The following is a 71,870-nucleotide window of genomic DNA, read 5'->3' on the forward strand; positions in this document are numbered from 1 at the left end:
ACTTTTTTTTTCATTCATCTCTAAAGTTGTAAATAAAAAAAAAAAAAACCACCAACCTGCCAGTTTTCCTGGCACAGCTTAACAAAAATGCTTTAGCTGGCTTTGTATAATGGGTTTATCAGACAATCCTTTTGCTTTTTTTCATGCTGTCATCAGTGAAGCAGCTGTTACGTTAAATGCTAAACTCTACTACTATTAATGGAATCGTATTGTAGAAGTTACAGATTTTGCCATTGCAGACTTGGAATCCTAAACAGGGAAGAAAGAGAAAGCTTAATCAGATTTAATATAACAATTACTTTGCTAATCTTTACATAAATACAAATCTTAATGAAGTAAAATATGGTAAAATGAAGATTCTGAAATGCAGGAGACGGTGTATCATCTGGCTTCCCTTAGAGTATGCTGAGTTTGTAATGTCTCTATTTCTGACAAATGCAACCAGGACAGTCTCACAAAACCGTTACCTAATTACCCAGTGCCTGCTGACTATTACAATACTTCTCTCTTCGGCATCCTTTGGGATTGGGGTTAGATGAGGGTCTTCAATCTCAACTCTCCACTGCATAATTTACTTTTACTTTGCTTCCCAGTAAAGGTAATACTATGCATGTGCTTACATCATGAAAATTCCAGTGGTTTTGGTGCACTTTAGAGCTGCCGCTGAAATTACTTTTCTGATCAGTCATTTAACACTCTTCAAATTAACTTGATTGTTTTCCCTCAAAATATGTGGGTTTTTCTTTATTGCTTCCGCCTGCTTATTTGCTACTGAAAGGAGCCTTTCCATATTGCTTGCATAATTTTACTTTCCTTGGCCTATCACTTATTATAAAGGATATAATTTGTGTGTATTTTAGTCTAAGTATTTAGCACATGTAAAACAAATTTCTAACAAACTTCTATAAATGGTCAGAATCAAACATAAGGCCAAGCTGACCGCTCTGTAAGCAACAGGACTTGAATGTTGCTGTTTTGCTGGTCAGTAGTGATTTGCTCAGCTCCTACCAAAAGTACACAGTACTTAAATTCAGACAGGTGAACAGACAATGCGAATATATTCATTTTACTTGTCAGCGTTGGTAGGGATAAGACTGACCTATCGGACGTTTTAGAAAGTGGCAGGCATATTTTCCAGGAAGTCTGCCGTCTAGTGAAAAGTCATTTGAAGCAGCACTTTCTTCTGCTATTAATTACTGTCAGTTCGCTGAGTCTTTTATTAACAGCTTTTCATCCTACCTTAGTTTTTTGGTATTGACAGTTGCTGAAGCCTGGAGCATAGTGTGTGTGTCAGCATTTTTCTGGAGGGAGAACTTTGACAGCCTGAAACAAAAGTGGGTGGGTTGGTTGGTTGGGTTGTTTCCTACGAAACCCTAGTCTTTTCAGTGGACTTCTTCACAGAAAAGCACTGGGGGGTGTTTGTCGTTGTTTTGGATTTTTGTTTGCTTTTGAGGTTGGTTGGTTGTTTTTTCCCTTGCAATCCCCACTACAAGTTGCATGCAGTTTCTTCAGTATAATGCTGAAGGTTAGCCTAAAGCTAGGCTACCGCTTGGCGCCCCATTGCCCTCAGAGCATTAGGCAAGCTGACTTTTAAGCTTTTGCTCTAAGTAAGGGACAATGCCATCTCATTGTCAATTAAAAAAAAAAGGTTGGGAATTAACATTTTTAATACGTTGTTGGATTCCATGTATCTGAGAAGGTGAAGAAAGAACATTAAATTGTACCTCCAGAGGTAAGAAAAGGAACTAGTCTGCTACTGGGAAAATAATTACACTGTTAAAATAATAAAGGTATTAACTGTATAATGGTCAAAGCCTTTGTGCTGCCTGTGAAGCAGATTTTGAAATACTTAAATAGCTAATTTTCACAGCTTATACTGCAAAGTTAGGGGACATGGCCCAGAGCAGTGAAAGTAATACTGGGGAGGTGAGAAGTGCTTTGGTGGTGGTCTCCACCTCAGCTAGCTGTGCCTGACCAGCCCAGTGTCATTTTGGAGAGGCTGGTGACTGAGGTGCCGTGGGATTTCAGTGAACTGTCAGGGGGACATTGATGTTGTGCTTATTTCAGGCCAAAATGTTATATAGGACTGATGTCTGCCTTAGGAGACTAACTTCTAGAAGTACCTTCTCCGAGATGCGCAGCCAGACCAGACCAGACCTTGGCTCCCCAGCTGTACCCACTCCTCTGGCCCAAGGTCATTGTCCCTTGCCCAACCTGGCTACAGCTGAAGATCAGTGTTTCCCTGTGGAACGACACATATCCATTTTCAGCATAAACCATTGCTGTTTCAAAATCAGTCTCACTATTAGTAACGGGTCTCTAAGTATAAAATTAGATGCACAAAATGCTTTTATTGTGTCCAAGCAGAAGTCAAAGTCAGACTGCATTTCTGGATATACAGCAGCTAAGTTCATTTACACATACCATAGCTCATTGGATTAAATACAGGAGAAGACAACTCAAGTATTGGTTCACGTGGCCCCCTGAATGCTGCACGCCCTGCAGATATCCTGGAGTTAAGGGGACTAGAATACAAGGGTCCTACAAATACTGTATATAGCTGTACCCCCTAGGAAGTATGTGCCCAAAGTACGTGATTCAATACGGGTGAGAAATACTTACTGAAATCATAGGTGCGTTTTACAAAGCAAACTCATGGTAAAATACGATGTGGTTCTTGAGATGGGCAAATTAATATGTAAGTGCTTACTATCAACTCCTGTAGAGGGATGAAATGCTCACAAAAACCCCTACCTGTTTAAAATGTGTCTTAAAAATACTATGCATTTACTTATGCCCGATTCCAGAACAAGTTACAGCAATATGACCTTCCACCAAAGTACGCACCTGATTTTTTCTGGTATTTTTCAGCAGCTATGTATTATATATAATTATCTATATCGTTAAAAGCTCATTAATATTGAAATTTGCAATACCTATGTCTACAAGCAGGCAGAAGTAGAGGCAGGTTTCTACAGATGCAAACCCCAATATTTTATCATGGATTTCTTGGTTTAAGGTTTAAGTAGAATTAGAATTTTGCAAACAGCCATTGTTTTTATTAACCTGACGTGCATGTTTGGATTTTCTAACTGTGCTCTTCTGGCTTGTACTCAGAAATACTTCCCAGGAGTGCTCCACAGCTGAAATAATTGTATACTTAGGAGTTGAGCTATCTAATTTCTAACTAATTCTCTGTCTTACATCCTTTATTCAACTACAAACGAAATCTAAAGCATATATTCAGCATAAAAAAGAAAACGGAAAATTTAAGCTTGCCCCTTCTATCTGTTAACCTGAAGAAACTTTATAGTTGAGATTTCCCAAATGTGGATTTATTAAAACCTTAAGTTGTATCTGGCTTTTCTTCATTGAAAAAATAGATCTGTACATCCTCCTTTAATTACCAAGTACCTGAAGGTTATAAATTATTTTTTGCTTTACAAGTGTTTTTCACAGCACAAGCATGAGGTGCTAAGAGTAAAGTAAAAATTAATGAATTCAGTCGAAGGTAAGAAAATACAAGATTATTCTTGGTTAGAAGAGAGATCAACTGTGCTTTTAAATTTCACTGCAGATTAGTAGGAATAGCACACATCTCGAAGGATCCAGTGACAGTAGACACCGAGCAGCAAGCTGCTGAATGATTCTCATGACCGGATATTAACTCGGGGCTGTACTTCTGTACACAGCACTTTTTAAACCATGCAGTCCAGGTAATTCATGCATTGCATTATGATCGGTAGTCCTTCTTGGTGTAGGGCTTATTTCCCAGAATATTATCTATTTCGTTTACAATATGGGATGTCATCTTTGGAAGGACCTAGGGGTAGAAGAAAACTGATGTTTAATCAAGCTTCCATTAAAGGTTTTTCCAAATTTAAATCTAGATTTTATCAAATAATGTTTCCTCTGTTTTTTCTGTGTGACGGATATTCAAACATTCATCTGATACCTTTCTCCCTTAAAGAAAAAACTACTGTAGTATCTTTACCTTGTGAGAGAATCACAGAAGTGCTCCTAAATTTTACGTGCACAATATTACTCGGCTGCAGCGGAAAGCGAGCTGGTAGCAAGAACATCAGCGGAAGATTTTATTGTGAGAAGCAACAGAGAATAATTAAGGTGGGTGCAAGTGACACGTGCCCTGTGGAAGACTTGGTGCAGAATATATCACAACATGTCCTGGAGTCAGGTCGCTCGCTTTTTCAGATACATTAAACCTGCTGATGCCACCCTCTTGTTGCTGGATACGGCTATAACTACCACAAATGGTGGTAAGTCATGGTGACGCACCATAGGTTTGCCTAATTAATGTGTGTAACTAGAACGGGAAGATGCCTGAAACAAAATACGAAGTATTAAAACTCTATTAAGAGAACAAGGGCACTAGTCTCAAGGTATGCTGGTGTTACTCCCAAAGGGAGCTGGGCAGTAGCTAACCCCCCACCTCTGTTGAGGTGCCACCACCACCTGCACTTGCCTGTATGGCTCCGAGATTCTCTATCAGCTGCTCTGGGTTGGAAGATCCTAGAAGAACAGAGCTCACCCCCTCGTTTCTCAGGCACCATGCTGGGAATAAAGTCACAAGATGGTCAGGAACATGGGCTTCACAACACGGCATTACTCCAGATCCTAATGTTTGTCAGAGCTTCTATCTCTATTTGAAAAATAATGACAACATTATTTGTCTCAACCTTCACTCCTCAACCGGTACTACCAGGAGGAAGATGCACAGATCAGATAACAAACCACATAGCAGATCTTCCAGCATCCCATCTGACCCTGGTCCCTGGGCCAGCAGTGGTCATAATTGTGGGGTTTGGTTTTTCCCTATCACAAATCACAGGGATTCACCTCTTGGCTATTTGAACCAGCGATCATTTTTCTAACAGGCATGTGTGGTATTTTTCAGCCTTGGCTCTCAGCAGCACAAAGATAATGACTAAAAAAAAAAAAAACCAAACCTTTTTAAAAAGTAGCACTCTCTTGTGTCCGTCAGCCCAGTGCACCGAACAATTGATGGCTTCCACCTGGGGACGGACTGCTCAGAGAACCAGGCAGGTTGGGGTTGGACCCCTGATGATGGCCCAAGATACGCTAGCCCTCCTGTCAATCAAAGCCTGATGATGATGCTGGAAACAATCTTATTTTAAGTAATTTTTAACTTTACTGCTCAAAAAAACCCCCAACCCACGTTATTTTTGTGTGAGGATAACGGAGCAGGGGTTACATCAAAAGCAATACATGGCATTTTAATGTCCTACAGTGGGTTTTAGAATAGAGTAGAATAGAATATTTCAGTTGTAAAGGACCTACAACAATCAACTAGTCCAACTGCCTGACCACTTCAGGGCTGACCAAAAGTTAAAGCATATTTTATTTTGTTCTTTTACTGTGTTCCTTGAAACGCATTAGCCTTCTCCTAGTGAGGTGTTGCATTGCCCATCTTCAGTGTTTCTAGCATTTTGTTCCATAACTCCTGATAGTAAACAATCATTTAAAAGTTTTAAATAAAAAAATAGATCTACAGATAGAGGCAAAGACAAAGCCATCCTTTGTCCTATTTGAAAGACAACACGTCTTTTCCTGTGTAACCGTTTACCTAACCATCACTGATACTTCAACAAATGATGGCAGCACTAACAGTACCTGTCGCTTTAGGGGCTGGTGCAAGATTTCACCTGCACTCGTCTCAACAACCCATAAGGCACAAACATTCTGTCTGCACCTGAGAGTCTTGCCCTTCGCACTACGAGGATGCGAGCTAGGTGATGCACTTGTGACAGCAGCAAAGGACGAAGGCACAGGGACCCTCCTCTCCCATCCCATCACCTACCGACGGCCAGCTGAGGCAGCGTGCACCCGAGGCGCTCGGCGATGGGCGACAGGTCTTTCAGCTTCACCTGCTGCTTTCTGCCTTCCTCGCTTATGATTTTCTCTTTCAGCCACTGGTAGCACTGGAGGTGAATTACATTGCAATCGACTGTTAGCTTTAATCTTCCAAAATGGAAAGCTTAAGGCAATTATAAACAGCTCTTAAAAAGTCACATCCAACCCAGGAGGTAATTGAGGCTGAATAACACAATGCTTTGCTACCCGAAGCAATTACGACAGGACCAGGATGTCTCCTGTGAGAGCCTATGTCTGTATCTCTCTGGCTTTATGCAACTGATGGACTCGGTCTGGAACCTGGAACCTCCTCAGTTTTATTTTTGGACAACTGGATCCCATCACAGAGTGGAAAAAAGTGAAATATTAGTCAACTTGAGAAGATTTTGACACCCCACCCCCCAAAAAAAAAATTGAGAACATCTGATCTTGTTCAAGCTTTACTATTACTGGTTAGGATTAGAAAATTAATTAAACAAAGCTGAGATTTCAGTTCTCCCAACTCCAGACTTGAAACTTGATTCTGCTTCACTCTCATCAATTTAATTTGGATCCCTCTCTGCAATGCTACCTTCTTAGCTAGCTTTTACCAAATATTAATAATATATTTTATTTTGGAAAAAAAATCACAAATGCAATGAAATACCACGTTTGAAAATGCTGCCCTTTGTAAGCAAGTCAGTGTAGACTGTGTCTTTCCTTTAAAAAGCACCAAGCTGAGCAAAAACCAGCACAGGGACGTACATCAGTCTGCTGGCACTTGTCACTGCTGGCATTGGCTTTTGCCCATCAGCTGACACAGAGCCTCAAATACCGTTTTGGTTGGGTTTTTTTTTCCCAAATCCGTGACATTTTAATGCTCTGCTGTTTTTCAAACCATTAAATAATATGCCTGCCACAGGCATGAGATGGGAGGAGACCCCATACACCCCACAAAAGTAAAATCAGGATAATTGTGGGAGAAACCAAGTGCTATGGTGACACTGCAACACTAAACCTGTCAGAGAGGGCTGCTGCCCTGCCCGGCAAAGGGCAGAACCACCGAGCACCCACAGGTTTCACAGGGTGCTGGGGGTCTGCCCTGCCTGCGGGGCTCCCTGGAGGGATGCTGCGGGGCTGAGCTCCCCCGCCATGCACTTGCTGCCTGGTAGGCTGGTGCCCAGGGAAGGGTGGGCAGAAAAATAACGTCCAAGTTTGTTTTACCCACTGTGTGTGGTTAAGGGGTTTTGAAGTCACAGCGGCTGTATCGATTAACATTAGCTGGGAGCATCAAGCACAACAGAAACCCTGGGCTTGTGCGTTCTCGTTGATGATGTCCGGGCAATGTAAGGGTGGCCATGCATCCTTCTGCAGAGCGCCCGCAGAGCCTGGCTCCAGTCGCATGCTGCCCCACAACCAGCTCACAGCCATCAGCTCACTGCGGTGGGGAACCTGAAGCATCTTTATAACCCAGATTCTCTTGCACTTTGGAGTGTGGTTGCCAGAGAAACCAAGCTGATCTATCAACACAGCAGCACACAGGCCAGCCTTCTCATGAGGGATGTGTTTTCCCTTTTTTTCCTGCACTCACAGAAACAGCGCATCTACTTTTCTCAAACATGCAACAATAAAATACCTTTAGTGCAGCCCTTGAGCTTTCAGGGACCCCATTGCCGTATTTCCCTGAGATGATCCCACAGGCTAGTGGAGACCACGTCATTGCTCCGACCCCTGCAGAGAAAGATTTTTAGGGTACTGGAGAAATCAGAGTTGTATCAAAAAATAAGACTTTTAGTTAAAAAAAAACCCAGAAAAGCAAAACAATTGCTGCTTGTTCCTATTGCCGCTGTCAGCGATGTTCAGTCAGTGTCTTCTGGGAAGATGCTGCTGATGCCCTTAAGGAAGACACTGACTAGCTTATTCATCCAAAACCTTATTGTGAGAGCCTCCAGCCCCATCCTGGCTCCTGCTGCAGCAAAGTACCTGAACTCCTGCTTCTCAGCCCAGGCATCTCCCACACCCATGCTGCCTTGAGTCTCAAAGAGTAAGAAGCAGCCATGGCAATTAGCACCTATTTCTATCAGAGGCACGGTAAACCAGTTTTTCTTTTAGGTCATTAGATAGATACTTGTCTGCCTCCTTCAGATCCAGGGGAGGAGAGCACTGTTCCCATCTAAAGCCCCAGGTCAGCATGCTCTGTATTTCCTTCTGCAAATGAAATAGCCGAAAGGCCCAGCAGTCTCAGTCTTACCTATTTTATGATATAATTCCGGCAGCTGAACCTCCACTTTCTCTCTTTGGAAAAGGTGGTATTCAGCTTGTTCACACACGGGTGGTATCATGTTAAACTGCCTGGCTACGGAGTAGGCTTCCTGGAGAAAAGAAATCAGTAGATAAAATACTTCATTAAGTAAAAGCATCTTGCGGGACATAACCTACCAGCCAACACTCCTTGAGTGTGCAGGTGCCAACGAACTCAAGTTTTGCTATTCCTTAGCAAGGCCACGCACATCCCCGTGAAGGCCTCTGTGCAGAGGCAGAAACACAGCCCCATCCCTGCCTGTGCTGCTTCCCCACTGCCCCTGCGCCCGCCACAGCAGGGCACGTACCTGCCTTCTGCCTCCTCCAGCCGAAAGCTGCCTTCAGTGCCAGCGCAGCGACAAGCCAAACAACTTCCCAGCTGGGATGGTTGGTGCCGAGCTTGTTTATCGTGTTTTGACCCCACTGCAAAAAGCAGGGACCGGCAGGATGCTCCTGGCATCTCTTAGAATCACAGAATGGTTTGGGTTGGAAGGGACCTTTCAAGGTCATCTAGTCCAAGCCCCCTGCAATGAGCAGGGACATCTTCAACTAGATCAGGTTGCTCAGAGCCCCGTCCAGCCTGACCTTGAATGTTTCCAGGGATGGGGCTTCTACCACCTCTCCAGGCAACAACAAATGCTTCTGACAAGGCATTAAGGATGAGCTGTCAGGACGCTGGTTCCCCCAGTCTGGGTTTTTTCAGGTAAAGCCCGTTACAAGGTCCCTGCGGCTGAGCAGGGATATTTCCCATCTGCACCTCTGGACATGACACGTGCAGAGCGGTGCCACCCACGGGGGCTTCTCCCCTGCACAGGGACCGTTTCCACCACAGCAGCAGCTCTGACAGTCCCGTGGGTCATGGAGCTGCTGCCGGGAGCCACGTCTTCAACGGGGCATCAGTGGCCATGGGCACGGACATCAAACAGGCGCTTTACCAAAAGTCTTGAAGTCAGCCAAATAAAACCAAAGTGAAACAAACCCCAATTAAATGAGCCAAGACACCCAAACTCCCAAACAACTATATCAGTCCATCTTCTCCTAATTAACATTGGGCTCATTCCATAACAGGTTTTAAAATTAATTTAGGTGAAAAGATGCTGGATGGAGTAAAACGCAAACATCCCCAGCCCAGACACATTTGTGGTTCAGCTCCCAGTGTGGCTTTCAGCAGACTTTGCAGCCTGGAAGCGGAATTACCAAGTGTCAATGCTTTCCCAAAAATCGACTTTACCATGATCTCCATAGCGCTCCAGCGTGACGTTCCCCAGTACATCGCCATACCTTGGTTTATTACATGTGTCATCGCTCGGACAATTTCTAAAGGAGGGAAAAAAGAAGTATGAGAACTGCACAGAAGCCAATTTTTCAGCACCGAATCCTCCCAAAGCCACATATAAATGCCAAGTACACCGACAAGCCTGAGCAGCTTTGCATTAAACACTACTTCTGTTGTGTTCTCTTGCTTGAGCATGGATGAAAAAGCATTGACAGTGCGAATGTAAAGAATTTTATCCTGCAGTTGTTTAAAAACTGCTTTTACCAACTGGCTATTACCTACCACTGCCTTATGATAATAATACTTTTAAAATTTAACACAAGAGGGCAGCACAGTCAAAAAATACACTAAAAAATTAAATTTATTTTAAAATTTGTTTACTAAAAGCATATATTAGGTCCTGCTTCTTTTTACTAGGAATATTAGGATGCTGGGGATAAAATTACAAAACTGGGTAATTGAACCCTGGTCCGCCAAGGGCCCCGCCGCTCGCGGGAGGAGCAGGCGGCACCTCTGCGACACCCGGCGCAGCTCCTTAGCACAGCAGTCCCATGGTCCTCGTTTTCTTTTGGGAAGATAGAAGCCTGCAAGGCTACATGCTCAAGGTCAGGATCTTTAATTTCCATCCATCAGACCTTTGCTGAGCAGCCCTGCCTTCTGCGGCAGGGGGAGAAAACCCATCATAAACTTTAGTTTGCAAGAAAAGGAGAAAAAAATTGTCTATCCCTCACAGTTCCCAGGGGGTTACAGAGCCTGGTAGGATGCCTTGCTAATGCTGTAAGGAAAATAGCCCCTGCTTACTGTTTGCAGCTCATTTTTAAGCTTGATTTCTCCCTGGGAGCAGCCTGCTGGGTACATGGCATTGCAGGAGGCCCAGGCAGTGCCCATCGCAACTCTGCTGCAAGAAGAGCCGGGGACTGAGAGGAGTCCCCAGGACTGAGCGGGGTCCCCAGGGTGGGAGGGTCTGGGGACTGGTGGGGTCTGCAGGCCTGGGGACACAGTCCTCACAAGCAACCATAAGAGCATATATAATTGCCCCAGCTGCTGTAATAAATTCATATTTCTTATTGAGCTTCAGCACTCCCTGCCCTTTGGAGCCAAGCAGCGGCTGCCAGGGCACTGGCACTATGCTGGCCACTAACAGCACATCATGTAAACGGACAAAAATGGGCTAAACTCACTCTGAGAAGCAAAAGAAAATAGTACTTAGTCACCACGCTCAGTGCCACACGAGGGACCTCACAGTCAGCGGGTCCTGCTGTATCTCAGTGAGCTCTTCCCTTGGGAAAGCAGCAAGGACCTGATAGTCCACAGCTACACCATGAATTTCTGACCCATTAAACTATGGTGAAACAACTCCAGTTGGACGCAGGGCTGCGTGGAAAAGCCCTGTGTGTTCATTACATCCCTTGGCGTGTCTGCTGTTACTTGGACAATGACTCTGGGCATCGCTGTCTCAAGATCAAGATGAGCTGCCTTTTATATCATGAGGATTCTCGTCCTATTTATAGAAAGAAAAAAAAAAAAAAAAAGGAGCTTGGCAGAGGGGAGATTACACTGCCAATCTTGATGTTATTGTGAGATTTTTTCTGCAGGCAGCGACAAGCAGCTAAAGATGATGAAGTCTCCATTTATAACCTCGGAGGGCTGTACAAGAGACACAATGCCTCTTGTGCTGGGCTTCTGCCTTCCCACTGAAAAAGGAGATTTCCTCTCCAGGGAAACGTTGGCTTGAGGAGTTTTTTCCCCGATGAAGAGTAGAGTTCAAATGCCAGATATTGTTTTCTTTTTTTTTCCTTCTTCTTCGTTTTGGCCAAAGCCATACTTTTCTCTATTTCTAAACATTTTATTCTCTGGCATGTACTAGTCCAACAAAATACCCTGTTATCAAGCAGCTTCCCTGCTACCCGCAGGCGTGCTGTGTGTGACGGGCAGCTGTACGGCAATCCCTCCCTCCTCAGCAGCGCCAGGTTCTCACTGGGTTTAGTTTTCTATTTTTGCCATGCTACCATTTAGGAATTTAGATAAGCATTTCATCATATGCCTCTTACACATTTTGGTCCATAGTTGTTTTCATTTCTCCCACATCTACTCCTTTCAAGAAAAACTGAAGTCAACTCAGAAAAGATATCTATATAGCTATATCTATATATCTTCCTGTTTACCAGGGACTGCTCCCATGGGTATGGCGATGGGATGGTTTGTGAAGAGCATGTGCCTGGATCGCTCAGTCTGCCAGCTGGATGGCAGAAATGACATCACTTAAGAAGGGGAGATTTTTTTTAAACGTAAATGAATGTTTCAAAACCTGGAAAACAGCCTCCAGCAGCATAATAATAATTTTTGAAGTAGCTTAAAGTTCCCTAATAGGAACCATGTCACCTTCCCCACCTGCTTGCCAGGGCTGGGGCTGCCTGTGCAGTGGGCGCCCCGTGCCCCAGCACAGTGACAACGGGGGGTCTCACCAGGGGACCCTCCTTCCCCACAGCCAGAGCTGCCCTGCTCGTCTGCTGGAAAAGCCGGTCGGGATGAAAAAAAGCATCTGCTAGCACAGCTGGGGGATCAGATCTCCAGCCTGACTAACGAGACATGAAACTTGCAGAAATTCAGGAGAGAAGCATAGATCCTTCCCATCACCCATCTCCCGAGGTCCCCGTTTGGGGGGACCATGCGATGGCAGAGCCGCACGGGCGCCAGGGCCGGGATTGCCCTATGGATGGCCGACCCCAGCGAGGATGGCCCCCTTGTCCTGCCTACCCCAGCAAAGCTGAGACCAGGTCAGGGGTGAGGAGTGACACGGCTGTCCTGGCCAGGGACCTGCCAGACCTGACTGCACTGTTATGCAAAGAGCTTTGCACAGGGTAGTCATCTCCAGTTGTTCCTTGAAGCTAATATTGCATTGCTTTTACAATGAAAAGCTTTTTTAATTTGCTCTGAGACTTTTCAGAAAGGTAAATACGTTCCAGATTTTTAGATTAAGCAAGCTTTGCCTGCCGCTTTGGGGACCAGAGTCACCTACAATAAAGAAATCTGTATTAAACTCTCATCTCTTCTTACTAGATCTCCTTTACACATGCCTCCTAAGGCAGCCTGAGTTGGGACATGACCAGCCTGAGCGAGCGGGAAGCGATTCTGCTCTGGCTGGGGTGGACCAGATGAGTATTTCTAAGTTGCTGATCCATTGCCTGCTGATGCCCACAGACACACACATCACAGCGGACGGAAGACCCCAAGTGCTAACAGAGAAACCTCACCTGCCTGCATGCAGCAAGTGAAGAAAACAAAATGAACATTCAAAGTTTGTCCTTCGATTTATTTGGTTGTACCTTACAGCATACAACCACACTGTCTGCTCGAGCAGGACCCTCACATGTTGGCACGAGTAGCACAAGCAGGGAACGTTTTAAGGTTACCTACAAATTGCTCTCCATCAGAAGCAACTATTTGCTCGTGGGAAAAGCATAGGCACGTAAGGAGACGGAGCGGGGATTGTACGTCTTGTGGAGGTAGCTCAGCACTTTTTGTGCATGCCAGATAGTGCAGAACTGACAGATGGTTCAACAGATGCTCTGGGATAGAAGTGGCTTAGTAGGTGAACCGTAAAAAACCATGAAGTACATAGAAAGAATCAACACCACACCATTCATAATAAAAATGTCCCTTTGTTCACCCTGCTCAAAATCTCACCAAGCACCACAGTTTATATATTATCGCCAAGCTCCAGCGCTGCTAGCAGTATCTGTAGCATCTTAAAAGCTGTAAATGCCTGAAATCATCTGTGCTGCACGGGCATGGGAAATATATTCTGCACTGCCTCATTAGATGACAACTGACTGAGCAGAGAGGTCATTTCTCCCTCCAAGATACAACATGTCATGTTGCTAGACCTCATCAGCTACTACAAAAATCTGCACTGGTCTTAAAATCCCAGGCCGGTTCCCTGAACCCATAGCTGCTGGCACTGGACAGCAGGGGCAGCAGTACTGCCATCCACCCGCGGTTCGTGCCGGGTCGCACAGCCCCGCATTTGTTAAGAAAATAGGCATCACGACTGCTGAAAGTCAAGCCAGGAGCTTTGGAGGGGCCTGTCAAGCTCCAGGCTTGTTTGATTTCCATGTACTCATCCATGACAGCTTCTGCAGCCTGCAAGTCTTTCTTCTTGCTATTTTTTATTTAGCTGTGAAGCTAATCTTCTGCTACAGTGTGAATGGTTGCGTTAACTCCGATGGGAAAAGAGAAGGAATGGGAACTGGTGCCCGTTAAATAGAGCACTGACCCCAAAACATATTGATGAAGGTTCCTGGATAACTGGGCTATATGGCCATGTACCAAACGTGAACATACAGTTATCAGCATTAAAACATAATTAAAGCACACAGATATTCACAGGTCTTGCAAGTTCCTAAATTCGTTCCCCCCTCACTGCATTTAACAAGAACCATTCCCCACCAGGACCAAGGGGCAGGCGGCTGCAGCACCAAAACTGAGCTCCGCCATGGGCAGAGCGTCGCTGCTCTCCATGCTCCGGGGGACCCTGCTGTGCCCCAGGGGACCGTGTCCTCGCACGGCCCCTAGGCTGAGCCCGCTAGAGACGCTACATCTCAGCTTGTGTCGCTCATGCACTTGGGACAATGAACCCTAAAGTTTGCCAATTATTTCTTGTTTCTCACCATGTATTGGATCGCATCCCTGGTTTTAGCGCTGGGAGAAGCATGTGCTACCTGGGCAGCCCAGGGGATGTGGACAAGGATGGGGACGGCAGCACTGGCACACTCCCCTCTCCAGAGCTGACCGCACCAGGGGTAGGGATATACAGGTTTCATTTCACACAGAGACCTGCCTCAAATGCAAACACAAATTCACTTTATCTGAAGGAATCAGAAAAAGGAAATAAAGAAACAAACAACGTTAAAGCCACCACTGGGATATAAAGGAAACTTCAATTTCCTTTCAAGAGATACAAATTCATTTCATTGAAGCGTAAATATATAGGGCTCCAGGATATCACGAATAAAGTATTTCATATTTAAGCTGCCCCACCTGAATATTTAATAAAAAAATGTTTTTCATTTCCTACCATCATCAGTCTAAGCCTGTAAGCCACAATCAGTCACGTTAAAACCTTTAATTCAAGCTTCCACTAACCTTCCATGGGGGTATTATTGTCTGGCCGGTTTGCGAAGACGACATCCACGTACTCCAGCTGCAGCCTCTGGAGAGAAGCCTTTAGCCCTGGAAACAGCAAAGCAGAGTCAAGAACCTGCATGGTCAGAGAGAGGCAGGAGTACGGTGGCACAGAGCTGACAGGTACAGAACCGTATCAGGAAAAATAGAGCTCATTATATTTATATACATATCTACTATATATAAAACCATATAGCATGAGAAGGATACTGCATAATGTTGTTCCACATCTATGCGGCCATATTAAGAAAACACCAGTTTGGTCTTATGCAGAGTTCCTCCCCTTCCACAAGAATTTGTTTTATTTTTTAATTAGGCTGCAATTTGGATTGAACAGACACCAGTTACCAAGTGTGTCCATGGCCAGCCTGTCAGGAGGCAGCTGCCAGGGACTGACTTCAACGCTCCGCTTCTGTTCAGAGTTAATTTAATCTAAATCACATCACAGAGCCTTTCTGTGCAAGCCCAGGGCATGTCGCGTTGGTCCTGTCCCACCTAATGAAGTCCTGCCCCAGGGGGGCCTTCCAGAAATGCAAGCCCAGATGGGAGGATGGTGGCACTCAGTTAGATATGTTATGATGAGCAGATAAAGCACCACAGAGGGCTTTATCTCTGCAGGGTAAGCAAGCTGTGCCCACCAATGCATTGTGTAGGGCAGAAAGAGTTTTGCAGGGCAAGACAAGGCACCATTTTGCAGCTACTGTTCAGGACTGCCCAGGCTTCAACAGCTTCTCCATGAGGATCTGATGGGAAATCGCATCAAAAGCCTACATATATGTATATATATATGCGTGAGAGAGAAGAGGATTTCTAACACTTATTTTCTATGAATCTTCCCAGGAACAAAACGTTTTTATGAATGTTCATGAAGAATGAGCCAAAATAGAGCAGTCTGAAAATGTTCTCTGAATTTTGGGATGGAAAAAATGGCCATTTTTGCCAAATGTATTTATAGAAAATAGCTAACATTGACCTTAACGTTATTTGCTATGTTTTCTGTGAAGTTATTTCAACTGCTGCCAGTATTTTTCTATCATTTCACGAAGCAGCTCCACAAGAAATGGCAAATGGATGGGTTTGGACCGCCTATGACATGGCTGCAACTTCCCCAAACACCTCTGGATCTAGTGCCACCAGCAGCCAGGACAGCACCTCATGGGGGGGTTATTCAAATGAAAATTCAATAAAATGTTACTAAAAAACTTTCTCCAGCATTACCTTAATATGAAAGTCATATCCTAATGTAGCTGAATTCTGCAAATACTAAATAATGAAAACTTTCCAGGACAATCCCAGACATACGAGGGATTGAGCATACTATGAGGCAAAACCGACCGTGCTTCGGTGATGCTCCTTATCACTGAGAAATAGCTCCTTGAAGATGGAAGATGACCAAATCTACACTGCAGGGAGGAGGCTGCTCTGCTCACCCGGTTTGCTGATGACCACATTCATCCCACCCTCACCCGCTTGGGACAGTATTAGCCAGGCTGTGGTGTGGGTGGCAGTGACATCCCAGGCGAAGGGTGGATAATGTAAACATAGTAATAATATTTTCCATATAATCTATGTTATAATGTACACAGAACAAATCCTGGTTGTTGAAATTTATGACAAATGGGCCACTGCAGATTCTGGTGATAAAACATGCAAATGGCCAAATGCAAGTTAAAGCCACCGTTTCTGGTGGGCAAACCCGATTTTTTTGCAGGTGGACGCTACCTTCTGATAAGCAAAGATCAAAGCATACCTCCTGCCTATTCTGCAGTGTGAACTTTGAACAGGCTGGTCCCCCCCATGCTGTCAAACTACCGACACCACGGCACACTAGTAATATAGATGAGCCTGAATTTTTCTTGTCTAATTTGTCTTGGCAGCAAACATTAGCTTAACCAACCACCACTGTAAACAATTAGGGTTTCTCATAAATCAAAGAGGAGGCTAATTACCCCAGCATACACAGTGCAATAAAGAGAATCACTTTTCATTGCTGCAGCCATTGTGGAGTGTTAGTTTATGGAGGGTTGCTGCTCCCCTGGGGTTTCAGCCCTGGATTACCCAGGCCAGCATTGCCATTGCCCAACGAGGAGCAGCCGCTCCCCGGGGAGCAGCAGAGCCCGCTGCCCTGGGCTCCCCCAAGGGCTTTGGCACAGAGCATATAACTTCCTAGTAACCCAGAGAACACATTTTGCACACCCCTCCGTGGCAGCAGACAGAAGTGGGTCAAACAGCAACAAGAGGCGGGCAGTGCGAATCCCTCTGCAGAGATCTGAAGCACAGGTACCAAGCCTGATGCTTGCCTTCTGTCCCAGAGGCTTCCCAGCCCCCTGGGGAGCCAGACACCCCCAATAACTCCCTTCCATGTCTTTATGCAGCTTTTCTCCAAACCCATGTTATTTTTACTCAGGATTTATGTAGAAGACAGAGCCAGGCCCCCGTGCAGCTGGCTGCTTTTCTGGGTCTGGGACCCACTCATGATCTGCACGAGGCAGGGCAGTCAGCCCCAGGGTCCTCCTGAGGGATTTTGGGGATTTGCTTCAGCCCCTGTAAGGAGCCAGCCCAGGCAGGGACCTCTCACTGGGACAAGGTCATGGCTGACACTGCTCATCCTTAATATGACAGAAATGTGTCTTTTTATGGGTGCTGTTCTATTTGTATCCTGCATGTAAAATCCCATACAAGTTATAATTATGCCTGTGGTTGCTGTGCCCGGGTGTCTGACCCAACAGCCCTCCACAAAGAGCCAGATCAGGTGAAACACACTTGTCCATATAGAAAAATGTATGTGCTCTCACTCCCTCTCCAACAATAATGCATCTGAGAGAACAAAAAAAGCAGTCGGAAGGAAGATGAGGAACATGCATTAGACGCAGCAAAGAGCTGGGTGAATACATCCTGATGGATGAGTAAGGTTGTGCATAAGGCAATGGCATCACTCAGCAGGATGCGGGACTGGATGCAAGGAGCCAGGCGAGGGAACGTACACAAAAATTGAGCACCTGAGAAGAAGCAGCACTGAGAGCAAACCACAGCCTTTCCCAGCCGGCTGCTCGGTGGATGAGACCTGGCACCCCTCCAGCAGCTATTTCTGACAGCTGACATCATGCCCCACATCCTCATCCCTCCCTGCTCTGCCAAGGGAGCCCATGCGGCCACAGCCACGTCTGCTGACCACGCGCTGCCGCTGACTGCCCCGGCCCCTCCAGGAAAGAGCTGGGGGGTGTCAGCAGAGCAGCTCCAGACCCACTGAGCCTTCCGGCCTCCTGTCATCTCACGGCAGTTGGGATCGGGGCTATTCTTGAGGACAATGGTGCAAAGCTGCCGGGAAGCCATGCGAGGCAGTGAGCAATGAAACCCTGGCATGGCAAACCCCAATTGCCGCAGATAAGCGATAAATCTGCAAGCAATGCACACACAGCCAGCCAAGGACATCACGCTTGCTTATTATAGCAAAAAACCAAAAGGTTATTGCTGCATAGAGGTGTGGCAGAGAAGGCTTTTTGCGTGCAATGCGTTTGCTCACAATTTTTGAGAAAAGCCAGAATAATCCTTCGGTGCATTTTGGGCCCTTCACAGCCAAGCCTGGGAACTGCCCCACGCAGGGCTGGTGTGGAAGAGCAGTGAGTGCTGGGGTCAAGCAGACCTGGCTCATGGGATAGCATTCGCCCTGGGGTCCGGCTGGTTTCATCCCACTGTGCCCATGCCAGGGCACTCAGGCACGGCCAGACCCCTGCCCCATGCAACACATACCTTCAATGATGTGCTTTCTCGAAAGCCCTCTTTCTGTTTCAGCTCTGCAAAGGAAAAACAGGTATACAGCTGTTAGAGATCTGAGGTGCTAACAATCAGGGAGAGCTAATTTTGTATTCTGCTCTAAACATCCCAAAAATGAAGTTACAACTTGTACAACAGAGAGACCCTGAACCTCGTTTGGGTTCCCAGTATCAAAGACAACAGCATCTGGGATGAGTAATACCACTGTTAATTTAACAAGGTAACAGCCCTGCTATGGATATTGCCTGACTGTAAAGCTACTGTCCGACATTTCTAAGCGGAGGGGTAAGGATGCTAGCAGGGCAGCAGGGGCTGCTGGGGCCAGGCAGTGCAGGGATGGGGCTGTGCCCTGGCCAACCGCCCAGCACTGAGGCTTCATTGACATCGTCTACAATTTCGGAGCAAGGCAGCCTTCACCCTGCTGGTTACAGCTCCCGGAGCTGCAGCCCTGCTCAGGGCAGGAGCATACCCAGCACAGCACCCCAGCCTCTGCTGGGGCCTGCCACCTCTGCCAAGCTCCAACTCCTTAGAAGATGTGACAAAATGAGGAGAAAGAAAATGACAGCAACAAACCACCCCTCCAAGGTGCATTAATCTCCACCTGGTTGTATGGCTGTAAAAGGGAAAAGCATGCAGCAGCCAACACCATTATGAGTAACTGTGAGACTTACTTTCCACCCCAGTACAGTTTTGTTGTTATGACCAGACTGGACCTCCTGCAAACAGAACAGAAAAATTATTATTGTTAAAAAAAATTATAATGTAAGTAACCAAGCAGGATGCTGCCCATCGAAAAGCGGCAGTACTCTGGCTTCCTGCAGCAGTGGCCGTGCCTGGTTTTGCAGCCCTGGGCTCAGAGCGGGTGTTCACACATCACTATAATCCTTTTTACAACAAGCCACTTCTCCTCCCATGCTCAGGTCCACTGCAGGCAGGGAGTGACCATAGGCTGGTGTTCAGAAACCGAAGCTAATTCAAGTCAAGTGACCAAAAAAAAGATACAGTTTTAATTATGGAGTAAGCAATCTCCAGAGCCCTTAACCAAGGGCTACAGCACTATTCCCTCCTGGTATTCAAGTCCAGTGCTTCTCATTATCATGCAGTATTCCCAGAGTTATTAAAACTCCAAGAGTGATACATTCACTGAATTAATCTATAAATTCCCATGTGATATTAAATCAAAGATTTATAATTCGCAAACTACCTTGCTGCATAACTCCACATGTATAACACAAAATTTCTCCAGCTTCTGCTAGACTCAATTTTTTTTTCTTGCACAGTAACCAGAATATTTCTTACTGAATTATCATCCCCCTAACACAGGGGATACTGATTTTGGAGAGAGCACTGCTAGGACCCACTCTTCAGTTGAAGGCTGAATATGGCACACACAGGAGGTCTTTAAAGATTATGTAAATGCTCTTAGAACTACACAACATATGCTAATGTGCGTCATTTAAATTAGGTATCATCTCCTATCAGGCTACCCAAGATGAAGGCCCATCACAGCTTTGCATTCTTAATGCACAGTCTTATGTACACAGATAAGGATGTCGACACACAAATAATCTGTCTCTCTACACCGTGCATGGAAAAGATGATGGATATGCTCAGAAGTTGTGTTAACTGTGCTGTGCACAGAGACAATGGTCTCATGCAAGAGTCGGAGCAACACCGCAGGCTGATGATCGCAGCCTTGTGAAGCCGGTGTGCACTCCCAAAAAAACAGGAGAGCATTTTTATTTGGCACTTGAAAGGTCTGGCTGCCGCAGGAGCCCTGGCTGGCTGCTCTGTGCATGGCCCTCGCACCCGCAAGCTCCTGCTCCTGGGCCAGCAACACCTAACATGCATCATTTTTAAAAACCAGAAGGATTCTCATATGCCCAGGGGTCCTGCTCGTTTGCAGGTAGCAGGGAGCGCCGTCCAACAGTACAGTACCTCCAGCCCTTCTTTTTCAGGATGTTTCCCAGGATGACCTCAGCCCTGTGCAAGAGAGAGAGCCCCACGTGAGGGGAGACAGGAGGATGCTCAGCACCAGCTATACCATCACGGCTGTCATCTATGTGGACTCCCCTGGACGATACCACCCAGACGCCACCAGCCTGCAGCGCCGCTCTCAGCTGCACAGCTCTCCCCTCCCCTCCACAGGTGACGATGACCCAGGACCAGCTGGAATGGGTCCCCTCCATCAGTACAAATCATCTTGTCCACCCACTCCTGCGGGGACAGACCTGCACCCCCATGCCCTACACCTGCTTGAACCTGCTCTGGGAAAACAGGGCCACTTCATCCCCACACCAGGGACGTGATGGCCCAGTCCACCTTTTACACTAAATACAAAGACATATAAATCAGCCAAAGTCAAATATATTATGGATGGATATTTTTTTTTCCCCAGTCCCGCAGCAACACTAAGAGCATTAGTTCTGCTGCAGCCAGAACGGTTCCCCATGCCGGGAGCTGCGCTTGGGAGCTGTCATTGGCACAGGCCATTCATCACCATTAAGATGCGGACTGACTTTTCATTTATTCAGGACATTTTTCTCCCTGTGCCAATGGCAAGTGGCATGACTGATACATTTCAGGCTTCAGCTAGGTGCAAAGGGGTTTGGTTTCGATTTTTTTTTTCTTTTTTAAGAATGCTCCAAAAATAAAGGTTTTTCTGTGCCCCCTCAGGGAGAAGGGGGATTCCCAAGCACCACCAGAGCCCTATCCATCGTGACTGTGACACAGGGAGGAGCAGAGCCAGGCAGAGGGGCCCCAGGAAAGCAGAGCAGGATGCTGGGCACTTACTTGCCAGCCGCATACACCTCAGCTGTGTCAAATAGGTTGACGCCGCTCTCATAGGCAATGGTCATCAGCTGCTCGGCCACCTCGGGGAAGCAAAGACGGAGAGGTGAAGGGTGGCAGACCACATCCCGAGCAGCTAGCAGCTCGTCCTGCACTGGGAAAAGCCCCTGAAGGCACAGCAAAGGGGATTCAGCGGGGCTGGGAGGTGCGTTAGCATCCCCTGCCCGGGGGGCAAGACCCTTCAGCAGGGCACCCAGGGGTTCATGCCCTGGCCCAAGCAACACCAAAACATGGATTTACATCAACTTCCCATTGACTCATCCTGGGAGGAATTAATCTCTTCTCATAGGAAGGTCCTGGGCTTTCTAATAGGAAAGCAGCCAAGAATTTAATAGAAGATACTCTGCAAATCTGTGGAGTTTAATACAGAAAGGATATTGTCATGGTAAGGTTTTAAGTTTTTTTGGCTACCCAACAGGCTGTTCTGCAGTTCACCAGCAGATTTCATGAGGTGTTTAAACAGCTGAAGGTCATTTCATGTGAACCCCATCAGAGCCCCAGGAGTCCCACTGCTCCCTGGGGGACATTCTGCACCCAGAGGGGGCTGGCAGCTCCAGGGGGACAGGCGGCCCGCGAGGGCACCCACACACAGCCAACATCCTTTGGATGGGCATCCCCAAAGGATGGGGCTGCATTTAGGTCCTCTTTTTCCATGCATGAACACTTTGCATTGACTTATTCTAAACAAGGAGGGCAGGAGAGCCAGGGAGCAAATTCATAATTGAAACAAGTTGTCTTGCTTCAGCCTGCAACGCTAAGAAACAGGAATGAACTCAGTGATTTGCTGTCAGCAGAAGAAATACGACCAAAGATCAAGGGACTTAAAAAGCAAAAAAACCTTTGAATTCAGACTCCTGGGCCGTTTTCCTTCTGCAAAAGTTATTTTGGGGTTTCTGCCACAGTACTAGAGGGAAGGCTGCCGGGAGGTTGCTCTCCTTTTGATGGCTAGTATCCACAGCATACCTGAGACGGAGGGAAACCCACGTGCTGCCCAGCACTGGGGAGGATTATTAACTGAGATTAAGAGCCATCTGGTATGAGCAAGAGTGCGTGGGAAACCCAAGCTCATTTTCATTTGTTTCATCTTATTATGTAAAAAATAAATCACCCGGCAGTTCCTTGTAAGCTAGGCCCCTGCCTGTATTTACGACTGCTGCTGATTACATACATGATGCAAAAATAGTTTCCAATTTCTGCTCCAGGAACAGGGCCACTGCCAATGGTAAGGACGGAAATATCGCTCCAAACAGCACGGAAAAGAAGATCGCTTTAAGGGATAGGTGGGGGGTTTATTAAATTTGATCTCTGGAAATGTCAGATTCATTAAGGTTTTTTGTAGCAGAAGCGCAAACTTTGTATTGCTTTGCATAGTAACTCTCTGCCATTTCCTCATACAGAAACAGGCTCCTCTGATTTCGGTAGCCATGGTTTCATTTAAAAAATATCTCATATTGGTTTTTACTTCATGCATTATACTTACACCAAGCATTACTTACCTCATCTGAGATTTGACCTCCAAAAGTGACCCATGTCCCTAGAAGGAACAAAATAATCTGTTACTATGAAAGGTTTTTGCTGACAAAAATTCACTCTACCAAAATTCAGGCTGGCTCAGAGGCTGCTGCATCCCCAAGCGAGCAGGACCGGGGAAGGCACCAGAGCCCCCTTTCCCGGGGAGGACAGTGGGGCTGGGGGCGGGCATGCAGACCTGAGACTGGCACATGAACCCACTCAGGGAAGCGTCAGTAAGATCCTGTGCTGCCAAAATACAGTTTTATTGAAATCTGAAGCTCTTTGCAAAACTGAGTTCATTTTCCAAAGCGTCAATCTGACAAATTGGAAAAATTTATGATGCTGCTGAAACATGTCATTTGGGGAATGAAACTCTTCCTAAGTTTGTGCTTCAGCATTTAGCATCATACAAGTCAAAATTAGAAAAAAAAATTAGAAGTATTTCTATTGACATGAAGTATTTAAAACCCATCCAAAGTGACTTTTCCCCAGGAACTTTTCCACAAAGCCAATGTCCGACACCAGCACAGCCGATCAGCAGCGCTTTGACCAGCTAGCTCAAAGAGTAGCTGCTGTTTAGACTCAGCAGCAGACTCTAGTCTATTATTAGGAAAAACTTGGGGCATTATTTCTTTATGACCACTGCTTCAAAAAAAAAAAATCCTGTAGTGGAAACAGTGTGTGGATTTAACCGGATATTCCTAAGCTATAGGAATATTATTTCCTTTATATATTTTTATATGTATATATACTAGGAATACATATTTTCTAAGCTACTGGAAGAAAGAGATGGCAGTGAGCTGAGGAAGCACCAGGTCCCATATGGGACACTGATCAGACAGCACGTATTCACCCTGGCAGACATTGCTCCTGCCCTACTTATCTGACCTTACAAAACACCTCATGGAAAGCGATGCTGAGACACAAAAGAGGAGGCTGTGACATTACCTTTTGCCAGCTTGTCACGATGTCACTTTGATCTACAGCACAACTTTTCCCTGCGCTTTTCAAGACCTACACACCAGCTACATATAAAATTACATGTTATTCATTTAATGGATGGGTCAAAGCTCATGTGGCTCACACAAAATCCTCCAGAATTTAAAATTCTGCCTTATATTGTCCCTCCATAGGGAGGGCAGAGGGGTTCAGGCCATGAGCTGGAAAACTCAGTGCTATTTGGGCAAGATGGAGGAGAGATCGCCATGCCAGGGAAGGGTCGGACTCTAATGCTGCTAAGGGGGAAAAAAATTAAGTGCTCCCTGCCTGCCTGCTTGTACTTGCAAAGGGCCTGGTGCAATAGATACATAAGCGCTCCCACAGCTTCATTAAAAATGTATCGGTTAGCTCATTGCTCCCAGCAAGCGTGGAAGATGAACCTTGAGCAGGAGTCAGAAAGCAAAGAGCGTGCCTACTGCTAACGCTCAAGCTGCTTTGGTCAGTCCCTGGCTAAAAACAAAACAAGAAGAGTTGGCTCCGTTAGAATCACAGAATCGTAGAATAGTTTGGGTTGGAGAGGACCTTTAAAGGTCATCTAGTCCAACCCCCCTGCCGTGGGCAGGGACATCTTCAACTAGATCAGGTTGCTCAGAGCCCCCTCCAGCCTGACCTTGAATGTTTCCAGGGATGGGGCATCCACCACCTCTCTGGGCAACTTGTTTGGAGAATCTTGCTCTTTCCCTCAAACAAGGTTAATTGGAATTTTTTTTATACATCATGTTTCTGAGTATAAATAAAGTTATTTTTAAAGATGCGTTTACTGTATATTTAAACTGAAACTCTTGATTTCCTGCAGAATAGCCCAAGCTCTGAAAACACCAAGTTTCACAGATCAGAAATGCATAACACAGCTAATGCTACCAAAATAAAAAATGAGCAAACACCACACATTTCTAACTAATTTTGCATTTACTTCTGCTCTCTCTAAGGGCAATAATAGGGTGACAGCAGCACCCACGGAGCCCAAACCCCCCCCAGCGGGCAGCCACCCCTGCCTGCCCCTGCTACGCCTTGCTGGTTATAGACCTCAGGTTATTGTTGGAGTAAAATGCTCTGGTCCCACACAATAAAGATAAAAATGAAAATAGATTTCAGTTTATCATTAAGCTTCTTTATGCAGATGAAAAAATCCAAATGAAGCCCGATTTCCATGCTAAAGCTTCAGAAGTGTTATTTTTCTAAGAATACATTAAAATGCATTTCTACTGAATAATGTGTTGGGACTGTTTATCCCAAAGTGATTTTTTTGCTTAAGTGTGCATACAGGTCCCCAGCATAGGTGAGAAGAAAAGGAATTATTTATGCATTTTGTGGACCGCACATCCTCTCTCGAATTTAGGTGACTACGACCTTACAACACAAACCGTGCCTTACCGAGCAGCAAGGCGTGACAGAGGCAAAATGCTCAAGTGTTTGGGCATATGGAGAGCAGCCCGAGAGCTGGCAATGGCTCATGTAAGAATAACGAGCACTTTATCTCTTTAAGTATAAGTAGTAAATATATGCAATACTGGGTATACCTGCCCTGGATCTTCCTGTCTCCCCCCTGTGCTCCCAGACCCCAGCGGGGGGGAACCCAAGGGGCCTGGGATCCCTGAACAGCGAGCATCATCAGGACCACACAGGTGGGGAATCCTTGGGGTACTTTTTTCCTTAATAATTGCAAAAACCAGGCAGGGAGGTGAGTTTTTGCTCAGCAAGGTGATCTCCAAAGCATCAGATGCAATCGAGAAAGTGAGATGCACTTTATAGTCCCAGCCAGAGCCGGGAGCAGGGAAGGCAGCACACAAATCCCCCTCCTGTGACCACCCCCAGGCAGCTAGCATGGGTGGTGGTGGGCACCCACACCCAAAGCAGCTGGGCAGCTGCCAGGGCTGTGGCACAGCACAGCGCCTGCTGCTCAACTCCGATTAAAAAAAATCACTCCAGAAAGTACAAGGCGCACTTGGCATTTCAAACAATGACTGAGGATGATTCACAACCTCAGCCAACAGGAGTATTTTGGAAGAAAAATATACTAGCAAAAGATTTTTTTTTTTTTAATCATTACTTTTCCCCTTACCAAGTCATCGTCTTTCTCTTGTCTATCCCAATTCACTGTTTATAAACGCATCCCCCCCACGACTCAGCCTGGCAGTGGCAGATAGACCTCCCACTCCTGCCCCTCGCCCATCACGTTGTTCCCTCACACTGGAAAGCAATTTCCCAGTTGGATATCCTCACCTTCAACAGAAGAATTTCTGTATTAAAACTAGATTTGGCTCCATTCCCATTGCATCCCAGAGCCTAGCAAGGTGTGATTATTGCTGGGTTATTTGTTGATGCAAAATGCACCACTCACTCAATAATGTCATTGCCAGCAGCTCTGTCACCTCTGCAGGAAAAAAAAGGGTTCCTGGCTGAAAGCCAAAGATTTACCCCCTACCAGTACGATTTTGTCCCTGGCTTGCTCCTGGCAAGGGGAATGCCGCATGGAGATCTGGCACGTGGGTCTGGTCTGGAGCTCGAGTGACCAGCAAACCCTCAGCCCTGCATGCTGCGAGTACCTGGTTGCAAATCAGACCCCCTCGCTATCATCCCAGGCTAGCAGACATTTGGGGTTGGGTTTTTCTTACATGCTGGGTTTGCAAAAGCTTTTCTCCAGAGCGAAGCACCAAGGGGCAATGGCAGCAGCCGACCCCTTTCTGCTCACAAAACATCTATTTTTGTACCCAATTGCTAGCGCAGGGTATCCCGCTGGTGGCTACAGGAACCGTTTGTTTGGGAAAGTTTCTTCTGTGCTTTTTTACATTGAATTGGATTTTGGGGTTTGGGATGGCTGGTTTCATCTTGCTGCTCGTTTCCTTGGAGTCAGGGCTAATGACGTTGTTGGAAGCTGTCTCAATATTTTCTAAAAATCAACAGGCAGCCTCCACAGGCAGAATTTGCTCTGAATTAACTACAAGAAAAATGTGACCTTATTTTTTCCCCTGCATTGCAATCGCATTTCAGAGCCAGCATCACAGAAACGGCCTCATGCCAGCCCATGCGTCTGCCCAGGGTTAGACTACCAAGATTCCTCAATTACAGCCTCACCTGGCATTAGCTCACCCAAAGGAGAAGGTCAAAGCCCAGCCTGGAGCAGGGCTCAGCACCAGGATGCTGCAGGAGCTGGGTCCCAGGGGAGCTCAGCCCAGCAGAATGGTCCCAGCTCCAGCAGGAGGTTCAGCAACCCAAGAGTGATGCTCGCGCTCTCAGCCATCATCACAGCAACCCTTCCCAAATGTCTTTGCTTGTGAAACACGCTGCTAACACACCCCTCTGACCCCGTGCGCTCACTCAATGCTTTTCACACTGCAAGCAGCACCCGGCAAATGAATTAATTAGAGAGTGTGAGCTGGGAGAAGCAGGACATAATTAAAGGGTACACATTGCCTTAGCGCTGCCTGCCTTTGATTTCTGTCCCGCTTTGCGTCTTTCTCCACCTACTTTTTCATACTACAGGATGAAGCACACTCCCACCTTGCTGAGATTTTGGAAAGCTTTTAAGGAAGACTGCTGAGTCTTCGAAACTTTAGTAAACCTTAAATGAGATTTTCATGCTGCAGAGAGTTTAGGGAAACACATTTATCTTTTAGGAAACTGCAAAAGAGAAGCTATTTAGAAAAGTCATACAAGCCAGCACTCAAAGCAGACACCTGATGGATCTGCTGTGGGAGGGGAGGATGAGCTGTGCTGCAGAAGAAATACCTGTACATTCAAGAGAAGGTGGCAATTGAATTTCAGGCTTTCCAGTTCTCCTCTCCCCAATTCCTGCATACACCCCAAGGGCTGTAGGGTTCACTGCTTCTGGAACAGGCTGAGATGCCCAGCTCTGAATTGATGCACGGCAGCTCTCCCCCAAGCCTTGCTCTTGCCCGGAGCAGCATGGCAGCCACTTGCTCCATCCTCAGCCCCCACTCATGCCACGCAGCTGCGCTCACAAAGGCTCAATATATTTAGATGCTGCTGCAGTTCCACATGCTTGAAATTAAAGAAAAGCTCTGCAAAATGTTTTTTCCTGCTGCTACTTCCTTCCCATAGCTCTTCTCTACCACAACAACATTAGCTCTGGGTGAAACTGTAAGGATGATAAATAAAATCTCTGCAGCAGATAAGACGACAACTCCTTTCAAAGCCTGGATCTATTTTAACCAGAAGAGCTCTTCTTGGCGGAATAGGCCTTATTTATATGACTTGTGATACAGGGTGACTTTCACATTTCACTCTATTTTAAAATCAAATCTCAAAGCGTGTTGGAAAAAATGAGCTAACCCCTCAGGCACCTGCCCTGTGAGCACAACTGGCATCAGCTGGGGACGGAGCGGGGAGCTGGAAGGGGTGCCCATTACCACAGCAGGCACCAAATGCAGGCAGAATCCAGGTCCTTGCCTGCACCTGCCTTCACCCACTCTCCCCTGAGGCAGCAGCACAGGAGCCCAGCACACCCAACCGCTTTCCTAAAGACATGCTGGCACCTCTGACCCCTGGGGGAACAAGGACCTCTCTTTAACGCGGGGCTGGAGGGGCCCCAGCAGAGCTGAGCATCCATCCCTGGGGGGTCTCTGCGCATCCCCGGGGGCTTCGCGCTCCTGATGCCCCAGCCTTGCACCACAGGAAGCTGCTCACAGTGAGAAAAACAGCCTCCTTCTTTCTACAGTGTTTGTTTTTTTTAATATATATATGATATATGTACTTTTTAAGCATTCTTCATGTGAGTGGTTCAGCTGCCATCAAAGAAATTACTTGCATGAGTAAAGCCATCAGGAGTTGTCCAGTCCATCTCACACACTCTTACCAGGCAGCTGAAGGCCAGCAGCAACATACTAAAGCCTGCAGGAACCGCAGCATCACTACAGGACCTGCAGGGCCAGGACATACGTGCCGCAGTGTTTATAGATGCCCTTTTTGATAAAATATTGATAAGATATTTTTTAGTTTTCAAATCAGTATGGAACAGAAATAACAAGGTACACACACTGGATAAAATAAAACGAAAATCTGCCCCCAGCCCAGGCAGATTGCTGTCCCCCGAGACTGGAGCTCTGACACTTAAAGCTCTTGGAGGCATTCACAGGCATCTCAGATGTGGTTTCTGCAGGCTGTGCCTCATGGGGATCGGGCTGTATTAGAAGGATTTTATGCCATAAACCCTCGTACAGTTCCACTCGGGCGCTATGGGTGGAAAGCATTGCCTCACACCATGGGCAAGCACCTTGGCTGATGCACAGAGCTGTTATTAACACACATAAGGGCCTTTGCCGTGAGCCATCTGCAAGACTGAGCACAGGCTGGGGCCCTGAGCGAGCACACTTTTTTTACTGAGATACAAGAGCAGCTATCACTACTCCAGGGCAGCGTGTGGCTGCAGTAAGTGCGGCAGCTGCAGAGGTTACTCACCCAGGCCCAGGCACGAGACTCTCAGTCCAGATTTTCCAAGGTTTCTAGAAGGAAAAGAAAATAATTAGAAAATATTGTTAAGCCCTCAAGGGACACACAACTTAACCTGGTGGGAAACCAGCAGCCGGAGAACACAAGACCCTGCTTTTGCCCAAATCATCCATTCTCCTCCAAAAGGAGCATATTCTCCCCTCACTGGGGATGCCAGCTGCCCAGTTTGGAGAAGGGTGGATGCACTGCCATCATCCTTTGCCTTGCTAGGCTGTGGGAGAAGCTCTGAGCACTCGTGGGGCTGGGAATAAACCCAAATACGTTCAGATGTATCTCACATCTGATGTCGTTTGGGGTCCCATGAATAAGGCACACACATTCCCTTCACTTTCATCATTTGGTATTCATTGTAGTAACACTGATTAAAGTATTTGCCTTATTCAGCTTCACTTTTTTTTATTCACCCTCACACTTGTCAAAACATTCACATCCATCACAGCAAACCCCTGGTCTGGTTACCACTTGGGCTCCCAAGCTCATGGATTCCCCGTGAACAAAACACCCTGCGATTTTCCAGCCCGAGGGGAGGCAGCAGCTTGATCCCTAACACCGTCTGCTTTTCAGCATAAGTGAGATAAAGTTATCACCCTTCTCCCCACCTCCCAGAGCCAGGCTGGAGACAAGATAACTAGCCCTGAGGCCATGAAATGTGCCATACATTAAACCCCTACCCTAACTTAAACCTATTGCTGCAGTACAAAATACCCTTTTCATTATACCCTCCTGATTTAACCTTTATGTTACAGCTGGATCTGTGCAATTTTTTTGCCAGATCAAGGTATAATTTGGGGACCATCTATCTACCTTCCACTGCAGAGCACCATGAACAATCACTGCACTTTTTGCTATTCCTAATGAATTATTTAAAGCCAAATAAAAAAAAAAAGCCCTGCTCACCCACAGTGAAAGAGGTGGGACAAAACACCTGATACTAGCACAGGTCCTGCCCTGCTCTTTCAGCTCCTTCTCTTTTTACTCTCTTGATTTTGTGGCCATTTCAGGTATTTGCTCATATGGCACAATTTCCCATGTGGGAGAGCAACCAAAGGCATCCCCAGGGAAACCAGCCTGACTGGTGCAGGCAGCCCTTGGGGCAGGGGTGTCCGCCCACCCTCCCACCCCTCCCCAGGGCCCCCTAATGCCACTGCTGTACCCAAAATTTAGTGCTGCTAATGGGAATTTAAAACTTAAGGAGAGCCAGGGATTTGTCCCCAAGTAGATATTTTAAAAGCTAGAGCTGCATTTCCAGCACTGCAAGCGCCCGGGCTCACAGCACGGTCGGGGCAGGCACTGACCTGATTTTTTTTTTTTTCTTTTCTATTTTTTTCCTTTTTTTTTTTTTTTTTTTTTTTTTTTTTTTTTTTTTTTTTGAGTGAAAGCACAGCTGGACCCCTGCGTAACAAAACCCATCCAGGCACAGAATAGCACAAATGATGCCAATTGTCCCTGCTCACCAGCACAAAGCATAACCCTCAGAAAGTTAAAAGGCAAATACCCTGCAGCTGCCTGCATGCTCCAGATAGAGCTGCAACCCTTCTGGCAGGAAAGAGGAGCTGGGGCTCACAGGATTGGGATTTCCACGTTACTTCTGGAGACAGCCCACCCGCTGCATAATGCTCTTCGGAGAAGTCAAGTGCTACCGCGCATTTCCAAACAGTTTACGTTTATTTTGTACAAGAGTTTTTTTAAGTCCTATTTCTCACTGAGCTATTTGTTGCTTTTCAAAGTCTGTCTCTGTCTCTGCACAGGCACATGGCTGCAAGGGCACAGTTTGGCCATGGAGCTGTTTATAGATATAAATATATATATACACACACACGTGTACCCTTTATATATATACACCCCTTTATATATATATGTATATACAAATGCATACATACATATATACACATATACTGTGAGTGAAACCCTCTGGTGTTTGCATGCATTTACAGGGTACATCACTCCCCCCAGCAGCGGCGTCTGTCTCAGGGTGTCAAGCCCAGGTACTGGCTGGCTGTCCCTGTCCTCCTTCCCCGCAGGTCCCCTGTGCCACAAAGCCATGTCAGGGCTCGTCCCTCCACACGCTGGGGACCTGGCGGGTAAAGCACACACACACAGGAACACGGTTTTGCTCTGGAGAACAATAACCAGCTCTTTGCAGAGTCTGGTCCACTAATGAATCTAGGCAGAAATATTGTGTTTGAATTTCCAAAGCTATCTTTGCCATTTACTTAGCGTACACGTGACCTGGGTACTTGGAAAATTTTATGTCTATAGTAAAGAGCTGACACTGAAAACGCCAAGTCCTTGCAGTGCAAGATCCCTCTTGCAAAATGAGCTCAGAAGCTGCTCAGCAGCTCAGGAGGAGGTTGCCTGAGCCCACCGTCCAGCCTGGAGAGCATCACCAAGTCACAGCCCCTAGCTACTCGCATTGTTTTCAGCCCTCATTTGCCTGCAAGCACTTCACACAACTGCATGCTCTAATTAATGGGCGGGCAGTCTGAAAGCAAAGTGGCCACATCAACACATGGAGCCACAAAACCAGCTAAAAACTCAGCCTGCTTGGGATGGCTCGTGTCCCAGCGTGGACCTCGTGCTACTTAAAAGCATGCAGCCGCTGATTTGATTACTGGTCCTAGGGCAGAGCAGTACTTTGTCTGAAATAGCAACAGTTCGAGACCTGGTCCTCCTCTACCCCCCTTAAAAAAAAAAAACAACAAACAAAACCCACACACACACAAAAAAACAACCAACCAAACAAAAAAAAACCCCACCAAGCAAAAAAAAAAAAAAGTATACATTTACATCTACTTTGCAGCTTCCAGGTGTATGTATATGTGTAGACATATTACACACACATATATATATACACACAGACACACATGCCCAGAAGCTGCAAAATAGCCAAGTAAAATCAATGGTTGGTTTCTAAGTAACCGGACAGTAAAAGCCCCTTGTGCTTCCATTGCACTAATTCCCAAGTCTGAGACAATTAACCAGCTCAATCCCCAGCAGCTGAACTGGCAGCAGCCCATGCAACCCACCGAGGATGGCTGCGCTGGGAACAGCGGCTGGGGTAGTGATCAGGATGGCAAGACAAGCGAACGCTGACTCTGATGAAGCCCAAGGTGCCCAGTCATCATTGGCTGCTCTGGCCATGCACAGGCTGAGCATCCTCCCTGGGCAAAGCTGCAGGAGTGCCTGGGCCTGCAGGTACCAGGGCAGAGGACCGCCAAACGGCTGTGGTTCCCTCCCACAGGGAACCCCCCCGTGAGCAGGGTGCGGGGGCTCCAGAGGGACAGCATGGGATGGGGGGATCAGCCAGGAAAGGGGGGGTTCTGCCATCACCCTCCCAAGCAGTTGTGGACAGTTCAGGTTTTCCTGGGCCAGTGGTGGAAGCTCTCGGCCATTTCTCGGCCAGAAGTGATCTTTTATAGAAATCCAAAATGATTGTATGAACTGGCACTCAGCTATTGCCGAGCTGACACTCGCGTGCTTTCCCTGGGGGATGCTGAAGCACCCGGTCAGTGCTGTACAGAGGCCACTACCCCTGCAACCCAAGGCCCGCCTCACCCACCGCCCCGCTCCAGCTGGATCCAGCGAGGCTCTCTGCATGCACCCAGGGCTGTGCTGCACAGGATGCGGTGGCTGGGCAAAGCCATGTCCCACCGCAGTGCTTGGCTCCAGGGCTCCCTGGAGGAAAGGGGAAGATAGTGTTTTCATGCTACTAACATTTTTTGTTGGTAATTATCACTCAGCACATCGGCGTTTTGGCCCTGGTCATCAGTCTTTATTCGGCACTCGTTAATGCCAGGCGGGGAGGAGATGGGATTCCCCCACAGACAGCCATGAGCATCCACGAGTGGTGGTGGCTGACATCCTGCTTGCATGGCAGCCAGCACCAGCAGTGCTATTCACTGCTGTTAAAAGAAGTCCTGTGTGTCATTCCACCTCTGAGCCCCTACCTTTCCTGCACAAAGCACGCAGCCCAGCCCACGTCTCAGATACCTGGCACCCCACTGCTCCTGGAGGCTTTTGCTGATGCTATTTAATCACTCTTTCAAGAGAAAAAAAAAAGCTCTTTTCAAATTGGAAGTCAGTGCTGCTGAGGAATGAAGTAGCCATTAAAGAGGACATTGCAGGAGCCTCAAGTCTCTCAGGATTGTTTTGCCTAACCCAGAAGCAGCTGATTAAAAATCAGCTCTCTTAAACACACTTTTTTTTTTTTCTCATTAGCACAGCTATCTTTCTTCTCCTCTCGCTGATATTCAGCTTCCCTTGCACTTTGCAGAACTGGAGCAATTGCACCGCTCCCCACAAATCACTGCCCAACCCTGCCACACACAGAGAAGCACCAATAGTTTTATCTGCTGCTTTGCCCGTCTGCCTGGGCAACCTGCAGCTGCGCAGCTCGGCACGGCCTGATCCAGGAACCCGTCCCTCTGGCTGCAGCCTGCCATGGCACCTTCCACACTGTTTCTAGGTGCCAATCTGAAACTGCCTTCATTTTCTTTATCCCAAACTTGCACCACGAGCAAGACCCAAAAGGTATTCAACACCTCGCCCCTGAATTCTTTAAAACCAAAGCCTGAAGCCAAACGCTCCCGCACCCGCATGCTGCCCGAACGCAGGCTATGGCAGAGCAGAGCCAAAGGCAGGCAAGCTTGGCTGCTGGAGAAGCCTCCCAAGAGGACCGGATGGGGAAAGATGCATGGGAGCAGGGGCAGCCCCTACTCTATGAAGGATGTGGGGTTTTTGTGAGCACCCTGCTCACCATGCCCACAGCAGGAGCTGTACAAACCTCACTGAAAGCACCTGGGTCACCGAAACCTTTAATAAAGGACATTTATAGCCACACTCAACACATTGAAGGCCGTAGGGCAATAACTTATTTTGTGAAGGGACGCACCACACTGTTTCTGCTCTTTGTAGCTCTAAGAAAGATGTATTTTAAATTTAACTTTAAATCTTTCCAGTTTCCTTCTCCATGGAGCAGGTATTACCCTGTCCCAGTGCCTGGGACCGAACAGGGCAGGGGACAGCGAAAGGCATGGGGATGCAAAGCCCCCAAGAGCCCAGCCTCGCACACTGTTTAACATAGTTCTTCTTTCCTGGCATAAACCAAAGGTGACATTTTCCCTGCCTGCGCAGCTGGGAGTTTGAGCTAACACAACTGTCCCCACAGCACCGGCAGCTTTGCCAGATTGTGCTGGGTTAATGACAATGGGAGATGAATGCCTGATTCATTGAAAACATAGCTTGCAACTCAGAGATGTTGTTAAAAATACACTGAGGTACGAAAACAGTGTGCGGGGAGGGATGACATTTCCCTTGACTAAGCTTTTCCAAGCAGAGGGCACATTAATTTCCTGAGGAAGCACAGGTTCTTGGTGGTGTTTGACAGGCAGTAACGTGGGGAGCACCTCCCTGAGACACCGGCATCCACGGCAGCATCCACATACCAGCAGCCCTCAGGAGCAGCTGCTGCTAAATGCCAGCCAACACCACGCCAACAACCAGGCAGCATGTGCGAACAGCCCCAGCGGGGAAAAGGCTGGGAAGGAGGCATTAGCCTAGCGCCCGCTGGGGCTGGGAGCCTGTGGCTGGCAGGGAACAGCACCTTCCCGCTGGTAAGGAATGACTCAAGCAGCAGGACCCAAATGGACAGCACAGCCACAAGGCTGGTTACCAGTCCCTCTGCTACTTGGTAGGTCTTCACCAAGAAAATCAAGTTCTTGTTTTCTCTTGCTAGTGGAGAGAGTTGGACATACACTGCGCCTGCTACTTCATCATTCTTCTCCATCATGCTCAGGCTCAGAGCCACAGTCCTCAGTGTGGCAGGGATTTTGCCCGGGATGAGCTTGGGCTTTTTGCCTGGTGGCCTGGCAGGCAGCACCCCAGCTGAGCAGGCATCAGGTCCTCAGGTGAAAGGGTTATTTCAGCTGCACAGAGACCTGGAAAATCTGTGCTCAACTGCTCGCACCTCTTCCCAGCCTGCAAAGAGCAGAGCCTCTGCCTGGGCAGCAATTATCTGGTCCCTGTGACTCAAGCGCACGAAGTGGTCTCAGATTCACTTCAGTGACTAATTCCCATTCCCCTCTCCCTTCTTTCCAGCAGACACACCACTCCTTATTTGTGGCTCCAGCCCCAGCTGGAGGCTGGGGACCAAGCATGGCTCCCTGTGTCCCACCACAGCTGCTCATTTATAAATGGAGAGAAAAAACACAACCAAAACCCACCACATAGCTTAGTTTTTAAGCATGGGAGAAACTATACTCAGAAGAGACACTTTGTGGTTCTGGACCCAGCTGCAATGCTGAATAAGTCCGAGTTAATTATTTTGCTAGAAACAAGTGGTTAAACAAGACGGTTGCTTACAGGCTGACACCAGTCAGTGCAGGGACATGGAAGCCAGCTGCCACAAGCACAGCCTGGATCCAGCCCTATGTACATGCTCAGGGCTGCAAAAGCCTTCCGTTCCCCAAAGCTGGGAGGAAAAAAAGCATTTTGCTTGTTAGTCACTTTGGTGCGAGCAAAGTTATGGGCAAAACCAAGGAAAATGCTAGAGAGGAGCTTGTTACGTGTCTGAAGAGCCAGAGTTCAACATGCACAAGAAAAGCCAAGACGGCAACTTTTGACTTCAAGAGCTCTTTGGTTCAGCATCAGGAAGTCAAAAAGTGGCACAAAGGGACTAACACATTCTGTGGAAACAGAGGGGTGATGAGAGCAACGAAAGGCATCTGGGATAAAGCCAGACAGTAAAAATGCAGGGAAAACAATTACAGTTTTTCAAGTCTCAGGAGCAAAGGAAAGTAAAATCCATTCACAGGGGATTTCTCCTTGTAATGTGGCCATGTAGGAAGATTAGATTGTGTCTGAAACTTAAATTTTAGTTAAAAAGACAAGAACCCAAGGTTTAAAATTGAGCTGAATATTTGGCAATGAAAAATGAGAATAATTTGACTGTGCAGCAATTCTAAACCCATTTAACTCCTTCTCAGGAAGGATATTTGATGGGAATAACATCCTAGAGCATTGCTGGCTACCTGCAAATCTGAAATCATTCTTCTAATGACGAAGGGAGAAGACTTAAAAGTTGGTTGGAAAGTTTTCCCACTCCTTGCCGGTCTTGTTTTTAAAAGCCTTATTCAAGCTACCCTGCAGCCTTCCTAACCACCCCATGCAGCAGCATCACCCCAGGGCATGCATGGGTATCACTTCATCAACGTAAGTCTGCATATAACAGCATAATACAAGTAAGTGTTATTTGTATGGAATATCTCTATAAAAATAAACTTGGAACTTGCTACTGGTTCGGGTTTCACGGGCTCTCCCTGAGCTTGCAGAGACGAGCACATGGTGGCTCAGGCTGAGCACGAAAAGGGGCACAAAGGACAAAGACGCAACAGCCTAATGGTGGTAGTTTTTTTCCTGCTTTCTAACACATAAGAGCTAGCCTCATCTTGCAAAATCCAACCCAGCAGAGATTTGGGTGCAGCCCAGGGTGTACTGTGCCATTCCTCTGCCACAGGGACAGCCCTTTCTGGCCGTCTGCAGTGATCGCTCTGCTCCCCAGAGCCGCCAGCAGCTCCTTTCAGACACGCTCCACTGTTTCTTCCTATCAGGAAGTTTCTGCAGTATTTAACCAACGCTTTTTATTTCCTCAATTCCACTCCATTACACCATTAGGAAAGCCTTTTCACTGGAACAGCTATTTGCAAGTCTCTTCCAGATCTCTGCTTAAGCCAGCTTTTTAAGTAACACTAAACCATTTCTTGCTGAAAAAACAGTCTTTCCCTGTGATGCTGCTGTCCCAGTTAACTCACAGGGTACGTGGGGGGTGGCCAATTATAATCCCATGGTCGTTAAGGGCTCACCTCACCAAGCTGAGGAAAACCTTTTCAAGTGAAATTGCATGTAGATGAGAAACACACAGTCCTTGCCTTAAACCAGCAGTGCCCAGTCTAGCCCCTGCCTAAACCTCATTTAACATGGTACAGCAGCAAGGATTGCTAAAAACCTGAAAAATTCCCCAGTCCTCATTTTGCCTCTTGCGCTCACCCAATGCCTCCTTAATGTTTAATTATTTTCTTGGAAGGGTAAGCGCTGACAGTGCAGTCAGAGCTAAACAAGACCAAGAGGAATATATTATTTTTATATATATATATATCTCTTGCAGGCAGCAAGACCTGTGCAAGCCTGTGCAGCCCTGCCCTGTGCCCTCCTGCCTGCTTTTCTGAGCCAGGTTACAGAAGCATCGCAAGGCTGAGCCAGCTGTCCTTGCAGCAAAGTCTCACTGTCCAGCCTGGGGAAGAGGTGAGTTTTAGGAGGGATGTGAACAAGGGGTGGGTGGGATGAGCTTGGAGCAGAGAGCTCCCAGGAAGAGCGGACATGGGGATCCCAGGGACCCGTGAGAAATGAGAGGACAGCTGGAGAGCAGTGGGGCCATGGGGGCCCTGGGGAAGAAGAGGCTCAGCTCTAGCAGAAGGTATCTAGAGAGAGGATTTTGTAAAAAAACAAACAAACAAACAAAACCCCCAAAAAACCCCCAACAACCCAACAACAACAAAACACCACAGTGGCATTTTTATAACTAGCCACTGATGAGGCAATACATAACAGCACAGCCCTGCACCCCTCACAACACCCCCAGACCTCATATCCCTCCAGTGTGGTGCCTGTGTATCAGCAAAGGGGGAAGGTCCCCATTTTGTGGCCGAGCACCTCAGCCTCCCCTGGGACAAGCAGTAGCTGAACCCACCCCAAGCCAGGCTCCATACACCCAGGCAGCTGCAGGACAACTTTAAGTGCCTAACTCAGCTTCTGCATTTGAAGCCCCACATTTGCATCGGTGCCAGGTACCTCCCACAGGCATTGGGGTTAAGGGGCCCCCCAAAACCATGCACAGAGATACCCACATCCTCCCACACCGCTGCTAGGGCTCCCATCCCCAGGAGCAAAGCATCGCCACAGGCCACAGACAGGTCTGTCACCAGCACCATGTGGGCAGTGGTGTGGCACACTAGCACCCAGTCAGGTCTGGGGGATTTTCAGAACTGACAGTCTCTTTAATTAAAAGAAAAAAGGGAGAAAACATGTCTACAAAGCAGCCCATGCCATATGGCAGGAATGGTATTTGTCTCCAGTGGTACAGGGCAGAAAGCAATTGTAATTATTCACTTTTAATTAATTCTAGTGTAGAGGAATCGGTAAAAGAGCCCATCAATGGCAGCAAATGCAGCATTGGAGGCAGCTGTTAACTCTGGGCTGCAGGGAACTACAAGCAGCCACCAAACTCAGTCCCTGTGCCCAGGCAGCACCGAGCACCCCTTGGTCACCTCTGGCACATGCTTTCCCCATCCCTCCAGAGCCACATCCAGCCAGGGGAGGCCTCAAAAACACACTGACCCAGCTCCCCAGGTACTCCAACAGGAGAGAGCACCTACCCCAGCACCAGTGCAGAGCAAACCCATTTCCTCTTGCACTTCAACAAGCAGTGAGGAAGAGTAATTCCCTTCTTTAAGACAGCCTTCACCATTAATCTTCCAGCCCATGGCAGCATACAACACACAGCATCACCTGGGTACCAGGTGCTTCCCATTGCACACAGCTAGAAGAGCAGCAACTTGAGGCCCACCACAAGCCCCCCATATGAGGGCTGAGCCAGCACCCACCTCCCTCCTGGCAGGGATTTATGGTCTGAGCCACCTGTGCTGCTTAATCAACTCATTAACCTACAAGCAGTTCCTCCTATTGTTAAGGGACAAAACAATTATAAAAAAATACATCCTGGTTATCCAGATGGGAGATTTGCTTCGCTGCTGCCCTTCATTGTTTGGAGCAGGGGAGAGTTTGGGTTTGGTCACTTCCATTAACACACACCCAAATCAGCCCAAATCTTCCCTTCCCAGTGCCCGGCAGGGCTGCAGGGCTGCCACACCATCAGGTGTCAGAACCTGCATCAGCTTCTGCCTCCATAACCCTACCGGGTCCCCGTTGGTTTGCAGAAGGGGACATGGCTCCTGTTCAATCCAAAACCATCTGCCTCCACATACGGGGTAAACTTCACCTGGTGTCTGACACCAGGCCGAGCTTACCTGCTGCATCATGCTTTAGCGAAGCTGGGATCAGCTCTAGGTGCTGACAGTTCCCCCCCACCCTGTATCCAGCCAGCCTGGAAATATCTCCAAAACAGCCTCATGTTTGATGGAGGCTAAAAACAAAGAGTTTAGGATTTTAAAGCAGTAAGTGACAGTTGGGCTGCTTGGAAGACAAAGCTGCTGAGCAGCTTTGCTTCAGTCTGAGGTGCGCTGAGCAAACACTGCTTTAAGCTTATCTACTTCCATTATTCCGATCTGTACAATGGGATCAGAATAACCATCCTTTCTACCTGTCTATCTATTCATCTATCTATTCATCTATCTATTCATCTATCTATCAGGAATGAGAGAGAGTGAGAGGGTTTTTTAAGGAAAAACATAAGTTTTAAATAAAATCTCTGCAATAACACATACAATGACTAAAACATTTTCGACTCCACACCCACAGAAGAATCATCAGGCTTAGAAGAGCTCTACAGAAATCAGATAATGCTGGTTTTTTGTTTGTTCCAACCCCAGTTTCATTGCTCTATGTCAGTGTTTTTGCCCACAGAAGCCAAACTCTACCAGAAATACAAAATCGAGGGGACGGATCCTGCATGGGTCGGACCTACCAAAGTAGCCCCGGTGGCAGGCGATCCCCAGGACCCCATTTCACAAGCCCCAGGGGCTGCTAGGGAGGGACAGTGGGTGGGGGTCCCAGGTCCACGGGGGCATCGCTCACCCCCAGTGCGGGGCACCACCAGCTGCCAGTGCCCACGCCACAGTGCCCACGGCCACGCCGACAGCCTCGGCATGAGGGAGGCGTGTGGGGGAGGCAAAACCCAGCGCTCCCCAGGCATTTCTAAGTATTCCGGCATGCGAAAAACATGTAGAGAGCAATAGATGGGGGGAAAGAGGCAGGAAATGAGAGAGGGGCTTTGAACGGAGCAGAGGGAATTGGGAAGGGCACAAAGCCAGCCCCTGGGAGAGGCATCAGCATCTTCAGGTGCAGAGACCTGCCTGCAGGTGTCTTCATGGACATCCTCCACCACCAGAAAGGAGGGGTTAGGGCACCCCAAGCATGGTGCAGCCCTCCTCGCATGCCTGCACGCACCCTCATGGGTGTGGGGGGAGCCCCAAGGCGGTGATACACCCCCCCACCCATCCAATTAAGCAAAACTGGGGAAACAATTACAAGGTTTTCCTGTAAATAAACTGCAGACAGTTTGGCTTATTGCTACAAAAATGTAAAAAAAAAGTCACTGTTCCCAAAGCTGGCGGTGGGAAAACAACGTTGCTTAGAAACATCCCCATTAGTGCTCCAGAACCATTCCTTTCTGCACAGAAAATGAATAAAATATGTAATTTGTTCCCTGAAAAATAGAGGCTGTTTCAAGTAACAACAAAAACTTGACAAAAGTAGAGATCCTGTCCAATTGCCCTCTCCCACTGCAGCTTATCCAACGTCCTTTACCTGTGACCTGCAGAGTAGGGAACAACAAAGTATAATCCCGGGCTTCGGAGCCACGCTTGGCCTTAGCACTTCTGTTGGCTTCGTACTGTATGAAACCCTCACCGGTTCGACTGTTTCCCACATTAATGAACCCTCCGTATCACACCCCGCTTCTCTCCCCCTTCAAATGCCAGAGAGAGCCACCCTGCACCCCCTGAGCAAGGGGAGCTGGTGGCGATTGCAGACCTCGACACCATCACCTGCATTAAAATGGGCAACGAGGGTAGCTGTGGCTCCCCGAATTTCCCCGCTTGTACCCAGTAAGGCAGGGTGGGACCCCCCATCCCTGCCCCGTGGGGAAGAGGCTGTCCCTCACACCAGGAGAACATCTGTGGGATCCCCAGGACACGGGGTGCCCTGGGCAAACTAGTGTGACATGGCAGGAAGGGGAAGGGACGGGCAGGAGAGGGGCCATCCCTCTCCCACCTGGTTGAGCTCTCCTCTCCGCTATCACTGAGCCTTGTCTTTCCTGAGCCTTCCTGGTGCAAAACTGTTGGAAGTTTTGGATGACATGTCTCTCAGGCGCTCCCAGAGCTGTGACATTGAAAAGACCTACCCCTCTGGCACCGACCACATCTGCAGGGCTTTTGCTCCTCTGAACTTCTCCCAAGACACACATGCAGACATCTCCTTAGCCTGGCAATGCCAAACCAGAGAGCAGCGAGGATACAGTACAGCTCGGGCTTAGCAAAGACACTCCATATTTCTGAGTGCTCTGGGAAAACACACCATCTTCTGGTCTCCTCACAAGTTTCTAAGTTGACCTGTCAGCATCTGCTCGGGCTCTGGAGCTCCCTGCCTCCCCAGGGGAAGATGCAAACTGCTTCACTGAAGGGTGCTTAGCTCCTCCTAACATCTCAGAGTCATGTAAATGCTATTTGTCACGGTTCATTGGGCTGCAACAGCCCCCAGTGTGGCTTAGTCTTGCTGTGAACTGAGGGTGAGGCAACATGGAGGTGTTAATTCTCTTCTTTAATTAACTTGGGTGGTTTCCTGCTTTTAAGGCTGGATTTCATTTTGCCTCATCCGCTCAAAAAGACCTGCAGATTTTAGACAAGCAGTAGCTGCCCCTCAGCAAGCTCTGATGGCAGGAGGTTGTCTCTAAGTGGTGTGGGTGGGAAGAGAGAAAAATAATGGTTTCTCTCTCCCATTTTGCGAACAAAACACTTCACAACACGCACAGCAGTTTCCACTAAATTACCGCCCGTATTAGCAGTAATTGCAGTGATGATGCAGAACCGCAGCTTTCCACTGTTTTATGTATTTTAAACCCGTTCATTTTTGTAGAGATAACAAGGTGAGGAAGGTCTGTGTGCTGCTGGGACACCTGCACATCCTCAGCAAGCTTTGGCTACGGGCAGGTGCAAATCACTGTACCCTGCTTCATTTGGGGTAATTCTACAAAAATCAGGGCAATGCCTCACCAGCTGCATTCACTGCTTTCTGTTGATGCTTTCAACCACATGTCAAGTCAGCATCACATTCTACCTAGAAAATGGTTTATTACAGGATGGGGTTTAAAACCTTAGTCCTTGGAAAGCAAGAATGGTGATTTTTAAACAAAGTTCTACTGATTATCTTTCCTTACTCAAATACAAACTACCTTCCTGTTTGTCCTGCAGAAATATTCCCCGTTTCTAAATAGAAGTTGTTTCACCCTAATATGAGTTGAAAGATCACCCGAGCCACCCCATACAGGCACGTCGGAGCAGCACAGAGGCTCCTGGTGACACAGGAGGGACAAAGGGGGACAGGGTGGCTTTGGGGTTTCCTCTGGGAAAAACATCTTTTGGAGCACCGGGCAGGCTGGAGGCAAGCTCAGCCCTGCCGCCGCAGCTGGGGCAGGCCAGACACGGGCGCTTTTGCCCACCACCCACCAGAGACACCCCCAGCTGAGACAGCCCCGCGGTGCCTGGCTGGGCCCATGGTGCCTGGCTGTGCCCATGCCAGGCAGCCCATGGCTGTGACACCTTCGGATGCTCAGACCACGGTACCGCATCTGAGTAAAGGCTCTGTGCGTGGGCAAGAGTCAAGGACAGCTTCTTTGCCGTAAAGCTGCGGCAAAGACAGAGAGAGTCCTGGCTCTGATGAAGTACTGACACTTATGCAAAGCATAAAGTCTCAGGAAATTTTTCACTCTATTTTCAAATGATAAGAAGCATAGACGAACATGCAAAGCTGTAGCAAAAGCTGGACCAGCGTAGATGGCCCAACAGATACTTGAGTGAGCTAAAAACACAGATTTGTTTCCTTGGCTGAGCACATACATTCTTAAATTTACTTTAATGTTCAATCTTACGCTTGCTATGTTTGACTGTGCTTATGTTTGCTGCTTTGCAAACTGCTTTGTAATCTCTTCTACCTAAGATGTTATAAAAATAAAATAGGATTTGATTTGAATCACGCACATCCGCAGTAGCATGGTGAAGGTACACCAGGAGGAATGCTGCTTTTCTAAGCTATTTCAGAGTGGAAGTGGATGGACGACATGGTCCCAGGCACTCCTCTGAGCATCTTCCTTCCTGTCTGGATTTCTGCAGCGATGTGGCAGGTGGTGGCTGCCCTGTGGTCCCCGCTACAGCAAAAGAGGGTTTGGGGGAGTTGGTGACTATCCCCACCACTGCAGCAGTGATGTTAAGTATTAGGTCAATGATACAAAATAGGAAAAAAAACCTGTTACTAGTGGAATAACTGCAGAGGCAAAACAGGACAGTATTGATCAGCTGAAAAACAACAGCAGCGAAGCCAGGAGGTGGGTCCTGGGCAATGGAAAACTCGGCTTGGTGGCAGGAGGGGCAGCCAGCCCAGGGGTGGACAGCGTGAAGGGACAAGCAGGTGCCTAAAGGGCATCTGGCCCCTGTTTCTTGGCTCTCTTCGCACTTTCCAACTCATCTCCCATACTCGTAGGGCCACCGGGTGCGTAGGTGGTCGCTTTAGCTGAAATTCCCCAGAATTTTTTTGGCTGCATCCTCAGAAAAGTTGCAGATGACGCATTAAAATGTAGATAAGGCAAAATAGATGGGCCGCAGCCAAGCGCAGGGGCTGCCGCGCGTGGCTCTGGCAGACGTGCCGACGTGCTCAACCTCCCCATGCGGGATCTGTGCCATGAATGAGGCTCCCGCATGCGATGCCCCTGCCCACTCCCTCCCTCCTGCCCAAGCTCCCGGCAAGCCCATCTGAGAGGCAGTCTGCCAGGCAGCTGGGTGCCGGCACTGGAACAGAGCCGCTTGCCACCCCGGGCTGCAGCTGGCCACCAGGGACACATGCTGCCCGGGTGGCCTCTTGCCTGCAGCTGGAACAGAAATGGTTGCGGAGAGTTTGCTGTGACAGCAGCAGCTGCGCATCTCTATTCCCAGAGCTGCCCTATCAGGGAGCTGTGGGGTGGGGATGCCAGAACAGGAGCAGTGCTGGTACTGGCGTTCCCGGGGGAATAGCTGCGCCGGCAGGGCCCCGATTCCAGCAACTGTATCCTGGAACAGTCCACAGCCCACGGCTTTCCTGCCCCCACCACATTTCGTCAGCCGTGGGACCCAAGGACAAAAGAGAGGAAAAGAAAAAGTATTTGTCATTCTGCAGTGATGCTTTTAAAGTGCAGAATTTCAAATGTCTGAGGGAATTACGTTATCCTTGTAAAAAAAAATTTTGCAGTTCCTAAAGGATTTGAATGAATCAAGTTATTTCCAGAAATAAGAGAGGACCAGGGAGCACTCCATCACATCTGTGCACAGGTTATCTACTGCTTCCCCCAATCACCCTTCAGTGGTACCCAACCCCACGGTACTACAGGTCTCAGAGGGTTGGACAAAGATCCGGCAAAGCTGGAACATGTGCCTAAACCTGTTATGATGTCCAGGTCAATTGCATTTTATTCATGTAGGAAATCAGTAAGCAAATCATACCTGTGTGTAGGATGCTGACTATACTGTCACTAGTCAGCACATCCCATAGGGTCATAAATAATAGATGCCAGTTTCTCTCATTTCGGTACTATTTCAGACTGAAAGAGGCAAAATAATAAATTTAAAACCCCGTCACTGCTTTTTCTTTCCCCATCTGTTGACCCACCTTGGAAAGTATTAGTCACTAAGCTGAAGTGATTGAAAAAGCTGAAACTGGAAAACACGTATTTTCTCCCCAGGCAGGAGAGGCTAATTCTGACAAAATCACAAGACTAACAAACAGGAAGGAATCTTAGCAGCCCTGGACAAACGCTGGGCGCTCAGTGCAGCCATAAGCAGGTCTGCCCTGTCTGCAGTCAGGAGCATCCCACAGCGGGGTTGGCCTGGGAAGGGGAGCCTTTCACTTTGGAGGGGCAATTTATTCTTGCATAAATATTTAGGTAAAAGCTATTTGCATGAACTATTCTAAAAATAAGCAGGCTGAGGCAGGGAGACCACTGTGAAAAAAACCTGAATTTTTATTTTAATTGCTGTGTGGGACTTTTACCCCTTCAAAGAGAAAGGATTTTTTTTACAGATTTTAAGTACTTCTGAAATTGGTTGCAGTACAGTTTCGCAGCCGGTGCAGCTGAAGCTGTGACCAGGCAGTGCTTGGTTTTCTAGCAAATGTAATGCCAACAGGAAAATATAGGTACGCCATAAAAGTTTTATAACTTCATACCCAGAATATTTCTAAAGCAGCTTGTTTACATACAGGGCACATTTTTTATGATGACTTACACAACCCCTTCGCAAACAGTGTGCAAGCTGGGCGTATGCACAGGCAATCCTAACAGCCTCAGCCCGGCTATCACCTCTCTCATGCCCTTTCTGTGCGAGAAGGCCATCTCATCTATTGAATCTGAGGTTCTGCAGATGCATTACATCCAGATGAATTTAAGCTGCTGGCAGGCCCTGCAATAGACTCTCACACCGCTGTTGCGTGCTTTAAACAAAAACTAGGCATCAAACATGCATGAGCTTTCCTCTTTGGGAGCTGCTATAGGCAAGGCAACAGGACCTCATTGGGGTGCCATGTACAAAAGGCCTCCGGAAACTTCAGAGCCTTATTTTTCAATACACTGCTTCTGCTTCTCAAGCCCTGTGTCCCATCAATTATTTCTGTTTGTTCTCTGAGCAGAGCTTTGCCAGAAAATAGCTCCCAAAACTCTTTAGCATAGTGCCTGCAGAGCCCTTACCGAGCACCCGGCCACACCAGGCAAGGCATCTCAGACATCAGGCACTGCTCCCCACTCCCACCCGCCCACCAGGAGGTTTTATTGGGCTACAAAAATAGTTTCAGAAACATTTCTAATATATTTGGATACCATGAGGAGCAAGTCTTGGTTTGCTGAAGGGACAATGCTGCATCTCCTGCAGGGGATGTTGCTGTGGGGAACAGCAGGGGCATCGCTGCAGGACAACAGTGCTGTGTGTCCCACCAGCCACCCAGAGTGACCCAGCAGATGGCAGACAGGGCACAGCCTGCCCCAAAAGGCTGCAATCTCTCCTACATGCCCAGAGCCACCTTGCTTTCATGGAGGCTGCTGTATTCCTTCATCCTCTCTGCCTCCTCCGGAGAGGTATACAGTGAGCACAACAGCAGAGGACATGGATAGAGAGCAGCTTCTGATCAACTTCTGAAAGGGGTTTGTTCACGAGTAAATACCTTTGAACCCCTCCAGAGGCTCCCACCAAACACTGCTCTGACTCCTGCAGAGTGATGGGAAGCATCGCCTGGACCACCCCGAAGAACAGGAATGGGATAAGGGACATGGTAGCCAAATCCCTCTGTGCATTAGCAAGATCCATCCAAACTATCCACTGGCTTTACATCAGGTATCTACCCACCACTAAGCACCACCAGAACTTGGTTTGTTGGATATTTTCCAAATACTGAAACACATGGAAGTTTTGCTGGAGCAGGAGCTGTAGAAACAGCTCCATGGAGCCTTCCCTCTCCTGCCACACTTCTCCACACATGCTGAACCCCAGGCAAAGGGGAGATGTCCACTGACTTGTAGCAGGGAAAATGTCACCCCAGCTTTAACCTCTGGGATCTCACTGAGTCGCATGTAGAGCATTTTCTTTCCTTACTGAGAATTAATTTCTTAACAAACATGTTCTACAGATGGTGTTTTATAATGTTAGTCTAAAATAAAAATAAGTGTGCTCAAAATTCAAATTGGATTTTGCCAAAGCAGCCATGCTAAAATAATACATTTTAAATATCTTAAACCGTGCGCTTCACAAGTAATTAAATTAGCAGTGTTTCTGCATTACATCTTTTCGTCCATCCATTTAAGCATTAGATTAATGTTGTCATGCAGATTTTAAATGGAAAATATCACGCTGCGGGGAATGGTTCGGGACAGGCAGAGCGGAGCAGGGTGAGTTTTAGCAGCCAGTTGGTCAGGAACCTGCTTCAGCCACCGCCGCGAGCCAGGGAGCTGCCACATGCTGCTTCATGCCAGGGGGACAACCACCAGCCACCACTGCCCCAGGAGAGTGGACCCCGGGTCCAGGTGGCACAGGGAGCAGCAGTGCTGTGACAGCCACCCACTGGTGATGGGGACAGCTGCCCAGGCTGCTCCCGTGCCCTTGCACTGCTGCCCTGTGCCCTGCACGGCTCGGCCACTGGCAAGCTTCAAGAGGCTATGCAGCTCATCACCAGAATACGATTGCATTATTTAAAAGCTTCCTTAAAATAACATCATTTTGCTTCTGCTTAACAAAACCGACATGAAAATCATGCTCTTCAAAACACCATTTGTCCTTGAATTCAATCTTGTTCTCCTTAGCTCATCGCTCTCTCTTGGGATAAAAATGGGGGGGCGGGAATTGACGGCAGACCAAGCCCTGGCTTGTTGCTGTGCTCCCCCCCAGTGTCCCCCAGTGCCACCAGCACCACAGTACAGTGTTCCTGTCCCCAGTGTGATGCAGAGGCCGGGACAGGTGATCTGGCATCCCCAGACCTTGCTCCATGGGGAACGGAGGACACCGCGCTGGGGGATGAGAAACAGCTTGCACGCCACGCTCGCCAGGGAATTGGGGACTACAGTGGCATAGCTGGGCAGAGATTATGTCAAATGCTGACACCAGTCCTCTGTATAACAGTCCCCACTCTGCTCTAATGCACGAGCCAGCACCGCCCCGACCAGTTGTGTATTTCTCCCTAAGCTAGACCTCACTGGAGGATATATAATTAAGCTGGTGGACAGATGTTTTCAAAATGCCTAATAAGTTAGAAATATTTTAATGAAGAATATTAGAATACTTGGAAATAACACTAAAAATCAATTTTTCAGTTAACTGAAGTTGATGTAGAAGGTTCTTGGTCTGGTTGGGTCTCCAGCAGAGAGAGGGGAGAAGGAGAAACCCTGAGCGGAAGAAATCCCTTCGCTGCATCCAGGGGAATGGAGAGCAGGGCAGAGCCTGCAGACACAGCAGGCTGGGCAGTGCTCCTCCGGCAGCAAAGCCACCAGTGGAGAGCTGGGAAGCAACCTTGCTCAGTAGGGCAGGCACCACCTGGGCAGCCTGCTTGAAAAAAAAAGATGATTTTGCTCTATCGGAAACCTAGGAGAGGAGATACATTTGCAGTGCTTACACTCAGCAAGACGTCTGCAAAGTCGTCATTTACTGATGACATGAAAGCCAGGGAGTGAGCATACCTTTGACTAACTCCACGCACTACCATATCTTCCACATTTACACAGTAAGTAAATGTGTATTCAAATCTAAAGCTCACTTTGTCTATGCTGGTTTTAACATCGCAATGTTAAACATGGCTTTTGCATCAATGTAATGAGATAAGAAAAATCCAAACCACACTGAACCCACAGCCTTACTTAGCAGCTACAAACTCCTGGAGAGCCACTAGGAATTTGAGCAGCACAAATCAGCACAGATTTTGTTTACTCAACTGGTTCCTTTTTCTTCTTCTTTGAGTTATTCCTGCCTTCTTTGTAGCCATTTTAAGCTACAGTCCTGGGGGAAAATGCATTGTGAATTCAGTGTAAATCCATTCTGTTCACTGGATTGGTCTTAATTTACAGCAATAAAATGAAGATCAGACAATAAGCCATAAAAATCAACCTGATGTGGAGAGCTACTGAAATAATATGTAATTTTATATCAAAATAATTGTACCATTTGCATGTGAGTACTTAAAAGTACTCGTAGTTGCAGCAAGACTTAAATAAACCAGGGATTCCTAAATACATGAGGTAGTTATTATGGTTAATGCTTGTAGTATGATGCAAGGAAAAAGAAGACTCAAGTCCTGAAATACTGCAAAGAAATTTATCTTCTGTTTCCAAACTAATCTTGCAGCCCAAACTGACCCCTGTGTTTTTCCAAACCTGGCAGGTTGGAAGTTTGCTTTTGACTCCCGTAAGCCTACACTTACACCGGCTGTACAGCCAGGCATGTTGCATGGGATCTGCATACAAAGCGTGCTTTATAATGCAATTCGAGCGTTAATAATACCATGCTTCTACATAAGAAATTTGCACTTTAATAAAAGCAGTGCAATTTTTGCTTCTAGCTCACAGGTGACCTGGGGTATGTTCAAAGGAGTGGAAGAAACCGCTGGCGATCACAGAAGTGAAAGTCATTTTCCTGATGGTAATCACACGTCTCAGACATGGCTCTGGGTCGTTGCAGGGCTCCATCCCCCACAGGCAGCAGTTCCTCCTCCTCTGCAAGTGCTCAGCAGCTGTGCCAAGAACCTCTCCAGGGAGGGGGAATGGCTGCAGGATGTTTCCCAGGAGCAGGTTTGCATTTCTTCCTTCTCGGATGACCCTGGGAGGGAAGGTGCTCCAGAGCATCGCTCCCCTCTGGGCTGGGACCTGCCAGCCCGCAAGGACGAGGAAGGGTTGAGTTAACCATAGGATTGAGAGTTTTATACTTGTTACATACCTTAATTACGTTTGCCAGCAGATATTTATTTAGGTAGAAAAGTGGGACGAGGAATTCTTTGTGCCATAGTATTTTTATTGTGCCTTTTAATGTCTGTAATTGGTGCATAGAGCCAATGGAGCGCTGCTTTGACCCTCGCTAAGTCAAGCACGCGGCCACCTTTCCAGGAGGGGGAAGAGAGACATCCCACTGGAGCCACCGGAGAAACACACCCACCACTGCGATGCAATGCATTAGCAGCTCTTTATTAATGCGCTTCAACAAGAACCCACAATTTCAGGCACACAGTGAAGAAAAATGCCTTCAAACTGTAGAGGAATTTTTAGCCATCAGGATGTAATGACCTCTGCTGGAATGTGGCCAGGGCACTGCCACAGTGTCACCGGGGACACTGGAGCATCCCACAGCCTGGATCCTGGCAAGCAGCAGCACCCAGGCAGCGAGCCAGAAAAAATCCCAAGTAAGAAAAAGATTGACCGGGCCACCCTGCACCAGGCTTGCTATAAGCGCAGGCACCCACGATTTCGAGACGTACCCATTGCTGTAGGAGAAGGGAGCAGACAGGCAGCAGCACCGCATGTCCGGCCAGCTTGGTCTCCTCCAGACCCTTCATGCGCATTCAGGTTCATGCCGGTGCTTTGCCCTCCAGAGCAATGGCTGGTGCTGAGCAGGTAGTTGAGCACTGCAGCATCAGCACCGGGGAGAGCTTGGCACCTCCCGGGTGGCCAGGAAAGGTCTTTGGTAAAGCAGCTCCAGACCTTGCAAAATGAGACACGCAATCCTTGCACATCCAGTGCTCGGCAACTGCAACGAACACCATTTCCCCTACAGCACCTGCAGCAGCAGGGCAGGTCCCCATGCAGACCTGACCGAGCAGGGACGAGGTTCCCAGGCTGGCCCCCCAACACGGGCTGTAATTGCTGCTGCCTCCTTACAGCTTTGCTAGCCATCACTAACACCCATCCTCAGGGACCTCCACGGCGCAGGCAGGAGCCCCAGCGTTGCAGTGGCATGGGCATGGTGGCCATGAGTGGCTCATGAGATGGGGCTGGGCATCCCACATCGGGCGGGAGGGATGGGTTTCCCCTCCAGGGGCCAGTGCCCGGCCTCTCCACAACTTGCCCCAGGCTCCATGCTGGCCGCAGGGTCAGCACGGACTATTGACTCCACCAGCTTGCCTTTGCAGTTAAAAAATTTTTTGTTTAGGCTCGCACTGGAGTTAATGGCTAAAGCTGCCACCATCAATTATTTATGAACACAAAAGATAGTTGAGCTTTGTAAATTGGGTCCCTCGTGCCCATGCGCGGGCAGAGCTCTCATCAAGGGCTATTTTTGAACTGCTGGCAGCCCCGAATTGGCAGCACAGTGAATGGAGCCAGAGCTGAGCCCTGAGCCCTGTGTGGCTCAGCTCCCTGCCATGTCCTGGGCATGGACCAGGCTCGCTGGGAGCCAGGATGCTCTGGGGCAAGGTTTTGCCTTGCTGCATGCATGATGGCAAGGCTGCCAGTATGAGCATGGGAAGGCTGGTACAAGTCTCAGTTTGAGAAGTTGTTCTTTGTGGTAGCCGTGGCACATCCCAAATAGCCCTGCACACCAGGATCAGGGCTGGATCCATTTTACTGACAGCTTGAATTAGGCTGACAATAAATTAAAAAAAAATATGGCAAATTAGGAGGGAGAAGAACCCAGGCTGTGACCTTCTGATGGTCCAAAGCAGGTGAAGACCCAGCCTGCCAGCCCTCCTCCCATGCTGCGCATTGGAGGGATGCAAAAATGCATCCTTTGTTTTCAGCAGTGGTGCGGCAGATTGCAATTTTCCAAGCCAAGCACTGCAACTACATCATTTTCAAGGAGAGACTTGAAGTGATCCCAAATATTCTCCTCGAGCATCTGGGCGGGCACACCAGTGGGACTGATCTGGAGCATTAAAAAGGATAAAAGGGAACAGCCCCTCTCCCCGTTTGCCTTCTGCACACAGGAGGCAGCTGAGGCTGTCCCCGGCGGTGAAAGCAGAGGTGATGGCTGGGGAGGTCCCATCTGGCTGATGCCACAGTCTGACAGGGAAGCAGCGAAACAAGATTTAGTGAAGGAAAAGCAGAGGTTTGCTCCCGTGAGCACCGCAAGAACGCACCTGAGTCCTACTATTTGCATATGTTCCTCAATGAACATATTTATTCCTGTAAACTTTGCCTTTTATATTCCAATTCAGTCTCTGAGCTGGAGCAGGTCCAGAAACATGTCGTTTGATGAAAGTCCCCGAGCTGGTTCCTCTCCCGCCCCCACCCCTGTCACAGGCATAGTCGCTGTCTCTATCTTTTACATAATCCCACTGGCATCAGGAGTGCCTGGCAGCCGGGGGAGGCAGCGCTGGGGTCGGGAAGCATCCTGGGAGTGGTGCGGGAGCTGCGGGGCAGCCCTGCCAAGGGGGCGGCAGCATCGCTTAGGGTCTAAGGGGGGAGTGGTATTTTTAGCGTAAAACAAGGGGCAGCTTAGCTAGCATATCATTTTAAGCAGCACACATGGTATAGCTTAGCACCAGGGACACAATTCAAGCAGAAAATTAATTGGGAAGGACTTCAGCTTCAAATGTAAGGGAGCTGAGGATGTTACAGGATTATTGTTACAGCCATTGGAAAAAGCCTTTGGCTTCTCTGGGCACTGGATTTCCCTCAGACTGAGGAACCAGGCCCAGAAATGAACACAAAATATCAGCTCCATCGCCGTTGGTAGGAGTCTTCCCTAACTAAAGGTTATCTCAATTCAGCAGCATCACAGCTGAGCCTGGAGGTTTACTCAGCTCTTCCTCCAAATTCCCCTTCACTTCTTCTCTTGGGGGAGAAATCAGCTCTAGATATGGAGATCTGGGAGCAGAAACAGGGATTAGTCATAAAGATAGAACATCAGCCTTGTCACAAACAAGATGCTATTCCTGAGGTCTCAGGCAGCCAAAGCCAGGGGAGCCGTCAGGGCTGTGCTGAACACCGCAGGAGAATTCAGCCCTCGGTATTGAAACCTTATCTAGAAATAAGCCAGAAAGGATTTACAAAGGCCCAACTTTGGAGGCTGCAGGAGTGTTTGTGTCATGTGGGTAGCAAAGAATTGCAATTACCCAGCTTGTCGGTACATCGATAGAGCCGGGAGCCCGCGGGAAATCAGCAAAGATAACTGCTGGCCATTAGTACACAGCGTCCGTAAACCTAACGAGCAGAAGCCACAACTTGGTAACAGATCATGTCTCTGAATGACATGATCAAAGACACGTCTCCCACAGATGTGCTTACGGGGGAAACTGAGGCAGGGAGGTGCAACGGCTTAGACAGGGCTGCAGGAGAGGAGAGGGCTCACAGGGAGCTCCCAGCTGGCACCGCTCCACCAGCCCCTACTCCACCGGGAGGCTGCGGGCATCTGATTAAAGGACAAGTTATATTGATTTTGAGAGTTGCCTCTCTTTGGGCAGGACCCACCGCCATCCCCCAAACACCACCCTCCCCGCAGCTGGGGCCAGCCTGCAGCGCCCGGGATCCGGGGCTGCTGCCCCCTGGGAGCCCCCCCAGAGCACTGAGCCTGCCCCACCACACCACCCCCCAGCACCCCGTCAGGCTGGGAGCTGGCTCCGGGAGATATTAATCAGTATTTCTGCTCTCACCACAGGCTCGCCACGGGAGCGCCACCCAGACCGCTTCTGCTGCCAACACCGTGCCAGGGAGCAAGCAGCGGGAGTGTGCAACACTCCTGCTAAAAGTTGGTCATGGCTGAATGACATAAACAAGCAGTCAGAAAGGCCAGGCTTCCACTCATGCAAAGCCTCCGCGTTATTTATCAGCCCTTCAGACAACTCACAGCAAATTACATCTGAGCATCCCATTCACTCTGCTTCCATACGTCCCGTGGTTCCTGGAGAGTTAATATTGAAATTTTCATAACTACAGAATTGCCTAAACCAAGCCCTGTGCTGAGCTGCACGCATGCTTGAATTTCATGTAGTGGTGCTAAAGCCAGCTTGGCTTTGCATCAGTCCCAATGACCGTAAAATCAGCGTAACTGCAAAACTGCATCCTCACCCCATGCCACTCCCCCAGAGCTGGTACGGCTGGCTACGCGGGAGCACCAGCCGTTATGTGGTGGGTTGGGAACAAGCACGGCTAAAGTTGCCTGGAGCCCTGCGTCCCTCCCTGCCCTCCCCACACCCTGCCCATGGAGACCCCCTCACGCCAGCCGCCAGGCTGCTCTGCACAGGGCTGCTCATGGAGGCAGCAGCTCTGCCTCGGGCAAGGTGTGCAGAGTGTCCTCAGGCTGTTCCCTTCTCCCAGTTCCAATAACGTCACCCATTAGTGGCTGAAAGGGACATCCTGAACAGGCAAAAGCCAACCGCCAAAGTCATAGAAATCCTTCTCATTTTCAGCTGAAGGCGTGACAGAGAGGCTTATCAGCTGCCCGCACCGAGCACTTCAGACTGAAGTCACAGCCGTTCATTATTTTTCCTGCCTAGGGTAGGAGTAATAAAAATTTGTAAGATGCATGAGGCATTTTATAAGAATGCCCATGATTTTTTTTTTCTACATTTCACCTAAAATTGGCTTTGATTTCATCTTCACTACGTGAACCAGGTGAAAAGTCAGTAAGCGATCACCATGATGAAATGGTACCCAAGGCAGACACTTCTTTTCGCTCCGTACAACATACTGCAAATGAACTTTTCCTGTCCAGCCTCAAACATGCTTTGCTAATTGATTTTTCTGCTCATTAGTACCAATATAAGTTATATTGAGCACTTAATAGAAACCATCTTAACACCACTGTCGTAAATTCACAATGTTGTATATAATCTAGCCAGGCAAGTGTTTTTTGTGTAAAATCACAAATACATATGCCTGCAAAAACATTAACACCCAAACGCTATTCAGTTATGCACAAGTTTAAAAATCTATTAATAACCTTAGTAGAGAGCTCCTCTGCAAAATCAGATGCATCCAGGCAGGCAATTCTTTAGAGGCAAAGTAAAGAGCTATTGCACTGCAACATAACAAAGAACGATACCATGACCATACCTATATTTCATGCCTGTTTGCTTTGCGGTGGATTCTTTTAATGAAATGTGGTGCTGAGGGGTAAATGTCCCCAGACTGCGAGCAATAATAGCCACTGTCCGAAATTTTGCCCGGGCTGCATTCACTACGTTTGGGGTAGTGGTGTTCTGCTTGCTGATGAGTCTGTCTTCACCATTTCGACTCTTCAAGTTGTGCTCTGTGCAGGCGATGGACACTTGCATTGCGCCCTCGGTACACCTTTAGTCACCGTCCAGGTCGCAGCCAGAGCCTCCGGCCACCCTGATGTGGGCTGCAGGCTGCCCAGCAGCGCAGGGCTCGGTCCCAAACACTGCTGAGGAAACCTGCCGACCTTGAACTCACAGAAGTAGCCGAGGCAGCAGGGGGTCACCAGGAAAGCCGGGCTGCGTGCCTGCGATGCCAGGAGGAGAGAAGCCCCGAACTTGACAAAGCAATTGCAAGAGCCGATTTCAGCTCGCTCTCAGATCTCCCCTTGCAATATTTGCTGCTGCTTAGACAAAAGCATCCATCCAGTCAGGTGCTTTCAGAAACATAAAGCTGTTCCTTCATGATGAACCGTCAGCAGCAGCCGCCGCTCTGTCTTGATGCAGGCTTGCTTCTGGTTGCCGGTTTTAAATCAACGCAGGCATGCTGCAAGTGCTGGCTCCAGCACCCGCTGGACCACGAACTGCTGAACAGGCAGCCTTGCCGGCTGAAGAACCATCGACTCGCCAGCCAGCCTCTAAGGACCAGCAATATCCATCAGTTCTCCTTTGCCCAGATGCAGCAGTCCGCTACATCCCACCCATCGCAGCCCGCCCGAGCGCCGGGGCTGGCAGCGGGCGCGGGGGGCGGCGCGGCCCCGGCTCTGCAGCGGCTCCCGGGATCGCCCTGTCAGGAGCCTGCGGGAAGCATGGGAACGGGCCTCCTTTGTGCTCAGAGGGAAGGCAGGCGCTTCAGGCAGATGCCTCCCGTCAAAATAGCTGCCAGCATCGCTTAGCAAAGAGAGGACCTCTTATAGCGAGGAACAATTCAATGTTAAAATGGGCTAATTATGAAAAAAAAAAAGGGGGGGGGGGAGGGGAAGAAAAATCGCTCTGCTACAGTGTGCCAGAGAGTTAAGACATTAATCCCGTGTTTCTGGCACCCGGAGCCGCCGCCTGCAGACCCACGTTCGCAGCAGTGCCAGGGTTAATCCCTTCTCCCCCCCAGCAGCGCCAGCCAAATAAACCGCAGCGCGAAGTCTTTGAACCAAACCATCCCCATCCCTTGCTGCAGTCTGGGCTGCAGTCGAAGCAGGGAGCTCGGCTCCGAGCCGGCAGCTTGCTGGTGCCCACCGCCGTGTGCCGCCTCTCCCAGGGCTCTGGCTTTGGGCGCTGAGGGCAGGGGCAGCCCAGGGACCCCTGGGCTGGTGAGCTGCTCACCAGAGCAGTGGGAGGGCGAGGCAAGGATGGGGGCGGTTTGGAGTCACCCCCAGGACCCCTGCCCATCACTGCCACCCAGCAGAGCAGCCCTGGGGGAGGACAGGCAGTGGGGGGTGGTGAGCAACGGTTTGGGCATGCCCTAGGTGCAGACCCATGGGAGAGGGTGCTCATGGGGTGTGCATGGGTGGCAGTGCAGAGCAGGTGGGTGGGTGGGTGAGGGCTGGGGCTGCGGTCACCCGCTGTCCTTTCCCCAGCCCTGCACAGGCTGGTGGGAAATGGTCTACAAGAGTTCCCCACACGCCACTCCTAAATCTGCCCTCAGACTCCCAGGAGGGCTGGGGTGAGGGTGTGGGCACCTCTGGAGGCCCTCTCACCCACCTCCTGCTCATTGGCCAGGCTGCCCAGGATCCTGTCCCGTTGGGGTGTGAATAACTCCGAGGCTGGAGACCCCACAGCCTCCCCAGTGACCTGCCAAGCTCTCTCCTGCTCAAGGCATGTGAAGGTGGAGCAGGAGCAGTGGCAAGAAGAGAGAAGCTGGAGGTGCTGATGTGGCGATGACAACCTCTTTTGAACTCAGGATGACAAACTTTTTATTTCCTCCCCTGCAGCGGGGGCACACCACAGTTTTCTCTCCCCCACCCATCCTGCTGAGGAGGGGGAGTGTGAGAGCAGCTGGGTGGGCGGCCGGCAGCCAGCCAAGGCCACCCACCACCCAGGGTGAACAGCTTCTGACAATCTCTCTGCAGTTTGTTTATCTAATGTCTCATTAACGTTTCCATCTTTGAGGATGGAAAGCATTATATCAGCGTAAAGAAAGTTACTTTATGATATTTTCCAAAAGATGTTTAACAGTTAATCATACAGCAGACCCACAAACTCCCAGCCGTGAGTGGGCCCCTTGGACTCGCCCTCAGGCACGGGTTTAGGGCAGACGGACCCCTTGGCATAAGGTTTGGAGGAAGGGAGGGCAGGGCTGATCTGTGGGGTGGAAGTCAGAAAGTTAAGTAATAACCAGCTGACTTAACCGCTGCAAGGCTCTGTCTCAGACACAAGATTTAGCTTTGAGAGAGTTTCCAGACATCTAATCAGTGAGTTAGTATTACATATCACAAATAAATGCTGTCAAATACCCAGAAAAGAGTGTGTCATCTGGGGGCACAAGCCATGGGGTCACTGACACCAAGGTGCCCCACAGTGGGGCCTCGTCCAGGACAAACTCCATGTCTCCATGGGACTGGGGGATGCGGCTGGAGCGTGGGTAGCACCCACAGGGCTCTGCCTTGACAGCGCAGCCAGCCCAATGCAGACTAAGCACCCACTCGGCTTTTGGAGGCCAGCTTTTCTATTTCAGAGCCCAAAGCCAGATTGACAAAACCGGGATTATTTCTTTCTCTGATGGACATACAGCATCCTCTTGCTGGGCACAGATATTTCAAGAAGATGTATTTTTACATATTGTTCTATACGTGTCTGGACAGTTCCTGTTGCAGCCAGCAGCTGGCTCTGCCAGCACTGCCAAATGACGTGACTTGGTCCTGGAGACGTGCCCAGGTCACTGTCACCCAGATCCTGGTCACTGACCCTGCTGCCATGGCTGCCCATGCCCTCAGGTGCCAGGCGAGGGGACAGAAAGGGACAGTCACATTCTGCGCTGGCACATCCTGCAGAGCATATTAACTCAAGCTGCTTAGCTTCGGAGGGGTTACAGTCTCTGCCAAAGAAATATGTATTTAAATACAGGATTTATTTCATTTCCCTGAACAAGATAATCACTTCTAGACTAAAATGTTAGAATAACATAATTTTGTATCATGAAAACCCTGAGCTTATAAAACAAGAGGCACGTGACAGCCTCAATGGAGGACGATACTGGAGTGCGGTAGCAGCTCAGGTTCAGCCATGAGCCCCTGGCCAGGCTCTCCGTGCTGCTTCAGTGCCACCAAACCGCTACAGATGCAGCTATTTTGCCAAGTATGCGTTTCCCCCCTGAGGAAGATGACAATTGCTCACTAAATAACTTGCTCAAAATGCTTCATCAAGCAAATCTGTTTTAACACAGATGCTCATGACCACACTGGGTTTGCTTTTCCTGTGATCCCCATTGGTCCCCATCCCAGGAGCTGCTGCACCCATCCCGGGGTTCAAAATAAAGACAAGAGCCAAACACAGACCTACAGCAAGCAGGATGCTCTAAGCAAGTGCAGAAGCCAGGAGATGTTCTATAGCTCCTACACAAATACACGTTTCAATGCTCTGAACAGTCTGTTTCTTTGTCCAGGACCTTGCAGGGGCAGGATGACATGCATTGCTGCGGCAAGCAGAATGGAAACCTCCAAAAGGGAAAAAACACTTTATTCAGACCTGGTTTGGTCCCTGTGGAGGCACCAAGGGGAGCTGCGGCCGTGCAGCTGAGCGGGTGATGGACAAGCCCTTCTCCGGTGCTCCCCGCAGGCAGGGCTTGCAGCACTGGCTAAACTGGGGGCGCAGGGGCTCTCCGCTCCTGGGGGCCGGGCAGTAGCATGTCTCTTGCTGTAAAAAGCAGGAAAAAGATGCTTCTGCAGCCCAAAATATAAAAATAAAATTAGGTCCTTCGGTCTGGGTTAGATGAAACATTTCAAGCCGACGCTGAGCTGGCCCTCTGGCACAGCTCAAGCTGAACGCGCTGTTTGCTTCTTTCTTTTTTTTCTTTTAAATTTCACCTTCTGGTGAAGCAACTTTAAAACTTTATGCCAAGTTTGGCTTGAGACTTTGCTTCCTGATGGCTGCAGTCATAGGCTATTTACACTAATTACTCTGCCGTGCCATTCTGCCAAAGCAGAGCATTTCACTGAACAAATATCAATTAGCATCTTATTAATTTCATTAAATTTAAGCTGATTGCCAGCTAAACCTGTATTTTTGGTAATACCAATATGCTGCATATAAATTCTGGCAGGCTCTGTCAATCTTTTAAGATGGCAAGTCTTAATTTCATGCCTTTCTTGTGCTCAGACCTCAGCAGAAGTCTGTACTTGCAATAGCCACATATGTTAATTAAACAATATGCGCTGCACAAGCAACGAGGCCAAGCCAGCTGGTGAGCATGGGCTAAAAGGTAGAGCAGATTGCCTCTGCCTCCATCCCTGCGCTGTTCAGGCTTTTACCAAGTAAAACCTTTACTTGCAATGTGTTAAGGCCAGTAAAACCTTTACTTGGTAAATATATAAAAATTTTTATAAGTAAAAATTTATTAAAAAAATTATTTTAAAAATGCTTTTTTTTTCATCACCAGTTGCAAAGTTAATGTTTCTACCTAAAAAAGTAAACTGGAAATTTTCATTGGTCTATATAAAATCTCATCTTTTACATAAATAATCTGAGTATTTCTCAATCTTAACCTTAATTTCTTACAAAATTGTCTTTTAAATTTTGAGTGCTGATAAAACGAATCCATCCCAGTTACCTCCCTGGGACGAGGAACTGCGGCTCCATGCCTGAGCAGGTGGGCGCCCAGGAAGGCTGCCCCACATACACCCTCTGCACCACCCCTCACCACTGCAGGGACCTCGGCAGCTACCTGGCTCCGAGGCTCCAAATAATGCATTTTTGCTTTGTAAGGGAGGTGGGATTGGCACATCTGCAAGGACACGTGGGGGCTGTGGGCCGGCCAGTGACCCCAGGACGTTCTCAATGAATCACAACATAATTAGGGTACGTTTTCACCTTACTTCAGTTAGAGGTTTATGCACTGTGGAAGACACACCATGGTGTTTGGCTGCAGGTTGCGATACGGAGGAGAGCTGGACACCAACCACATGCAGCCAGTTACATAAACCCACATCCCTGCATGCTAACCAGCAATCCAAGTCACCAATAGTGATGCCATCTCAGCCAGTTTAAGCTCTTTAACTGAAATTCTTCAAAGTTAAGAGAAGACAGCAACTTAATACAGCAGCAAACGTAGCACCCATCAGTGCCCATGTCAGATGAGCCCCTCTGCGAAGTTTCTTTGCTAGAAGCCTTCCTTTTTAGCAATGCATAAAATTATTTTCAGTTTAGCTATTTTTTGTTTAAGTTGTGTCTCCATATATATCATATAGTGGTGGGTGAACAGTTAATGATACTTTCCAGTCCATTTGGGGGCTGCGCCGAGAGCACCAGCTGCTCACACCAGATTACACTTGTGCAGCCGCAAGCCTCTCCCAGGGCTCATGGAGGGACTTTGCCAAGGCCCGTGGGTGGGTCGGTGTCCCTGCCAGGCGTTGGGGACCTCCTGCAAGCTGGGGATAGAGGGTGCCACCGAGCAAGTTGCCTGGGATGTGAATCTGGAGGAGCCCTGATGTCCCGAGCACCCCCATGCCTGCCTGCCAGGGGCTGTGTGCCAGTACCCCTCAGCTGAAGCTTGTGCTGACCCTAGGGCAGCATTCAGACAGCTGCTCCTGGCAGGTAAAGGGCATTTACTCCACAGCACAAAGCAGCCATGTGCTCCTCCCGCTGGGGGTTTCTGGTTGTCTGAGTCCCATCTCTTCCAGGGCACCCTTTGGGCCAGCGCATTTTGACATCCCCACCAGCCTCGCAGATGCTTCTCGAGGTGCTGCCGGCAGGCATGCAGAGCTCTTGGAGAGGGACACAGTTCAAACTGCTTTTGTTCTCAATACCACCACAATGCTATGCATAAGCAGAAGTTTACGGTTATCATTGCTCACTATGGCACTGCAAATCATCAGCATTGCATCACCACTGCATAATTACATGCAATATTAAATGCGAAGTCTGAACCATTTTCCCAGCGCCGCAGACACAGGCTCTTCCCGCCGGTGGCCGCCCAGGCCAGGCTGACAGCAGCTCTCTGTGCTGCCTTACAGGACCTCAGCCGGGCGTCTGCAGAGAAGACCTCACCAGCACTCTGCAAGCCAGCAAAACCAGCACCTAACTTGGCTCTTGGGTGGAAAATGCAGTACAGCCCTTAAGTACCAGCCGCTGTATAACCCTGTAGCTGCCTCTACCCCGGCAGCTTTCCCTCTGCTCCCTATGGGAAAGGAACCTGCCCTCTGCACCCATGGCCAGAGCAGCTCCAGGGACCAGTGAGATGCAGCAGGACAGAAAAAGTCACCACTTCCAGGCTAGAGGCACATTAAAAATATGGTTTCAGCGTTCATGATAGAGTTTTAACCACGTTGGACATTTTGACAGGTGCTCAGCAGGACTTTGCATGCAATGTGATTGGATCAGCCAAACTTCAGAAAGCTGCACGGAAGCACTAAAAATGCAGCTGACAGCGCCGTGACAGCAGGATCCCACTCCAGAAGCGGGGCCTGGGGAATGCAGAGTTCTGCCCTTGGAGCTTTTCCATCCGAAAAATGCCCTTCTTTATTTTATCCGACAGACCAGATCTTGCTACAGCCACCGCAGTCTGTCCGCAGCTGCCTTTCCAAAATCCAGCGCAGATGTTTTAGGTAGTAGTCTCCAAGACTGGCCTTCACAAGAATTATCTTAATATACTGTCACAAATCCTTGATTTTCAGACTTCCACACAATAATTTTTCCGCAGCACAGCACAACGCACTCAGAGAAATTCGGTGTTATGTCCCAATAAAAGTTTCATTGGGCCATAAAAGCTCTGATTATAAATACAGCCTGTGCGCATCTCTCAGCCATTTCACTCCATCTCAATAGCTGTTTGAAAACAGGTTTCCTGCTGGGCTAATTACTTATGATTGCAGTAGTTCCATTACATCTCCATAAATTGGGCTGATATGGACACTGGCGAGATAACAAGCGCTGCCACCCAGGAGAGCGGGGAGAAGAGGCTGGGAGTGAGCTGGCATTAGGATGCATCTCCCAAAAGGGCTTCCATGGTATTAATTTCAATTAACAGCCGAGGCCCTGCTGCAGTGGGATGCTCACCCGTTCAGCTGAGGAGTGGTCCCGTCTGAAACAGCAGTAATGAACCCCACAGCGATTTGTAGCTCTTTCAGGGCATATCTAAACCCATGAGGAACATTTATTTTTGATAACAATACTGGAAGCTTGGCAAGGAAATGAGCTGCAGAACAAAAGCATTGCGCTTATCTAGCAAACAAGTCGTCATATTTTAACTGGTTTCACATGAAAAACTTAATTTGCATTTGTAATTGGACTTGAGGAAGACTGATCAAAATTCCCATTAAATGTTTTTTAGTTAAAACACGTTGTTCTGGCAGGTTTTCAGCCAGGCTGGCTGCAACGCCCAGCCCGGGCTGCCTCTGATAGCACATGAGATTTGTTATCAGCTCCAGCCCTGCGCCTGCCGTCTGGGCTCTGAGGGCTCCATCCTCTCAGAAGGGACCGAAACCAGGAGCGTAAGAGCACGGGCAAACGGAGCCAGGCTGCTGGCCCTGCTAACACGTGCAATGTGTTAAGGCCAGGGTATAAATAAGGCAGCATCGTCGCAGGCCCAGGAAGGCATGCTGTGCAAAACTGTAAACGCTGCCCTTCTCTTCTGCAGGGGTAATCGCCACGTTTGATTAGAGATTCTTCAGGATGTGATGAAACGATAAACGAGTCAAAACTGGCATGAAAAATACACTAGCTTTGCTTAATTCTAATTAGAATTGAGCCAGATGCCAGCAGGCATGTGTGAGATGGCTTCCCTGCGGGCAGCGCTGCTGAGGTTTTCTGCTCTGCCCGAGCGGGATCTGAGCCCCCAGAGCAGAAACCCTTGGCTACAGTCTCACCACGGCTGCGCCAGGTCGCCCTGCAGAAATGGGGGTTTAAAAATAAGTAGCATCAAAGGAGAAAATTCGCCTGTTCCAACTTCCTAAACCCACCCGGTTTCAGAGCCTTCCTTTTTTTTTTTTTTTTGCATGCATTTCTATATGGTGTATGCAATCTGTACATCATATAGAGATCCACTCACGAGGAATTAATGAACAAACTCCCACCTAATTTTCAATTCCCCCGGATGTCCAAGGCGCCCGCTTGCCAGCACCCTGTGGATGCTCATTGCCTGCACCAGGAGCACCCACCGGGAGCTGACAGCATCCCCCGGTACAGCCCCCAGGCACCAAGGGAGCTGCCTGCTACCAAAGAACTATGCAATAGTTATCCAGCTCTACGTAATATTAAATAAATTGTCACTTAATATAATGTGAAAGAATCAATACTGAAACTGAGACCCAGAGCTTTCCATGTCTTACAAAGAGGATGTAACGTACCAGGCGCCCAATTCAATTAATCAGTCACTTATCCCTGCAGATGGAAAACATCCGCCAGAATATTGCCTATCACCCTATTAGCTGCACTACCCCCCACTCCAAACGAGGTAATTTAATTTTTCCATGTTATCTATCTGTTTCATTTCTCAGATGACTGAAAGCCAGTGGCTTACAAGATGGGCTCCAGAAACGACCTTTATTTTAATGCATTGTAACACATTGAACATGATTAAACATTATTAAAACTCTTAGAGCTGCACAAAGCTCCACTGCACAGTACAAGAGGTTTTCTTGTTTTTTTTCCCCCCAGGAGAGGCTGGAGCCCCTGATGCGGGTATCCTGGTTACTGAGCAATGCATCCCGGGCCCAGAGGAAAGGAGCATCCCCAGCAGTAGCAGCGTGGTCCCGGGGAGCCCACCGGTATCCCCGGGCATTCAGGGTTTTCGTGCCAGGCTGAGGGACACCAGACAGCACGTGGCCGCAGGTTGCTCAACACATTTCTCACTTCTGTTGTATTTCAGGGTTTTTCGAGGGAAGCAGCATCAGGGCCCACACATCCTCTCCCTGGGCAGTGTGGCAGGGCAGAGCCTGGTCCAGGGGCACCGAAGGAAGCGATGTCAGCCCTAACACCTGCCCTGAGCACAGCCCGCGGCTGCCGGCCAGAAACCAGCCTCCCTGCAGGAGGTGTGGAATAACAACTAAACGTTTTCAACTGCAACCAGTTTTTCTACCATAAAAATATAAAATAGTTAAAGGAAGGTGAGAAGTTAGAGAAACGCACTGAGGTTGGCAGCTCGTGGCAAACAAGTGGTTTTCCATTTTGCCATATTCATATTCTAGACCACACATACAAAAAATGCAGATTTTTCCCACATTAACCTGACTGATAAATTTATTCCAAATAAAGCTCAGCTCAAGCTATGTTCTTCCAACTTGTCTGTGCTTATTGAATAGTAGATTTTAGGCAATTATGTATATTATTCTGTTATTCATACACGTCAAATATCACCCAAGCATTACTTGTAACAGCTTAAAACTCTAAATTAACTTATATGAAGAAATATGTTGCCAAGGTCTCGGTCTTGGATGCTGAATAATACACAACTCCATTCTGCCCTTTTCCGGGATGCGCTATAGCAGATGGATGACTAATTACCGTACAATAACTTCTGACTCTTTGAGATGAGCTGGCAGAGGGTCAGAATAAAGGCGAGCTACCAGAGACTGCGCTGTTTGCAAAACTTTCTTCCAACAGATACCCCTTCAGCAAACGTCCCACTCACCTGGGAACCCTTGGCTTTCTCTTGAGCTGCATCCTTCTCTGGCCAGCGTGGGGACCTGCACTCTTTTGTGAGCAAACTAAATGACAGCTGAGTGTCTCAATCAGTGATTATCTTACATAAACCAATATTGAATAATAAGCACTATTAAAATATCACCTTCCCAAATAGTATTTTTTAAAAAAGAATTCTAATTCTTCTCCTGAGATTCTCTCTTTCAGCTGCCACAACATTTCTAATTATTAAAGTGAGTGGCACAGGGTAAGAATCCCATCAGCTACCTCCAACAAAACTGGCACAAGACCTCCCTCCCTGCATGGGAGAGAAAACTCTTCACATTGACCAGCACTCCCAAAATAATGAGAGGCATCTGTTGGAATTAGTCATTGAGGAGAATTACCACATCACCCAGAACAATGTCATTCACTGAAATGCAGCAGATTACTAAGAATTGATCTTCAGTCCAATTAATTTTATCATTGCCTTTTCACACTGCCAGGCTCCTCTTTGGGGAATGTGATACAGCAAAAACCGTTGCATCAGCACTTCCTCCGCAACTTAGTTACTAGCCTACATCGCTAGTTAAAAAATCATCATTTCAGGACTTCTGGAATCTGCTTTTTACCTGAACAGGGTGACTTCTTCCACCGGGAGGTCTTGCCAGAGCAGGCTTTGGGAACGTTTTGTGTTTGCTCAGAGGTGCAGGCAGAGCGCTCTGCTGCGGAAAAAAGCCAGGGGTTTTGAGAACTCTTTAGCTCCCTCACTTTTCCCTCCACTCCCTTTGGACTAAGGGGAAAAATATTGCTCTTTTCACTTCCAGAGCCCTCTGCAAAGGCTTTTTAACTTTTATTTTTGCACTCGAGGCAGGAGCATGATGTACCTCAGAGCGGCGTAATGTCATTTTAGTAAATTAAATGCAAGGCACTGTCAAGTCTCCAAGTGATCTCCAAGCACTGCCAAGCACTTCCAAGCCAAGGATCCACTGTACTTCCCAGGGCCCCTGCTGGCCAGGCAAGTAGTCCCTGATCTCCGAGCGCATCCCAAACGGTATTGAACAACCACTTTCATACTGGAATGGCGCCCATTTAATTAACAAAAGGATTTGCAAGAGTGTCATTACTTATTGCCAAATGCATAACCGCTCATTAGGTCCTCAGGGGAGAAGAATAATTACTCTTGCAATCTACAGAGTGTCTTTTTCTGCAGTGAAAAATGTGCATTTCATCACCCCAGCTGGGATGGGTAACCGAGTGCTGTCAGGGGGATCTGCTTACCCCGCCTGTGGCTGGACAGCCAGGATAAGAGGCTCCCCCTGACAGTGTCATCGTGCCTATTTGGACACACTAAGGACCCCCATGTACTTCACAAATACCCCAGGAAAAAATAGCAACCATGCGACTGGAATTACAGAAACGCTGTGTTGTCTTCTGGAGTCTTTCTGGCATGAGGATGAAGCCAAGTAACTATGAAAATGCATACTGAAAACAACAAAAAAAAAGCTTATCGGGCAGTAGCAGGTCCGCAGCAGGCAGTTTAGCCATGGAAAAAGCTGCCTTTCAAGTCAGCCTCCCCAGGCAGCAGCACACAGCAAAGCTGGGGAGAGCCCGGCTGCCTGCAGTCCCACCCGTGCACCCACGGGGGCCTTTGCCTGACGGGGAGATGGAGAAATAGAAAGGTGGTCACCTCAGTATGGCAAAAACCACAGAATAATAAAAATACATTTCAGTTGATCATGTTGGCTTGCTTAAACTGTAAAAAAAGCAACTTCTGATTCAAAGAACAGTGCAAAGAATTGCCCTGCTGAGCTCCATCGCTTGCTGAGCGTGCAGGGGTGATGCTGGTACTTCCAGAGCACACATAAGACATTCGTACTTGCACCAGCATGACAGACTGCCCAGAGGATGGAGAGTCATTGATTGAAGAAGCATCCTGAAATACTGTAGTTACACCTAGTATTTCATAGCAGATAGCATTAGAAAGTATATCTAGAAGTACCAAGAGCAGAATCCCCAGGTGATCCCCCACTCCAGCACTACTGCAGGGCACACACTCCAGCTCTGCCTCATGTTAGATTTGTTACTCCCGTGTTATTTACTGCAGTCCATCCTGGGAAGCAGCCATGGACTGGAGCTGTACCATGGGGGAGTCCCACAGCAGCACCCCAGGAGCCAGCATCCCCTCCTTCAAGGCTAGCATCAGCCATAACCTAAATCTCCATCCACTTCCCTGACCCAGCAACTATTTCCTGATGCTGGAGTAATTCTGAGGAAGAGGAGAAAACTGCAATCTGAGGATGACGGGTCCCTGCGCCCGACAGCTCTCTGTTAAAATTAAGCTTGATTGGAATCACATTGCAGCTTTGCCTCCTCTCCTCTCAGACACTTACTCTGATTCTGCCAAATTCTTCCCAATATTCCCAGGTCTCAGAAGGTCACTTCTTATCCTAAATGTTTTGTCTTTGGAATCTGCTGGACTGGACACAGTATCGCATTTCCAGGAAAGTTTCCTCTTTACATTACTCCAAGCTTGCAAGCCCTGCAAATTCTGAATGCAATGAAAATTCACTATTAATAATCATTAGTGTACAAACTAGGATTAATAACCAAGAGAAAAAATCAAGGGAATTCTCTAAGCACCAACTGGGCCATAGACCTGCACTGCTGGGACTGAAAAGGGGCATTTTCTGCTCGTACTGGGAGACCTACAGTGGGAGGGAGGGCATGGGGTAGGAGGAGTAACTGCAGGGAGGAAGAAAGATGTTGGAAGAGCAGCTGCCATCGCATTTGGTTATTTACTTCAATTAAGCAAAGCAAAAGAAATGCGATTGCATCAGTATTGGATTTGTATTGAAGACCAAAATCCATTTTTATTCCACCTGAACCACAGCCATCTGTAATGCCAAGCACAGAGCCAGCATTGCCGGAGCACACACCACAGTTGGTGATACAAAGACCTGCTCTCAGCCTGGCATTGAAGCTAACCTCTTCAAAGGCTTGCCAGAGCCTGGTTTTATGGTCATTTTCCTCAAGGATGGAGCTTTGAAACAAACCAGCAAGCTGACAGATGCTAGAGGAGGTTTAGCTGGGATTTTCCTAAACTCAACCCCCCTTCAATCCACTGTTCAGCAGTTTGTGTCAGTACAACGTATGGTGAGGTCCCAATGTCAGCAGATCCCAAAGTCAGCCCAAAGACTCCAAAAAAAACCTGTTTTAACCAAGACCACATGGACTGACTTTTATCCCAGGGCATGCACACAGACTGCAGACTTCAAACCTGTATACAAATATACCCATAAATATCCCAAACTTTCCAGTCAGCCCCCTGGAGAGATGCTGGATATGCTCTGCACCACCAATGCCATGGCGGGGAGCGGAGAGCAGGCTCAGCAGGCAGCACCCTGCCCACGGAGCTGATGATTTATTCAGCATCTGGCAGCACAGGCTTTCAAGCTAGAGTTTGACAGGAGCAGAAGGTGCATGAAAAGCAGTAGCAAGCGTGAGAATTCCTGCTGGGCACCAGCAGGACCTGCTGCTCTGCACGCAGCTAAGGGTTAGCTGGGATTTACTGCTGAGGTGGTGAACTGGGAGGACAAAATTTGCTTTGTCTTCCACCTACGGCATGGGGAGCTTCTTATGGAAAGGTGTGAGTAACCCTAGAAGTACCGGCAGGGTGGATCTGAGCTTTTGCACAGCTTTGTTGAGGACTTTATACTGCAAAAGGAAGCACATGTGCACGTGTGTGTGCATACACGTGTGTGCAGGCACGCACGCATGTGTTTATTGCTGGCGATGGCAGCAAGGCAGAAAGCAGCAGGATCAGGAGCCAGCATCGTACAAACAGCTAAAGAGCTCCTCCTGCTGAAACCCAGCCGGGGAGATGGGGCTCACGCTGCACACAAGCTGTATGTACCATTCTTCCGAAGGAGTAAAATGGGATTTCTTACTTCATGGAGGAAATACCACGCTACAAACACCGTACACACATGCTGATACCCTGTTCACATCCTAACCCACACACGTCCCCTGTTTTCATCCCATCCTCCCCCATTAGTGCGTGGTATGGGCAAGAACCCTACAAAAATAACACAAAAACGAAGGAGCAAGTGGAAACTGAAATCATTTGGAAAAAGGATAGACATGGGAATATCTGCCATTACCATTGCACTAGATAGCAGGCACTATAGTTTGAACAGACTGAAAAAGAAAAAAAAAAAACACTTATGAAAAATTATGCTGGCTGTTAAGAAAAAGGACATAGCTGGATGCAGCTCTGTCGATCAATCTGCACAGGAAATAGGGAAAACATTAACGCTGTAAGCTATATCCCAATAAATGTAATGCAACTGTGCTCTGAACTGAGCAGATCAGGACGGGATTACAGTGCAGGATTATAGGACCATGTTGAGTGCTCTCATATATTTTGCCATCTAAAGATTAGATATTTTAAAGCTTCGATGTATGAAATAAGCCTGACCAAGGGAGCCTGGAAAAGCAGCTATGGCAAGGTGATCATTCCCAAATTCCCCTCTCTGTAGTAGCCCTGTGGGTGTATAAACACGACCCCAGAAGAAGGGACAAGGGCTGAAGAGTGCAATGTGCCTGCTCAACCCTTGCACATTTACTCGTCTCCTATTGCACAGTGCAAACACAGCCGTACCGGCACAGAGCAAAGCAACCCTGCGGATCAGCCACACAGCTCAGACAATGTCCAGGAGCAGGTGCTGAGGAAAGATTATAGAGAACTGAACAAAAATACAGTAATGCCGTTCCCGATATATCGTCTTGGCTTTCTGCCATCTGCCATTTAAAAATTTGCTGTGCTAGAGGTTAAATCCACCCCTTTGTATTTAATAGCCTTTGATGGCCTTGCCTGATAACTAATAACATTTTGAACATGCTCATACTTTCAGCATCCAAAACATCCCATGAGAGTGAGTCCCCCAATTTCATTACAAGATGCAGGGAAAGTGTTTCCTGTGTTTTAAACCTGTTGTCCAGAAATTTCATTTGCATTCCCCCTGGTTCCTGCGTTATGGGAGACAGTGAGTTATTGCCACAGGCTGTTCCTGATTTTAAACACATCTGCTGTAATCCCTGTCAATCACCTTTTTCCTAAGCTAAAAGCCTGTTTAATCACCCGGTGTAGGGACAATCCCATCACTCAGAGCCCTCTGCTTTCTGTAGCCCAGCTGACTGTATCCATTTGAAATGGGATGGCCAGCACTGACTGCAGGATTTAAAATGTCAGCTCCCAGAAATTTATTAAAAAACACAGTATTTTACTGTTAAGCATGTTACATTTTCTAACACGGTGTTTGCCTTTGTGTCTACCACAAGTTGACATAACTCAGGCATGGGGGGGACTTTTCAGCAATAGTTCTTCTGCAGGAGTATTTTATCTCTTTGTGCATGCTGGTCAGTGCCTTCAGTGGTCACCACAAAATTGTGGTACTCACCAAAAGCCTTTTGCTATTTCAGGATTTGAACCTGTTACCCAAGTGCCATAATTGCCTCAGTGAGGTTACCAAACTGGATAGCCTTTCTAGTAAGTTTAGCATGTTTGATCTCTAGTAATACTTAGAAAGTAAATAACAATGTAGTTGAAAAACAACATTCATTCTGGCGCTGCAGACTGCATAGTTCACTCCCTTATTGCTTTTCCTGACACAGACCTGTACCACCGTAAGACACACACCAAATGAGACATGCAAATCACAGCCCTTTTGCCATCAGCTTGTCCCTAGAGTTCTCTGGTATTTCCTCTTGCTGTATTTAGCCACAGTAAGTATTTTCATTTTTCAGAATTAAGAGATATCGGCTATCTGGTCACGGCAATATTTTTATTACCAGCACCTCCGCCTGCCATGCACCAGTACGAGCCACCTCCTCCTCCTCATGCATCAAACAAGATTGCAAGTGATTTGGGGAAAAAGAAGAAGCTGAGTGAGGTTGGGTTTTACTACCAGTTTGTCTCTGACAATTTGCAGGTGCCCTCTCCTCCCCGTGGTCACCGTGGCTAACTCCTTGCAGCACCGGCTGAGCGCTCGCTCTGCGATGGTGACATTTCCCATTGCAATCAGAAAATAAATGAAAAAGCAGCCCATCCTGCAAAGGGCTACCTGCTTGCCAGTCTTCATACAAGAGCTTCAGTGTGACAATCCTAAATTTCAAGTTTTTAATTAGCTGAACCAACAAAAGCAACATGAACTGGGTAGAGCATTCCAGCACTTTCTCAGGATGCAGGAACTCCTGAAGGACAGCCTCAGGGGGGCTCGCTCCAAATGAAGCAAGTTTGCCAGGGACTTGTGTGCTGTGGGAAGAATTCACCCTCCCTGCACAAAACCTCAACTAAATATAAAACAGATAAAATATGTCTAGAAAACTGTACCCCCAGCTCAGAAGGCTGCTGCGTGGGTTAATCCAGCAGCGCCTCTGGAGTCCATGACCTCCATAAATACTTTCCACCTATAACATTTGCCAACAGCATGTTTTGCAAAAGCTGCCTGGGTGCTTTTGCAAACATATATATATAACATTTCACCTTTGGGCCCTCAAACTGCAGCTGCCCAAGCACAGAGACGCTATTGTAGCCATGGATGAGCAGAATACTGAGAAGTTTTACAGTCACAGCTTCCCAGCTGTGAGGACAGACCCAGCCCACAGAGAGCTCAAACCCCTGCAAAGTGTGTATGGAAGGAAGCCGTGCAAGGAACACCCTGTTGGATAATAAGACATCAAATTGGCTTTGCAAATGGCGTTTCGTCTGAGAGAAATACTATTGTCATCAGAAACAAACTAAGCTCATGCACTGCTGCACTTCCAGTTGTTCAGTAATAGGCTGAACCAAGCTGTATTTGCTAAAGCAATGAAAGGAAAAAGAACTAATCATCCTATAAATAAACCAGCTTATGTGTATTTAGTAAGTGTTTCTTGTTAACAATTCATTACTTTCCACACATAATTAAATAGCTCTTAATAAAAAAGGAGGGTTTTTTTGGGCTGTCTTTAGACTAGACCTGTGGATATCTGAAGAAATATCTGGAAGGCAAAACAAGCCACGCTGGAAAAGAAAACGTTCAAGCTCACAATAAAACTAGAAGAGCCTCTGTACTTCTAAAGCTAGGAGAGCAAAAATCTACAGAAAGCAGCATGCAGTAACTGCCGGAAAATCCCTCCCGCCCTGCCGCAGAGCCCTCTCTGCACAGCCCTCTCTCCTGCAGAAGTCTTCCTTCTCCTGGATATGGTATATGTGAAATGCAATATTTTATAGCTGTTT

At 48.0% G+C, this 71,870-nt stretch overlaps 1 protein-coding gene across 1 annotated transcript; it reads right to left on the minus strand.

Annotated features, from left to right (window-relative positions):
* Positions 1-2,331: 2,331 nt before the first annotated feature.
* KCNAB1 (potassium voltage-gated channel subfamily A regulatory beta subunit 1) lies at positions 2,332-55,766 on the minus strand. Its single transcript, XM_076341485.1, has 14 exons — positions 54,720-55,766; positions 29,186-29,229; positions 22,753-22,790; positions 21,200-21,279; positions 20,345-20,389; positions 19,078-19,122; positions 18,383-18,426; positions 14,594-14,680; positions 9,404-9,489; positions 8,123-8,243; positions 7,508-7,602; positions 5,840-5,960; positions 4,484-4,572; positions 2,332-3,823 (listed from the first exon to the last, which is right to left on the minus strand). Exons 1-14 carry the CDS (start codon positions 54,938-54,940, stop codon positions 3,734-3,736), a joined length of 1,206 nt encoding a protein of 401 aa, XP_076197600.1. The 5' UTR covers positions 54,941-55,766; the 3' UTR covers positions 2,332-3,733.
* Between the last annotated feature and the right edge of the window lie 16,104 nt (positions 55,767-71,870).

Source organism: Aptenodytes patagonicus, chromosome 6 (genome assembly GCF_965638725.1).
Source record: "Aptenodytes patagonicus chromosome 6, bAptPat1.pri.cur, whole genome shotgun sequence".
NCBI classification, from domain to species: domain Eukaryota; kingdom Metazoa; phylum Chordata; class Aves; order Sphenisciformes; family Spheniscidae; genus Aptenodytes; species Aptenodytes patagonicus.

Excerpts from the sequence above, each read along its gene's own strand:
- KCNAB1 (XM_076341485.1), bottom strand. The coding sequence starts at position 54,940 with ATGCAAGTGTCCATCGCCTGCACAGAGCACAACTTGAAGAGTCGAAAT. Across the intron at positions 20,390-21,199 it reads GAGGTGTATGCGGCTGGCAA|GGCTGAGGTCATCCTGGGAA; the intron begins GTAAGTGCCCAG and ends TCTCTTGCACAG. Across the intron at positions 4,573-5,839 it reads GCTGCCTCAGCTGGCCGTCG|CATGGTGCCTGAGAAACGAG; the intron begins GTAGGTGATGGG and ends CTTTATTCCCAG.